The sequence below is a fragment of the Myodes glareolus genome, chromosome 8, assembly GCF_982192425.1.
Source record: "Myodes glareolus chromosome 8, mMyoGla1.1, whole genome shotgun sequence".
Taxonomy (NCBI): domain Eukaryota; kingdom Metazoa; phylum Chordata; class Mammalia; order Rodentia; family Cricetidae; genus Myodes; species Myodes glareolus.
The window spans coordinates 63114976-63187064 of NC_142033.1; the positions used below are offsets into that span (position 1 = coordinate 63114976).

Sequence of the window (72089 nt, forward strand, 5' to 3'; positions counted from 1 at the left end):
AACAAAGAACAAGAAGTGCCGTTGGGTCAAATCTAAATGCTTCTATTGACAGACAAGTAGTTGCCTTATTTCTCCAAGTCTCTACACGCAAACCATTATCAATACTCATAGACCAAAAGTTGCTGCGATGAGTAAATGGGATCAAATGTAATGCACTTCAAAGGACTTTGACAGGAACTGGGTCACTCCCAACATGTTACTGCAACTTAATTGACAGGAAATGCTCTCTGCTTTGGGAGCATATGCTTTCATAGCTTTGCTATTATTGAATAAAATGCAAAACAACCAAATCACAAGCAAAAAGGTATTTTTGTATTTACTGTTCCAATAAAGCTTTAATTTTTGTTATTTTGAGGTTTCAATAAGTAGATCCAGCTACAAGACCTGAGTGTGGGAACTATAGGTGTGTACCACCATGCCTGGCACCAATCAAACTTTATTTATAGAAGTATGTTCTTGACTAGATTTGCTTCTCTTACCTCCTCGCTAGGCTCCTGGGTCCTAGTAATAGGTTATGACTTGTTTTGCCCTTTCTATTTCTCTGTAGACAAACATGAATGAGACTGTCCGTACTGTCTGTCTTTCTGTCAGATCTCCTTTGTCCCATTTCTTCTTTTGCAGATGAATGTCTATACTGATGTCTCCTCCTTCTTCCCCAAAGTAAGAAGGATACAGGAGATATGCTCCGAGCAGTTGATGGAGGGAAATCATAGATACCTCACTCTATTTTCCAGACCCAAATGCCCCAAGTGCAGTGGTAAGGGGCCTGGCATCAGAGAAGAAGGTCCTGGCATACACGATCAAGGGGGCTTGCTTCTGGGAAGCACCTGCTGCCTAAAATAGGCTGTACTTTGCAGTTAGTAAAAACCCAACACTGTCACATAGGTAGGGCTGGTGTGCAGCACCAAACAGATTTCATCATGCCAGCTGCATTGTGGTCTCCATTAGTGGCAAGTGGAATCATCTTTTCCTGTCTGGCAGAAACCAGTGTTTGAGACCCTGGGCAGTCACTCATTACACAGAGCTCAGCTTGATAAAACACGGAAAGAAAGGGGGTCATAAAGGAGGAAGATGGTGCTTGCCACATGTGTGTGCCAACTCAGAAATGGAAGTGACCTACTGGGTTCTTGCTCTTGTATCAGATTTGCTGCAACACTCTGAGTTTAGAATGGGGACTGGACTCTTAGATGTTGGTAACTGGAATGGCAAAGATGCAGTGACACACCTGGCAATTAGTTTGCTGATCTCAGTGTACTAGCCAAAGGGCGAGATATTAATAAAAAAAATCAAGCTTTCTTCTCTTAATATATAGTGTATCAGCAATTGGCTTCAGAAGTCTATATCCTGGCAGGATTGTGGTCCTCTAAGCTAACTTCAAAAACTGAGGAAAGCCCCTAGAAAGTCACTGGTCACTTCACAGAGTACTGGAACATAGTCAGACACCCAGGAAGACCAGAGATGAATGTGGGTGAAAAAAAAGAACACCCTTGGCTTTTAGAGTTCTTGGCAGGGGAGGAGAAGAGTTTGATTTGAGTCCTCCATCTCTGTGCTTGAACTACAGGACTAACTCAGCCTGCAAATGGGAGATTATCTCTGACCTACTTTCACACATGCACACACACACACACACACACACACACCTGCATACGTATTCACTGTCCTGCAAATTTCATATGTTGACAATTAAATCCCCAATGGCATCTTTTAATGCTGTTTGAGAAGTGAGGAGATTTGGAAGTGACTGGAGTAAGAGGGCTCTGTCCTGAGTGGACTCGTGTTCTTATAGGAATGGCTTTGCTATAATATATGGCTCTCTCTGGTCTGATGAATGTTCCTTTCCATGCACTGCTTCCATTACGTTATAACACAACAATAGGGCTTCCCAGATTCCAATGTCCTCATAGAAACCCCCATCTTGAAATACATTAAGTAAAGCCTCTATTGAACCTAAAGATTGAAATCTATTGTGTTTTCCAGTCTATAATATTTACTTATTGCAGCTGAAAATGAATCAAGATAAGAGCTTTATAAACTTTGTCACCTTATTCTCACTTGTAAAGTAAGGATAATGTCCCCACTCCCTGCTATTCTGATGAAAGTGATGTGGCATCATGAATACAAGACTCCTCTCCTTGGGCTTAGCACAAGGTGGCTCTCAGCAAAGGCAGATTATCTTTTTGTGGCTCCCCTCACTGTAGCCTCATTACACAGTACGGACAGAACCAATTATCAAGAATCCTGGAGTGTAGACCTAGCTCTTCCACCTATTAGCTCTGCGACCTCATGCTGGTAACTGCTTCCCCAGGGTGTCCTTGCCTTAGCATTAGGAGAGGAGACCAGATTCACTGTTTCTGCCCTACTATCCCAGGTTTCCCACAGGGTAGACAAGACTTGCCATAAATGACGATCTTGTATAGGCTTGCCTTTACTGGTACCCCAGCTTTAGAAAGTAGAGGCCACAGTGCAAACCATTAAGTTTTATTGCCAAGTAGCAAAAGAACCCTTAAAGTTAGTAGCCCCTATACCCATCCCCATCATTACTCTAGCAGCAGTAGTAAATATTCATTAACCACTCGTACTGTTTCATTTGACCCTAACAAGCACTCCACAAAGCAGATACCATTACTTACTCCATATAACAATTGAGGAAACAGGACACAGAGCAGGGATCTTAGCCAAGGTTTTGCAAACTTTGATTATGGTGACTTGATTGACCAGTTAGACTTGTGGCCATGCACTTAGTTGACAAACGATGTCAACAGATCAAGCCATGGGCTACAGAGCATTGAGCAGAGAACTTGGGTGAGTGTCTGTCCAGAAGGCAGGCACACAGTGTTCATCTGTGACCTATCCCAGACCCACTGGAGGCCAATACCAAGTTGCACAACTCTTCTAGGCCATGAAGCCATAGAGTAGCTGGGACATAAGAGGGTCATGCAAGAGAGTTTCATCTATAGTAAGGCCTAGTGGGGGAAGGATACCTCATGACAGTCATGCTACTATAATGCAGCCCGTGAAATGAATTGGCCACACTGGGTGGTGCTTGGGAATGAAGAAGGAGGCTGTGGTCAATAAGAGACAGTTTATATTCAAGGAGAGATGAAAAGTAGAAAAAATAGTAGGCTGGTAGAGCCTCCATATATCTTGACTCTGTATTAAAAGAAAAAACTTGATTTTTAAATAACATAAGCCATTGAATGCATCATTTAGTCACACTCATTGGAAAGCTCAGGTTAACTAACCTCTCTAGGGTCCTTTGAAGAAGAAAACCATGAGAGAATTCCATGTGATGTTCAAGAAATTTCTATAATGTGGCTCCAAGTCCTTGTCTGACAACACACTGAAGACTTAGCAGTTTTCTCCATGACACAGTGCTGTCTGTCATTTCTAATTTCTAAGAATAAGCCATGAGTCATCAACTGACAGCATGGAGAGGCTGTGGCAGAGCTGGGATACACTGGGCTCCTGCGCCAGTCACCTAAGTAAGCTTCACTCATTACTATTTTCAGGGACTGCGCGATGGCTTCAGTTCCTTACTACCAAATTTGCTCTCAGAGATCCAGGAGACAACAAGCCTGATCCTCTTCAAGTGCGGTTGCTCCTTGTCGCTCTGCAGGTGGCCTGCATATGTGTGGCTTTCTGTCTGGCTCTCGGCTGAGTGGTTCTGAATTGCCGGACTCCCTTAGGCTCCAAACCCTTCCTGGTTTTCTGGACACTCCTGATGTTCTTACTGCCTTTCCCTCTCTCATCTTTCTCCCTCTTCCTGCATGCTTCTCTGCTTCTTTGCAATGGCAAGTATTTCCTCATTCTTGTATTTCAGTTAACCATCCCCTGATCAGGGAGACTTCCTGTTTCCTAAGTCCTGTCAACCACCGAAGTCCTGCTGATATCCACTGTGAAACTCATGACCTTGCTGCTGTGCTGTTTGTGACTCTTCCTTAGAAGACAGTGAACGTCCCTAGGCAGACAGCTTGCCTAGGATGCTTGGGGTTTCTGGCACAGAGATGGGTTAGGAACAAGAAGGAAGTGATTTCCCCAATTCACTAAAAGCTGAGTCTGGAGCCTGGGAACTCCACATTCTCTGTCACAGACTTCCTCTCCAGATCTATCTGTCTCTGAATACTTAATTCCAGATCACTTTTTTTTTTTTACCCCCAGTGACTACTGCTATAAACCACGTTAAAAACCCAAGAACTGCTTCTTCCTGCTTTTGGGTTCCCCTTTTAGATACTGTAGACTACCATACTCTTTCTATTTTGTCTGCCAATCAAGATTCATGTCTTAGCTCTTTCATAAATCTCACTGTATGCACTTTGGACCACTCAAGATCCCACGGGTCTGGTTTTCTTACTTTCCCTATACCAGTCTTTTCTTTCAAAGCCTCAAGCTGCAAAGCTCGGTCTTGGATATGCAGTGAGTCTGCAGACAATTCCTGAGCTTGGTTCTTAGAACAGAAAATTCAAACAGCCTGGCTCTCGTCTTCAGGGAGCCATGGTTCTGGTCTGTAATTCATGCATGCCTCCGTGCGAGAAAGTGAGCATGCTGGGGCGTTCTTTCCTATGAACAGGATGCCGGCACTTTGCCCTTGGCCCAGTGTGCTTGGAAAGTCATTCCAGAAATCCTCTTTCTGCATACTCTGGACATCCTCGTACTTCTGCATCCTCATTGGTGACTCGAAAGGTTGTAGGCTGCTCTCCCTGGCTACCTTCTTCTCAGAGAGAAGGCTAGACATGGCCTTGAGTCAAGAGACCCTGTTTGGAATTTAGGTTAGAAAGCTGTGCAACCTGAGTTAGGAAGTCTTGGGAGTTTGTTTGTTTGTTTTGTTTAATATAGGTTTTACTGTGTGGTCTTGGGTATTCTAGAATTTGCTTTGGTGATCAGGCTGGTCTCAAACTCAGAGATCCGAGATCCGCAGGCCTCTGCTTCTCAAGTGCTAGGATTAAAGTCTTATGCCACCACGGCTGGTGAAGTCCTGAGTTTTAATCTTTAAAAAAATTATTTTTGAAATTTATTTAATTTTATTTTATGTGGGATGCTGGTTTGCCTACATGCATGTCTATATACCACATGAGTGCAGTGTCCATAGAGACCAGATGAGAGTGTGAGATCCCCTGGGACTAGAACTCCTGAGGCATTTACCCTTTCGTCCCAGGAGTGGAGAGAATGGGGAAGGAGCCCAACAAGCTTGGGAGAACTCAGGACACATACAGAAGACTTCCTATACTTGCCTTCAGTTTTTCTAGCTCATTGTCACCCCACTTGTTTATATAATGTAGGATAATGTCCCCAGGTTAATAAAATGATCAGAATTGAACTGATTTTGTGTCCGTTTTAGTCTCTTGTGTTCTCTTTTTTCAACAGTAGTAGAATTGTCTTGTTACAGTGTTTTGTTAAAGAGAACCCATCCCAAGGGCTTCAGGCTCCTCAGTCATGGCCCCACTGAGCATGTGGCAGTTCTTTTTCTTCTTGGAATCTACCCACAGTATTCTTTTGAACTCCTCAGCTTGTCTTTTTACCTATAATTCACATTAACTCCAAATATGCTGTGTGTGTGTGTGTGTGTGTGTGTGTGTGTGTGTGTGTGTGTGTGTGTGGTATCTGCATTTTCTAAGAGTCATCCAGGATGTGCGTGACATTTCCTTATAATATGAATTTTTTTAAAATTAACTTTCTAAGTTAGCATATTAGGTTATGGACTTCATTATGCCATTTTCACGCATACATATCATTATATTTTGTTCTTATTTGATCACTCTCCCATGGCCTTCTTGTCTCTCCCCCCCCCCCCCCGCCCTTGATATTCCCTTTCTTCCTCCCAAATAGCCCCCTCACCTTCTTTCATGTCTGCAAACTTCTGTGCAACCTCAAACAGGCAGTTTTAGGAGCCAGGCAAGTGCAGAGAAAGTATGTCCTTTCTTTGTTTGTTTCTCCATTTGTTGGTTTTGGTTTACTTTTGTGTTGTTGAGGATCCAGCATAGGCTTTTGTGTATACTAGTCAAATGCTGTAGCTCTGGGCTATATACCCAGTCCTAACACACACCCCAGAGCAAAAGAACACTGAGTTTAAGCACTAGATCTTTTGTGATTTTCCGCTGGCTGCAGGCTAGCTTGTTTCTTGAGATTTTATTTAAATATTGTAGATATAAATTGTGAGACTCTAATGAACCAACCTGAGCTCATTTAGATTTATGACAAAGAAGATGGTAAAATGAAATTAAAGGTGTAAAGTTCTTTTTAAGGATGTGCCTGTGAGAAAGGAAACCAGAAGGGGTTGGGAAGGGCAGGGCAGGCATCAGAAGTCAATGCAAATCTGAGCCCAGTGAAGGTACAGGAGAAAAAACGGAGTGAAAGCTCCCCAGGCCACTATTTGGTCTACTGAAGGTGTGGCAGGACCCTGGGAAGCTCTCCAGTCTCAGCTGGCCTGCAAAGGAGCTATGGAGTCCTAGGTCTCTGGGTACTGGTGATTTGGGTTCCATTGCACTAAGTCATTGTTGAAGGGAAGACTTGGGCTATGGCATAAATGTGGTAGTATGTCTGGACAACAGCTAGCACCCAAGATCAGCTCTGTTTCTGGTTTGTAAGGGGCATTCTTACGGTCACTTCTACGTGTGAAATGGTTCCTCACACACAGTGATGATTGGATGACACAAATCTGAAATGACAGTTCATGTCCCACCCAAACTTTCAAGGAAGAGGTTTACCCCACAGAGATCTTCATTCTGGTACAGAAAAAAAAGTGGTGCTAAGTACAAGGAGAGGATTATGGGTAATGTCAGGAATATTAGAAAAGATCCAATTATTAGAGAAAAGTATGCCAGGTCCCCAGGACCCATCCTGCTATATATCTTGGAGCAATTACCCCAAGCTGCTTTGACCTGTTGAGCAGAACTGGTAACAAAGGAAAATGGCAGTTACAGACACAGAGGACTGTCCCAGGCCTGTCCTCCTCCTCTTGTTTCCGATGATCTCTTTGGCTTAAATTAGGAGTCTACTGAAGCACCTGTCTCAAGGGTCAGCATTCAGGTGTTGGTACTACATATCTAACCTTGGAAAGAGTCTGAACCCTGTTACAGAGAGTGCCTGCAGGGGAAAGATTATTCACGATGCCATGGTACTGGGATTTCATAAACCCAGAGGTGTAATTGGGCAGGAAAAGGCTCCTGGAATCTTTCACAGATCTATCCATCCATTGACCTATTCTTAGCACCCTTCCTTGAGATTTTTGTTTGTTTGTTTTTGTTTTTGTCTAATAGGGTTCTTTATCTGATGACTTAGCATCCATTTTCAAGTTTCTATGTGTATATTTAAAAAAAAACTATTTGAGAATCTGTTCTTTGCTGGGTGTTGTGTTGGCTGTCAATGTCAGGAAAATATTAGAAAGACGTTAGTTGAGGTTCCTCTAAGAGCCAAGCGGACACAGAGTGTGGTTGCAAGTCCCTTACCTGGGTGGGCAGGTGGGGGTGGTACAAAGAAACAGAGAAATGAGTCAGAGAAGGGAGAGCAACCATTGATATGTGTGTCTTCTGTAGGAAGAAGTCTTCAGCCCTTCTACAAAGGGTCAGCTAATAAATATTTTGGGCCTGTAGGCCCTATGGCTTCATTGGAAGGCTCGCTAAAATTTTTTTTTCTGGTTTCTTTTTATCTTCTGGTGGTGGCCATTATTGTTGGACTGTAGTGGCATTATTTCTTTTATATTCATTCTCCGTGTGACTTAACCCATAATCCGGGCCAGTCACTACATCAGAAGCAGGGATTGTTAGATGATTGGGGAGCAAATCATGAGTTCAAGGGGTGTTTCAGAATAAAAGGGCAGATAAAGAAAATGGAATACAAGCACCTCCAGTGTTGTTGAGTTGGTGAAATGCATTTTCTTTTGGTTCCCCTGTTTTCCACTTTTCCTTTTCCCTTTTGTCTTTTCTTTCTTTTTTTTTTAACCGACCATCATTTATTGATCTCTGAAGCTAGTGGGATGAGGTTTGTTTAAAAATAGTGGCAATCATTACTTCTAGACAAGGACAACTTCCTCTTCAAGACTTTAATTTCTTCATCTGTGGAGAATATTTCAGCAGGACACATTAGTGGATTTTAAATGTAGAATGTACTGGAATCATCTGAGGAGATTTTAACACCTGCCTAGGTGTGGGAGATGTCCAAACATTCTGATTCAGTTGTTCTGAGTTGGGTTTTTCTATTTATTTAATACAAAACGCTGTCTAGATTATTCTATTACAAATCTACATAAAAGACTATTGTTTAAAATCACTGTGGAGCACCTGCTCTGCTATTCTGGTCTCAAATCAGCTATACACCTCATCCCCAGGTTTAATAGTCCTGTGTCCTGAAACGTTTATATTCTCATAAATTGTGCGTGTTGAAATTAGTTGACTTAGTTCCCAGTGGGGAGATTTGGCAGTGAGCTTTTGGGGAGGTGATTTGATCATGAAGACAGAGCCCTTTTGAAGAGAACTGGAGCCCTCCTAAACAGACATGAGAAAACCTGCTTCTCTCTCTGTTCTTAATGGGAGGGTATTAAGAGAGCCCATATAGGACAAGGTCCATGCTAACAACCTTGAGCTTCTGGGATTCAATAACTTGCTGAAAGAAATTGACCTCATTCATCTCATCTTGTTTTGTAGTATCTGTTATGCCATTTAAAGGGAACAGAAGCATGTTTCCTTTTGTTTTTATTTTATTTTCTCTTCTTTATCACAGTTCTAAGCCAGACTGTTCCTAAGAATTAAGACTTTATGGCTCTTCCCACTTGTCTTCACATTATTTCTCATTTAACCTCTAAGAGTTTTAGTTTCTCCACCTATTAAGTGGTTATTAGAAGGGGGCGTGACTCATTAGATTATTATAAAATGGATACAGTTACATAAAACATTGCTTATAAATTGCTGAGTACTCTGCTCAGCAGGTAGTGTCTAATCCATGTTTGTCATCTCGGGATTTTCCTCTAATTCTTGTCATCTGAGCCTTGGAGGTGATAAGAGCAGAAACTAAAGGCCATTAGCACCTACTGTGCCAGACCCTAGTGATCAGTGGCACATGTGGCATCTCACTTGCTATTTACAACAAAAGTGGGCTAGGAATAAGGACCTCACTAAGCATTAGAGATGAAGAAACTGTGCCCCGGGATGTTAATGGCTTTCCAAAGATTTCACCATGGAACACGGAAGGAGTTAAAACCGAGTCGTATTCCTTCCATCAACAGTGCCTTTACCTGAATTCTGTTGGAATAAAATGAACAAAAATAGCCCATGACTGGAGGGAGAGTTCATAGAGGATTAGCTCAGGGCATGTGCTTGCATGTTCGTGTGCATGCGTGTCTTCATAATACTCACCCGGTGACAGCTGCCCCTGCACTGTATTTCATGGTCAGCAAGCTTTGTGAAGTTGTAGTGGGTGCAGTTGGTGCTATGGCAATAGGTGAGACTCTTTGTATCGTATGGGTCCTGGGAATCTGTTTATCTATCCACCTGCCGTCCTCCTGAGGTGTCTTCATTGCTCTGAAAGACATCGCGATTATCTATCAGTAAGTCAGTTTCTTTATTTCTTTGTTGTGAATCTAAGACTGATTTTTTCCAAAGCCAAGAACTCAGACTTCAGCAAGATGGCTAAGTGGGTAAAGGTGCCTGCCACAAAGCTTGTGAGAACATGGCTTTGCTCTCTGTGACCTATATGGTGGAAGGCAAGAACTGACTCCTGCAAACTGCACTTTGACCTTGACTTCAAGGACCACATATTAAAATATTATAAATTTTTGGAAAATATTAACTCAGACATCAGTAGTCCTGTCCATCTGGATTAGGACTCCTCACTCACTTTCCTGTCACTGCAACCTTGGTATTTCACCTCTTTGAGTCTTAGTTTCTTCATCTGGTGAGTGAGTAGGACATTGTTAGGCTATTATGATCAGGTTAATTGTGCTCCTAAGCTATTTCCCAATCAAATGTAGAGATTTGAGATTTGAGGAAGAAACTCAAAGCTGGCCTGAATGAACAACGATACCTTTATTTGGACATAGAAGTGATTTTTAGAGTGTTCATTTTCTTTGCTGATTCTATCAATCAAAGGGAGCTTCCTTTTTATTGACTCTCCAATAAATGAATCTTAGTAATCTCATAGTTGCTATCTATAAGCATGGCCTCTAGCCTTCCTGGGAGGAATAAACAAACAAACAAAGAACCTCTAAACAAAATCAGAAACAAACAACCCTGGACGTTCTTAGGATACCAGGAAGAATGAAGATTCCCCAAAGATGTTTACACCTGAATCCTCAGAACCAGTGTGTATGTAAAGCCCTATGGCAGTGAGGATCTGAGGTGAGGTTGCTGAGAGAATTCTGGCTGCAAGTCAACTGGCTTTAAGACAGAGAGAAACTTGCACTGTTCCTGTGGACCAATACTATGGCAGGGGTATTGGAAAGTGCAAGCAGAGTCAGAGAAGCAGGTACAGCAGCACCAGCATGTCTGGATCTGATATTTGCGCAGCTGGAGATGGAGACAGAGGCCGTGTGGCAGAAAGGATAGCACCCAGGGCACAGGGTTTCCATTAGAGCATCCCGAAAATGACAAGCTTGGTTTTAGCCCATCAGATTTATCCATGTTGTACTTCTAACCCATAACACTCTATCACAATATGCTCGCTCTGTTTAAAGCCACTAAGCTTGTGACAGTTTGCCATGGCAGTAATAGGAAACTATTGAGCTGGCATTTCCCAAGGAGGTGGAGTGTAGGAATATCCACAGAGCTTGAGCTGGGGTGTGAATCGTGTGAAAGCAACTGGCGTGACTTGTGCAAGCAAGCATGAAGAAACACAGTGAAAGCAGGAGCAGAGGCATGCCATAGTTTCTTAGACAAGATAAAGTGAACCATTGCTCAGGGGAGCCACTGTGGAAAGCTGGGAAGAGCCTATGGGCCAAAGTGATCTGCTTTACAAACCCAAGTCCAGATTCCATTCTGAGATCCCCGGCGGGTCGCTTCACCATTCTGATTTTCAGTTTCTTCCATAAAATCCCAAGAAAGGCCTGAAGTGTTCAGTTAGCCAGAACTTTATTGCTTATTTTTCAATTTACTTGTCAGCTAAGGAGCTGTTCTGAATCAATGATAATGATGTAAAGGTGTGGACGCTGTGTGTGCGTACTCATTGGCTTCAAGGTCAACATTCCAAGGTCTGAATAATTAGTACTCCACCTGTGCCCCCACCTCTTCCTGGCTTCCTGTCTCAGTGGAGAACCATTCACATTTGCCCAGTTGCCAAGCTTGAGACCTTGAGTCAACAATTCCAAAGGGGCAATCATTTCCTTTGCATCTTCCTTCCTGACCTCTGCACTTCATGCTCATATCCCCATTATGTTTTCTTTCTATTAACAGGAGAATAAAGGGTACCTTAGAGTTGTATTTATTTGTTTGTTTGTTTATACACAACCCAGTTATAACATAGTTTCTACCAAGGGGTTGCATGATGGTTCTAGAATCTTAATGTAGTTTTCTGGCTTCAAATCTTTCTGTTCCTCTTGAACTACCCACAGGGCAGGAAACCCTGACTGCTCTTAGGGATGGAGAGGGAAGAGGAGAGGGAGTGGGGGGGGAGTGGGAGGGTGTTGGGAGGAGGGGCGAAAATGGAAACTTTTATATTTTAATAAAAAAAATCTTTCTGTTCCTTTTTGCTGACCATGAGCACTAGACATTGGCTGGACTGTGTCCTGATAAGAGACTCAGAATCATCTCATAATGAGTGAATTCTGGGATGGGTGTTCAGGAGGATATAAAGGTCAAATGAGGTTATTGGGGCGAGGTCCTGAAATGATGGATCTGTAGGAAGATACACCAGTAAGTTCACTTCTTCTGCTACATGAAGACACTAGTCTAAGAAAGTATATATATCTATAAAAACAAGAAAAGAGCCTTCCCCAAAACTAACTCTGGCAGACCAAGATTGCATAATTTTAGGTTCCGGGAACTTGAAGAAATATTTTTTTGTTGTTGTTGGTACCTGTTGTAATTTTGTATGCCAACCCAAGTCAACAAACACAATGAGATAAAACTTTGAAAGCCCTTTAATTTTGAGGTGTCCACACCCCAGTGTTTTGACCATCTGTTGCAATTCCTGACCCATTGTGTTTTGTGAGTCCCATGCCCTCCCCTCTCTTAGGAATGGCCTGCTTTTGCTTTTGTTTTCCCTCCATAGTTCATGATCTCTATTGATTGTGACTAAATCTTCATATTGTGTTACACTAGAGCTTGATAGGAGCCAGTTTCACCACAATGAAATATAGTAGTTCTTTATCCTTTCTGTCTCCCCACTCAATAAATTGAGGGGGACAGAGATATTCAGTGTTCCTTCTTGCAATGTTGTGGATCTTCAGATCTTAAGTATCCTCCAAAGGTTTAGGTGTGAAGGGTCTTGTCTCTACTTCATGCTCCTGAGAAGTGGGAGAGTCTTTAAGATCTGAGGTCTAGTGGAAAAACATTAGGCCATTGGTTCTATGTCCTTGAAGGGGCTAACAGAAAGCAGGTCTTGTTCTTCCTGTCTCTTGTTGTCTGGCAATGATATGACTAGTTTTGGCATTCTGTGGTGATAGCTGCCTTGCCACAGGTCCAAAGCAACAGGACTAATTGATCATGGACAGAACCTCTAAAACAAGAACCAAAATAAATCCAGACTTCTTTTGGGGTCTGGTGATTTTTCACCCAGGTCCTTTTATGCTGATTAAGCACTCCACTGCTAAGCTGCATCCTGAGATCACTTGTACTCTTCATAAATTCTCTCAGGTATTTGTTAAAACAAACAATCCAATTGACATGCATCTTTACTATGTTTGTGGGACATGAATCCTGGCTCCTTGTAGGCTTTGAAGAAATGTGTGTTTCATGCAGGAGCTGGTGAATGCACTGTTCCTGAAACGGTTTCCCTTTGCTTATGATGAATCCCAACTCCTCACATGACCCTATTTTATGCCAGTTGTTTTAATTCTATCCCTTCTTGTTCCTAGTCATAGGAGTTGTTGATCTACTTCAAGCTGCTCTCTAGCTCAGAAATTGTGTGCATTCTCCCCTCTCCACCAGAAACGTGTCTTCTATTCTGATAAACCTTAAGCAGTGAGTAGCCACCCATCATTTTGATTTGTGACCAATTGGTTCCCCATGCCAGGCATTCTTAACTCTAGATAAGACTGCTCCCTCTGTCCTTTATTCACAGGCCATTTCTGTTTGCTTCTCAGTATTTTCTCTGGTAAGGTGTCGCATCCCTGTGCAGTGACAGAATTGCTGTTGGGCTTTCAGGCTGTACACTATGGTCCCTGAGAATAGGGAAGGAAGTTTGTTTGCTTGTTTGTTTTGTTTTCAGCCCTCTGTCTCTAGGGCTTCCAACAGTGCCTAGCACAAGGCAAGCACTCATAATAACACCACACGATGGTAGGTAATTGATGGCTGCAGATGCAAATCAGTCACAATTTTAGCTATGTTTTCCCCTCGCATCATTTCACTCACTTAAAGTTATCAAACACCAGATCTGCATGACCAGACCTCAGCTCCCAGCAGCCCAGTGGCTTAACCCTATAGGCCTAATTTATGTCCACACTGACATAAAGGCTTTAATATTCAAGGTGGAGAGAAAGAAGTTTAAAGCCAAAGGCTATTCAAGTAGATATGAAGCCTTGCAGCTCTCACGGGGATAGAACCCCATGGAGCTCCTCTGGTGGTATTAAGGTTTTAGTATGATTTGTTCCCTCCTGGTTCAAGTATTTGAATGCTTGGTACCCGGGTTTTGGAGCTGTTTGGTGTGGTTATGGACCCTTTAGGATGTGTGTCCTAGCTGGTGAAGGGGACACTAGGGGCAGGTTATGGTACCTGGGGAGTTTCTGGCCCTCAGTCAATCTTACCTGTTCTGTGGTTGTAGTTGCGATTTGAACAAGCTTCTGCCTTGTGCTGCCGCCACCACAGGCTGAATTCCTTCAGTCTTGCTTCCCCATCTTGACAGATTGAAATGAATGTCTCCTAAATCATGAACCTAAATAAACCTTTCCCCTCCTAATTTATTTTTTTGTCTGGCACTTTTATCTCAGCAATGAGAAGACGATCCTCTTGCACAAGCAAGGAGACCACAACAGTGCGGAGAACAGAGGTTTCCCGGTCTTGTGTGCAGGCAGAGTCAGAGGAAGAGGAAGGGACTGTGAGAGAAGAACAACACTCCATCAGTGTTAGATTCAGAGCATAGAGTTTGGTGGATAACGGCCTTGGTTCTAGGCACCATCTTAAGTTTGACTGACTTCACCCCTCACTTGGAGAGTGATCCCAAGCGAGCTGGTCAACTTTCTTATGCCTTAGTTTTCTCCTTTGTAAAAATGGATGTTAGAGATAGTATCTTTTCCATCAGTTGCTATGAGGGCTAAACGGGTTAAAACACACAGTGATCTTAAAAGAACATCTGGCAAGCAGCAGGTGTGGAAAACACATAGTGGACTCGTGGTTGCCACTGTCACTGCTCATAGTCCACATATTCACCTGCTGGCTTCTTTACTGAGGCAGAAGCTCATACTCACTGGATGGTTTGAAGGTGGCTGGAAGGTCTCTTTCCTTGTAGGCACTGTCAGGAAGGGATTTGTGTTCCAATAGCCCAGTTTTCCCCAGATTGTAATTGCTGTCACTATAGGTAGTTCTCACAGCTTGTGGACCTCACTGTCTGTGGGTCTCAGCCAGGTTCTCTCACATCTGCCTAACAATGGTCACACTTTGCGCAAGGTGCCTGCCTTTTTGTTTTCTTTCCCTACGGATCTGGAGCTTCGTTGGGTGACTACATATTGCATATTGCATTCTCTTATAGGTCTCCTTAGGATCACTTTAGTTGGGTATGGACAAGGAAAAAGGAATTAGTATCTAAAGAACAGAAAAATTATGCCAAGAAAGGGACAAAAATCCAGTATCCTCTGGGGTGCCCCTGCCACAATAAACTGGTATTGCCTACATGAGCAAGACTATGACACTCAGGAAGTGCATGAGCAGTTCTTTCTATCTATAGCAGAGCTGTTACAAACTGTGACTCCCAAGTGACTCACATTAGTGGATATCTCATGTGCACAGAACCCAAAAGTATGGCATGAAGCAGAAAGACAGCAATCAGGGGCCAGGATATCTAGATTGGAGAGACAGATACAGTGGATCCCTAGACCAGACAGACCAATTAGTACAGGAGAAAATAAACTGTGGATGAGATTTGTGTCACAGTGAATGGACTAATGTGCCTAACCTGATTGTCTAAGACATTTTGTAAGCTCTGCTAGGAGAATCTATATAGCAGAGGCTGCTTTAAGGGCTGGAAAACAAGAGAAAGACAGGCCAGGAGGGATCAGTAGGTCTTGGCCAGTCCAAAATGGCAGAACAATGAAATCTGAATCAGGATAGACTCTCTTCTCTGTAAAGCTGGCTAATGCTTTTATGAGTGATAATGAGAAATAAATGGTAGACCACATTTACTTGCTTAATACTTTGGAAATGTGTAATTTTGTTTAAGACACTCATTTAATGGAATAATTTTTATAAATATTTCATCCTACAGTATGAGTTCAGATGATTTCTACTAACCTGAGACACAGATTGAATGATTCTTACAATAACATTTGTTTAGAATGGGGTAGATCCCATGTAGCTTTTGGCCACATAATAGGTAGGCAGTATGTGTCGAGTCAACCATGCAGACCATATTTAAGGATATTCTTCCTAGTGTTACATTTTAAGATATGGTATTATTAAATTGTTGTAAATAATTGTAAACCAATTAAGGACATTTTCTTGGAAAAGGTGCATAGATAAATGCCCACATTTCACTGGAAATACTATCCTACAGTAAGGAGGCCATGTGTTCATTTCTCAGCTGCCCAGACTCCCAAAATAACCACACAGAAACTGTATTAATTAAATCACTGCTTGGCCTATTAGCTCTAACTTCTTATTGGCTTGCTTTTAAATCTTAATTTAACCCATTTCCATTATTTTATATTTCACCATGAGGCTCGTGGCCTACCAGCAAGGTTCCAGCTACGCTGGTAGCTCCATGGCGTCTCCTTGACTCTGCCTTCTTTTTCCCAGCATTCAGTTTAGTTTTCCCTGCCTAGCTTTATTATACTCTATCGTGGGCTCAAGACAGTTTCTTTATTAACCAATGGTATTCACAGCATATAGAGGTAAACTCACATTACTACCCACAAAGACTTCTATTTTTTAATGGTATTTATTTATTTTGTATAGAAGGGAAAAGCCACCTGTCAATTAGGATGAGTACTGTCTTCCTCCATCTTATCCCGTCTTTTCCGTTGTCTCATACTTTCCCACAGATTCCTTCTTTTTTCTTTTTCCCCTTCACTAGTTCCTGTTTTCGTCCCTCCCTCCTCCATCCCTTCATCCCCATCTTCCTCTTCCCATCCCTTCATCTGTCCCTTTCTCCATTCCTTCCTCTTAAAGATATAATGTAATTTGATTACCTGGAAAGTCAACTCTGAAAAAGTTCTCTAATGGACCGATGTTTAGTAAAGGGTTTCCTTAAGCTAGAGATATCTAGAAATGGGAAATTGACTAAGAACGAGTCAAGGGAGAAGTTCTATAATACAGGCTCGATGGCCTCATCCAGTCCCATAGGGGTTCAAGAGATAGACCACACCTTCAGAGCTGTTCTAAATTAGGTCAAAAAAGCTAAGATTATTTTTTATCTAATATTGCATCGGTGGATGTACTGGGTGGTTTTTTGCATCAATTTGACACAAGCTAGAGTCATCAGAGGAAGGAGCCTCAGTCGAAGAAATGCCTTCTTGAGATCCAGCTCTAAGGCATTTTCTCATTTAGTCACCAATGAGAGGGCAACCCATGATGGGTGGTGCCATCCTTGGGCTGGTGGTCCTGGGTTCTATGAGAAGGTGCGCAGAAAAGGCCATGGGATACAAAAAACACTTATCCATGGCCTTTACATCAGCTTCTGCCTCTGGGATACTTTCCTATTTGAGTTCTTGTCCTGACTTCCTTCAATGATGAACAGCGATGCTGAAGTGTAAGCCAAATAAACCCTTTTTTCCTCCCCAACTTGTTTTATTGGTCATGGTGTTTCTTTTCAGCAACAGAAACCCTAATGAAGACACTGGGTATAGACTTTCTAGGGAGGAGTGAAACCTTGGATGTCCTTGGGGTATCTTTGCAGCTGAAGAGTCCATGAAAGGGCTTACAGCTGCAGACTTCTGCCCTCCACACTCCTGGGCTTTGACAAGGACACAGGCACTGAGAGTCACGTGGTTAGTACATGTGTTCAACTCCTGGGACCTTAGTGGACTATCTACAGGAGAGTCAGCCAACAGTCTTCTCCTAGACAGATGGGAGGGAGAAGGAGGGAGTACTAAGATCGAGACGCTCACTACAGAGCTTTGGTGAGAGTCTAGAAATACGACAGCAGAGAGGGGCTAAAAGCGAGGGGAAGTTCAGAGGCTGATCTACATAAATGGGCAAAGGAGCAAATTTTTGCACAATGCGTGGGAGCCCCGAAGTGGCAAGAAGCTGACTCTCCAAATTTCTTACAGTGTGCACTTGAATAGTTTTCGGCACTAGAAAGTTCTCCCAGAAGTGTGCCAGTTAGGAGCTGAAACGCAGAGAACATGTCATTTTTTCTTTTCTTGCATTTTTAGATAAGCTCTTGGGTAGCTTTGTATAAGTATAGGGTGACAGAAGTTTGTGATTTGGGATCTCACTAGTTGTTTTTCTTCTTTTCTTTCTTTCTTTTTTATTTTGACATAGAATTACTTTTTTGTAATGAATTCATGAATATAAACAGTCTGTATTACACAGGGAGATTAAGGTGACCACTCAGACAAAAAGTTACCCAGCCCCAAACTTTATATTTATCTCAATGAACATCTATACAGTTGTAGTCAATAGCCATTCTGATTGTTAATACTTCAATCTAGTCAAGTTTTAACGTTTTGCTTATTTTATGTGTATGAGGGTTTAACTTGCATGTATGTCTGTGCACCACATGCATGCATGTTACCCAGAGAGATCAGAAGAGAAAATCGGATGTCCTGGGACTAGAATTACAGCTAATTTTGACTGCTATGTGGGTGCTGGCAATCAAACCCTGATTCTCTGTAAGAAAAACACGTGTTTTTAACTTTCTAATCCTCTAGCCAAAATTTTAAGACCTGTGCAAGTACAGTTTCCTTATCTATAAAACGTACGCTGTGTTACCCACTATTCTCAGAATTTTACAATATTATGAAGCATATCACAAGGTTAAGGAAGGTTGACTGGGTAGGAACAGTGCTGAGTAAAGTGCCGAAGCAAGATAGGCTTTGTTTGGCAAAGTCGGTTTCTTTCTGATAGGAGAAGAAACTAGATCAACCATTCTAGATTGTTCCATTGAATTCAGGTTTGAATGAGACGTACGTGAGAAAATGCTTTGGATACTTTCATGTGTAAGATGGTGGTTTTTAAAATGCTCCTGGTTTTCAAGTAAAGTAAGTCCTGAAACATTCACCTTTCTGCTCAGACTTAGCATGCTGAAATCAGCATGGAGTGAAATTCCATGCCTGAGAACCCCAGAAAATAACTCCGCAAGTTAGAAGTTCTGCACCAGTCATCAAAGACCAGCCCTGCGTAGAAGAACCACCATGACGTAGCGTTCGGGCTGATGACAGTGTGTGAAGGAGGAAAGAATGTGAGTGGCAAGAGTCATCCTCTTTTAAGAGCATTCCATTTGGGGAAAACCAAAGGTGGTCCAGTGGTGTGTGGAAGTCCACAGACACATGGTACAAACATGTAACATGAGGGCCAGCTTGTTGGGGTTTCTGTCCCACCCGGTACCCCAACAGCTGGCAAATCCCAAAGAGAAATCACACACAGGACTCCATAAGATTATAAACTGATTGGCCCATTTGGTCAGGCTACTTATTAGCTCTTATAACTTATGTTACCCCATTATCCTTATCTACGTTACCCACACGGGCTCAGTACCTTTCTCAATGTGACAGCTTACATGTTGCCTCTTCGGTGGTCTGTGCAGGAGTAACAGAGGAACCTCCCTGCTTCCCAGAATTCTCCTGTTCTCATTGCATCACCTCTACTTCCTGTCTGGTTTTCCCGCCTATACTGCCTGCCTGGCCAATCAGCGTTTTATTAAAATATGATTGACAGAATACAGATAATTCTCCCACACCACAAACACTGGAGTCTTGTCTCTTCAGAGGACTTCAAGACACACCTCTGTAAAATATACCAAGTAGAGAAGCCAAGTTTTGACCATTGAACTCTTCAGACGCTGACACTGGAGGCCCTGCCTATACAAAAGACTCTAAGCAAGGCCACTCTGTGAAACATATAAAGTAGGGTGCCTGTGGTCCAACCATTTCATTCCATAGGCATCATAAGCAGAGAATCAACCCAGAGTTTGAATTTATGAGCTTAAATCTAGATCTGAAAGACTAGCAGTTCCTAAGGGGGGATATATGACAATTAAAAAAATGAATAAAAAGTAAGCTAAGTATTCATAAATTTTTCAGTATTAGCCTGCCCACTGGAACACATGCATAAACACACACATACAGAATATGAATGTATATACATAAACATATATAATATATAATAAGTTTATGAAATAAAGGTTAAACATGAAGAAAGTCTATAATTCATAGTTAAATAAATTTGGGATTATTTTTATAATACACACTGTTTGGTTATATTAAATAACAACAACTAATTGAATTTAGGAGTCTTTTATATAATAAAGTATGTCGGAATGCCTTTGTTGATTCCAATGCCTAAATATTCTAGAGGTGAAAATGGCCTTTGTTGTAAGGTCACTGAATGAGAATGTCCTTCCCAGACAATGCTTGCCAAGGATCATAAGCGTAGATTGTATGCAGAGCAGAGACTATGCTAGGAGCTAGGTCTTACCTTTCACATAGGGGAGAGAGCTGAAGCCAGAGGTCAAGTTTGTCCACTTATCTGACAGTAGTTTGGGTGCTTTTGATTTAATAAAATGAACTCAAGGCCTCATACCAGCAGCAAGCTATGCCAGCTCTTGACTCTGTAAGAAACTGAACTGTGCTAGTGTGGGGGTCATTTAATTGCCTTCCGAGTGTTTCGATTCTCTTTTGCAAAAGGACTAATTTTCTCAGATTCCATAGAATGCCAAAAGAGCAAAGACCAAGGAGTCAGTGGAACAGCAGGTAAAACAAAACAGAGCTCAGAAAAGCACACAACCAGCTCTGACCTCCCAGCAGAACACAGAGCTTGTATCTACCTGCGGTAGCTGCCCAAGGCAGTGTTTGCTGTTCATCTCTCTGTCTTTTCCATCAGATAGGAAACTAATGTGGAATTTGGAGCCATGTGATGGTACAGCCCCACTTTGTTCTGTCCTTTAGAAGCAGAGAAATCTTGATATGTTTAATATATCTGAATAGGGTTTTCAAAAGTTTGTGTTTAATCGGAAGGCTGTAACTGCTCTGCATACAACAGCTACGTTACTTTCCTGTGCATTGCTTCCAATACTCTATGGTCAATTATCTCAGTCCAACTAAAACTGATCTGTGTTTGTGGGAACATGGCAGAAGTTTAATCCATGGATGGCCCAGTTATGAGACTTACTTAATGATGAAGTTCAATAATCTTACTATGTTTACTAGCAATGATGCAGTGACTATATGGACACACAATTCCACAATGGTGCAGAGGTTGTCTGTAGGGCAACTTGTTCACAGACAAACTCCATGAGTTGAAGTGCTTATCCAGTTATAATTTTGACAAATGTTATGGACTACCCTGGCTGTCTAACTAGCACTGTTTAAGAGGAGCAGTTTCTTCCTGATTTCTGTCTATCAAGTCTAATCAATACTCAGTGACATATTGCTTAATTATTCAGATGTCTGTGTGAGCCAAGAGTGTGTTTTCCTGTTTTGCTGATATTCACTGGCTAAGAATGTTTAAAAGGTTAATGGCCAAAAAAGATCAAGAGTCCTGTTGCAACATCAAATGGATTTGATTGTAACTTTGATATCGGAAGCCCAGGAATCATGAGAGAAGGTTTAATCAGGAAGCATTATGACTGATCTTTTAGCCAATATGCTAGATTCTAGGCAGCAAATAATGTTATGGGTTATGAAGTTTGCCTGAGGCATCATGATTGAGCCATTTATTGTTTTAGCAACTGCAAGTTTATCCTTGGTGAACTAAAATCAGTGAATCAGAACAAAGATCCTTGATTGTTTAGACCACAAATCTTAAGGCAAAAGGAACATGCAATTCTTAAAGGGTAAAGAGATACACATCTTCTTGACTTTGTTGAGCAAACACAGATAGTCACAAGACTTTACTGTCTTCATCTGCTCAATTAGAATTCTTATTCTAAATTCCAATATTCCAGTATATTATTAATAATGCCTTCAAGACACCTGGCACATAGTGGGTTCCCTGTCAAGGTTCAGTTTTAATGCTAAAGGAACTTTTAAAATCTTACAATGTAGCAGGTAAACAGACTCTTTTGGATCTATTCATAAGACTGATTTAAATAAAGTTTGATATTGATGAGAGAGTTGCTTTTTAAATTTATTTTTATTTTATATGTATTGGTATTTGGCCTACAAGCGTGTATGTATGTGGGAATTGGATCCTTACAGACTACTGTGAGCTACCATGTGGATGCTAGGAACTGAACCTGGGTCCTCCAGAGGAATAACCAGTGTTCTTAACCCCTCAGTCACCTCTCCAGCCCCTTGATGAGAGAGTTTTAAAGAGAAGTACTGGAGAGCAGGGGAAGAAACTTTGACTGCTTACTGGTCCTGGTGGTGTTTCCCATGTTTGAGATGAGCTGACTCTATTTCGGGCTATTTCCAGAATTAATGTTTCTCTACACAGATCAGCCTTTGGGTGTGATCCCAAGCATGCAGCCCCTAAAAGGAGCATCACCCATGGTGCTCTCGGACAATCCATGTCTTATCATCTTTCATGATTTTGAAATGTAGTCACTTCCTCACCTCCTGTTATTTCTACTTATGACTTTTAAATAAACGAATCTCAAGCAGAGATTGTTCTTTCCGTTATCAAGTCGCTTACAATGGTAAACATGAAACAGTTTATACTAAACGAACCAACACTGTTCCTCACCCTCAATCCCTGTCGACCAGTTTGTGATTCTTTGAAAATAAACGTTCTTATTTTTGAGCCCTAAAGCCTGAAGAAATGACATGCATGGGTGTCATCTTAAGTCAGATGCTTTAGAATAGTGAAAGGTGACTTTAATGGAGCCAGGCTGGAGAGAAAGAAGTCTCTCCTCCTTGAGGTGTGGCTTTAAGCATGCCGTAGAAACCCTGTGCTTTCCTTTCCTCCCCTGTATGGGAGAGGATAACAATGCTGATGTCGGTACCCAAGAGTTTTTAGGAGATGACACAGAAACCAAGAAAACAAAGCCCATGAAGTGCTGAGAGAAGAGCCTACCACACGGCAATCCTTCATCAAATGGAGATAATGGCATGATTCCCAAATGACTGCTAATTGAGTGGCAGGCATTGTGTCAAGAAATCCATGTGTGTAGTCGGGTCCATAGTGAGCTTGCTTCTTCCCGGTTACAGGTTTGAAGAAACTGGGATACAAGAAAGCAAATTAGCCGACTTGTCATTGATAGGAAAAAGTTCTTAGAGAAAAATCGCAAAAGGTCTTGTTACTTCTCGTTTTCCCATAATTATAACTAAGCATAGCTCACCCTGGTGAAGTCTGAGTCTCCAGACCAGATTTCTCTCATTTCACATACTTCTCTGATGAGCAAGGGAAGAGGCAGACCTGACCCCCTCTCTGCACTGGAGATCTTTGTGGATGCGCTCCACCCAATGGACCAAGGATGACTAACACTTGTCTGATAAACAAGAACTCCTAGACAGAAGTAAAACGTGGCGCAAGAGAAAGTAAAAAGTAGAGCATGGGAAGAGGCCTTTTAACCTAACAAAGAGGAAAAAAATCCATATTCAAAATATATGAAATGAAGAAAAAAGGAAGACTGAGATGCTCTAGGAAAACATAAATAATATTTTTTTTTAATTCTCCATGAAAGATTTTTACGGCTGTAGTCTCATGTTTTTTTTTTTTCTACACCAATCCCATAGATTAAATGAGAAACAAAACAAAACAAATAAAAGGAAACTATTATTGAGACCATACAGTTTCTAGAAACTTTTGAGCATTCCCTCAGATTGTCTTACCCAAGGCAATGTCCAAGTTAAGTGTCAGTAGCTACTGGTTCGGAACATTGCACATCTATCTACAGGCCAGAGATAAAATGGTGTGGCATTCCTGGAAAAACAGCTCTCAGTGACAGCATATATATGTTTGTTCCTTCAGAATAAGAATTGTAAATTCACAGCTTTGTTGTTGTAATTAATTTTACTCTATTATTTATTTTTCAAATGTTATTTTTGTTAATTTGTTGAAAATTTCACACATGCATACAGTGTATTTTGATCATACCCATCTCCCACTCCTTCCTCCCCTAACTCCTTATAGAGCTACCCCTACCCTCCCACAGCATCCCAACTTCCTGTCTCCGTTTATTTTTTAAGGCCTACTATTTCCAGTTTGTTCTATTCATATGCTAATGGGTTTGGAACTATTCTCTTGGTGTGTGGTCAAGAAACAGTGGGCAGTATCTTCAAAAAAACCTGACTTTTCAGCCACAGAGTACAAATCAATTGTCAATAAGCTACTCAGTTAGTGGTCAGGGTTCATGAGCACCTCCCTACTTCCTTTTGGAATGTTGTATGCCTTGTTCTTGTGTAGTAACCAAATCTGTTGTGAGCTCATGAGTGCCATTGTTTGGGCATTTACAGAAAAGCACTGTTTTGATCTGGTCTTTCCCAACTTCTAGCTCTTAAGGTATTTTCATCTCTTCTTCTGGAGGGATCGTTGAGACCTGGGGGAAGGGTGTGATATAGATGTCCCATTTGTGGTTCACCACTCTACAAACACTTATTCTCTGTGCTTTGACCTATTGTGAGTTTCTGCATTAACTACCATCCCCTGCCTGTCCTTTCCCGAAATTATCCGATGATGTCTGAGAACTGCACTAATCTGTGGATAGAGAGGAATATGAATTTAGTTAGTCATTTGGTTAGTAGTTTACTTAACAAAATAATAGTACTAGGTTCACACATTAGGCCTATGAGCTCCCCAGATGCAGATTCTTGGCCAGATTTACAGAACCAGGCTTGAGTTTCCACTTGTGGAGTAGACCTTCAATATAATCAGAAAGTGCTTGTTTACCCTCCTAACATTCATGCCACTATGGCATCAATGGGCATATATTGCCATATCTGTCACTATTGTGGCTCACAGAGTTTACAGCTGGGTAAAATTGCTGCTGACTTTTTCTTTCAGCCTGCATTTTGTTTCAATGCGTAGCACATTTTGGTAGTATGAAAATTAGCCACTAGGGAAAAAGTTTTCAGGTTGGTACCAACTTGATTTTTCTATGTGGTGTAGGAGTTTCTTCTCTCTGTGTGTTGCTTTCATTGGATAATGAATAAAGAAACTGCCTTGGCCTAGTTGATAGGACAGAACTTAGGTAGATGGAGTATACAGAACTGAATGCTGGGAAGAAGGGCAGAGTGGCAGATGCCATGGATCTCATGCCTGAGATAGATGCTGGTTAGAATCTTGCCGGTAAGTCACAGTCACATGATGATACACAAATTAACAGAAATGGGTTAAATTAAGATCTGAGAATTAACTAATAAGAAGTTAGAGCTAATGGGCCAGGCAGTGTTTAAATGAATACAGTTTCTGTGTGATTATTTCAGGTGTAAGATAGCCGGGCGACCAGGACAACAAGCAGCCTGCTCTTCCTGTTACATCTATGCCCTATGGCAAAAGTGTGTGGTGTTTTCAGAAATAGTGTTTTACCATTAAGATAATATTTTGCCAATATTCTTGGTGCGTAACCAAGAATATTGGCAAAAGCCTATTTTTTTGTTTGTTTGTTTGTTTTTCTTTTTTTCTTATAATCACTGGGACACCCCTGACAAACAAGTTAAGAGGAGGTGAGAGGAGGTGTACCATACCTGGCATTGAGATTTTTATTTGTTTACCTCTGACTTCCAGGAGGAGCGTAACTTGAACAATTTTATATGTATAGAACTACAAACACATACGTGTGCACACATTCATGCACACATACACATATATAGTAGCTCATGAAATAATAGGTTTGTATATGACTTCTTTCAAATATCTTGTTATCTTTCTCTCTCTATCCCTTCTGTTCTACTCTCCCTTCTCTCTGTTAAGATAAACCTCTGTCCCAGTTCTTCTCCTTTTCCTTTTTTATCACCCACGTTATACTGTTCTCTCATGAGGTCCTTCCCCATCAATGTGTAAGATTGCTCCTCTTAAAATTTTAAGTGTGCAATATTTAACATCATAGTATTATAGACTATAGATACATAGGACAGCAGATATTTAGAACTTACTCATCTTACTATTCTAAAACTTGATGTCTCATTGCTACCCCTCTCTCTCAAGTCACTGTCCAGCACTGTTCTACTTCTTAATTCGAAGAAATTAACTAGTATATAAATAAAATAATTCTGTATTTATGTGACCAACTTGTCTCACCTAGTATAATGTCTTCAGCATTCATCTACACTGTCAGATATAGTGTACTTTTTAAAAAAGGGTATAGAATAGCATTCCATTGCATCTATGTGCATAGTTTCTTAACTATTCAATTGATCACACCAGAGAGCTAACAGCATTAGAGAGTTTGGCTTCAATGATTTTGGAAAAATATTCACAAATTACATCACTAGATTCCATGGCAGTTCTATTCTTAGTGTGTGGAGTAATCTTTTTTTTTTCTTTTCTGTTTTCCATAGATAGCATCTATGCCATTTTCTATTTCCTCCAATGGTGTGAAGGCTTTCTATTTCTTCAATTTCTTACCAATACTTTTTAATAGCCATTTAGGTCCAGTCAACTCTTTGATCCTCAGGATCTTTGAAGAATACTCAATAGCTCTCCAAATAGGTTTTAGATGCTCTCTAAGTGAAAGGCACACTGCTTGAGCTCAGGCTGCAATGGCAAAGAAAAACACATCCCCTCTCACCTAAAAGCATGTGGTCTTATCAAATTGCCAGGGAACTTGTCATCAAATCCTCCTGCCAGGGAAGCTAAGCCAAGTCCATGAAGACCAGAAGGAAGTGGCTAGGAGACCGTATAATAAAGGATATGTAGTTTCTAGTTTTAATTGTCAGCTGGACATAGTCTATCATAATTTGGAAGGGGAGTCTCAGGGAAGGATTATCTAGATTAGCTTGGCCTCTAGGCATGTCTTTGAGAGAGTATCTTGATTATATTAATTAAGGTGGAAAAAGATTCTCGTTGTAAGTAGCACTATATTGGCGTAGGGTATCCTGGATTGTATAAGAATGGAGAAAGTGAGTTGAAAACTAATGTGCAAGCATTAGTGCATTGTTCTCTGCTCTTGACTCTGGATATAACATGACCAGTCCTCTACAGTCCCTGCCACTCTGCAGTCTCTGCTATCACGGTCTGTAACCTAGAATTTGAGTCACATAAACCTTTCCTCCTGTAAGCTGTTTCCATCTGAATGTTTTATCAGAGAAACAATAAAATGCAACTAAGACAAAAGGGATGAGAGGGAAAAGAACATTTCCAACAGAGGGATAGCGTGCACCTATGTCCTGTAGATAAAAAGGGGAGGGGATGTTTGACGTCATCATGCTTAAGTGCAAAGAAAAGAATGTCGTTATTGTTCCATTTTATAGTTGGAAAAACAAACCCAGAGCATGGCATGGTTTGCTAGTCCTACAACCACAGGCGGGAAGCGAGGTACCTAGAAACACAAATGGACTCCCCAAGTGTCGCAGACACCTCCCTGCTGTGAGGCTGACCTGGATGAGGAAGAAAGCAAAAGTGGTTGGGATGGTTAGCTTTGACTTCCACAGAGAAGCAGATTGCAAGTGCTTGACTGGTCCACTACCAAGGAGGTTGCTAAACATACATGATGAAGCCAGCACATGCCCCTCCCCCACAACCTGCCTACACCACTTATAGCTAATGCAAGGTAGTGTCATCTGAACCCCCATGACATTCACGTTTCTACTTGAAATTCCTTTGCCTAACTTCTCCAGTCTTTTCTCATATACCTTCTCAACACTTAAAAAATTAGAAGGAAGACCCAACCTCCCAGAAAAAGCACACAGACTGATTGCTATATGTGCTACAACGTCAAGAAAACACGTGTGAAAATGCACAAATAGATACATATATACCACAAAACACACATAATACACAGCATACAATACATACAGGTATATACAATGCCCACATACAGTACACACGTACACTCACACCATACACATACATGCAAAGTACTCAATGCTCAGATGCTCACCACACACACACACACACACACACACACACACACACACACACACGACACACACCTTCAGCTACTTCTTTGTCCTATGACCTGGAAAGTTCCCCTGCTTGTTGCTCCACTAATCCCTTAATCTCAATAAACCAGTGGTATTTAACAGAGTTTACAGATTCCATCAAGTAATGCCTTCTTCTGCTATCCAGTCACACAAGCTGGCTCAATTTCTAGTACCCTTTAGGAGCAACAAGGGTACTGCAAAAAATGTGTTACAAACTTGCCTTCTCTGCTTTTACAACTCCTTGGGACTCTTGACCCTTCTTCCCTCCCACTTGACTTCTACTCTGAATGTCTTTCTCGCCTTAGACACTGGCAAAAAGTATCTGGGAAGAGCAGGGTCTTAGGGATCCTACAGAGCTTGCCTGCATACACACTGCTTGCTTATTAACTTCCTTGCTCTGGGAACTTGGACAAGTCTCCCTCTTTTCCTTTCGTATTTCCTTTCTTCCCTTGGTCCTTCCTTTCTTTCTCTTGCTAATCTCTCTTTCCTCCCTCTCTTAATCCACCCCCTTCTTCTCTCCTTTACTTTTCAGAGAGATTTATTTTTCTGAATATTTGGGTTTTTTTCCCTGGATTATCAGCCATTTCTAAGACTTTTTTCATAGGATGAAATGAGTTTCACTACCACAGTGCCTACCTTGGAGGATCATGGTTGTAATGATTAAAGGACACTCTGAGCCTCACACTCACACCCACCACCGTCTGTAACTGAAGGAGTTCTCTCAGCTGGTCCTGGAGGCTTTCAAGATCCCAGGCCTGATTCTTGACTACTTTCCAGCCGTTGGGTTCACTAGCGTCTGATTCCCCCCCTGACTCGACTCCGACCCTTCCCGAGGACATGGACTTATCCTGGAGTACTCTGAGGACATCCAGAAAGGTTGTGCTTTTCTGGCAACAGGAGTAGAGAAGGAGTCAGATTAAGAAAGATGGGAATTCTGAAGGGGCCCGTATGGGTATCCCTGGAGGGAGAGCACACTCCCTTTCTGAATCACAAAGTTAGGCAAAGAGGTGACCTTTCCAGGTTGGAGCTGAGCCTCAGGGCCCTTAAGGACCCCAGACAATACTGAGTACCCTGTCTGCTGGCAACTTCCCTTTATGACCTGCAGGACTATTTTCAGCCCAGGAGTCAGGTTTCATTAGTATCACTGAGGATTCCTTTGGGTTTTTTTTATGCTGTTCAAAGAAATGAGCACTGCCCAGGAAGGTGGGGCCGTGGGGTAGATTATGAATCAGCTTCAGAGCAAGCAAGCTGGAGCTTCTTCCCACCCCAGCTCTCTTTCTCTTACCTGTTCTGTTTGTCTGGCGGGTGACTCAGCCTTTGTAATTCTGTTTTGGCTAAATATACATAGTTGGTAATAATAGTATATATGACTTAAAACTGCTTTCAAGGTGACGTGGCAGATTGGCATTATCGTGTGTTCAAAGTAGTCAGGCAGATTAAAAAGGCAGGTTGATATAACTGAATAATTTGGGCTACATTTGCAATTAAATACTTAGCTGGCAGAAAGCAGAAGAGTTTGATGGTCACATGAGTTATCTTTACCAGCTTTCAGATTGTAGGTGTGTTTGTGTGTGTGTGTATGTGTGTGTGTTGACTGTCAGCTTGCATGAGATTCTCTGTCTCACTGATTTGACGTGTGAAATGACATAATAGCATGTATAATGGTGAAGTTAAATAGATGCATTTATGCAGAGTAGTACCCAGTGGGTTGAAGACATTGTGTGTAATACCTAGTTGGAATTTCATGGCGTTTTGTTCATGATTAAAGTAACTGATGTTGGAGCTCTGAGAATAAGACCTCACACAACAAAAATCAAAGCAGGAGGAATGGCCAAATTTCAAAGGCCCTAGTAAGCTACTTCATTAATTTCCATATTAAAGTACGTCCCCCTCCTCCTCATTGGGCAGAACCTTTGTAACTGCAAATGGGAATGCTGCTCTGTGATAATGCCTAGCTGTCATTTGCTCTTTGAGAATGGCAACTGCCTCAGAAAGCAAAGAAAAAGACTGTTGGGAAAGAAAAGGAGAAACACTAGCTCAGTAGGCAAGTTGCAGTGTTACGAACGCCTTTGTTTTGGAAACAATAACACATGAGTGATATTGCTCTTGTGACTTATCTGTGTGACTTACTATGACCACATGGCCTATAGACTGTATCTGATAAACGCTCTGAGTTCCAGTTGTTTTTTTAATCGCCACATACTGTTTAGTATAAAGAATCAGAGAGAGATAGTGTTGTATTTTGGAATTAGGGCATTATAGACCTTTATCTTAAAGGGAATGTATATTATTTCCAAAGGAAATAGAAGCTTGGGACTGGGCTAAGTGTGAAATTGTCAGATAGTTCCTTTAAATAGCAATTTTCAGCTCTCACAATTCTGATTTGTCCGTTCATTCATTCACCCACTCATCTACTCATACACACATCCATCCGTCCATCTACACCTCCCTGTCACCCATTCGTTACTAATTTACATATACTTCATAAATCAGTCCACGCATCCTAGCATCCAGCTAGATATGGAATGATCTACCCATCCATAAACTAACATTTCAATTTATAATCTAATCTAGTTTACCTATCTACCCAACTCAATGTCTACATATTTATCCACACACTCCTTTACTTGTTTTTCCGCCATCCACTACTCTGTACATTTTATCTCTAGTCTATCTTATTTTTTCCTTCTTTTCTTCATTCGTTCTAGCTGCTCATCGCATAATCGTTTAACTGGATTAGTCACTGCCTCGTTGTATTAAATGTTGGATATTTTATTTGCAAAGTAGCTTTACAGTTTGCTTTTTAAAAAGCAACTTCAAATTCTGTTTGAAGAGCAGGCAACTTCATTGCTAACCAGGGTACTTAATCTGTGTGTTCAATATCCAGGTGACTTCTGTGACCAGAAAGAAAAGGGGCAGTCAGCATGGCTCAGTTCCTCGATTTACAGTGTCTTTTATGTCCCTTAATGTATAGACTCTGGACTGAGAGAGGCTGAATGTGATGGTAGAGGCATTCCACCATCCAACACAAAGTCTTCAGAATGAGCAAAACCTTGCAGTTATTCGAATGTTTTAAAACACTCCGTACATCTGGCAAATGTTCCTACTTGAATATTTAAAATCATGTTTTATTTAAGGGAAATGACTTTCATAAATTTCTGACCCATTTGAGCTTTATATCATTGTAATATTCTTTAAGAGCCAATTCGTGTCCAATAAGGCTTTTCACCTTGTTTAATGACTTTTTAAAATTCTCTTTTTTTTGCAATCAAAACTGCATAAGCTGATCGGAATGCCAGAGGGTTCAAGTTCAGTTCAGAGTGCTCAAGTCATGAATTCTGAGAGAATTTGAAGTTGTTGAAATGAGTTCTTCTCAACTATATTCAACCGTGTCCCCAAGGATTAGCCTTATGCTATGGACATCATCTGAGGCCTAAAGGACCACACTTTTCACTGAACCTTTAATGACAACTTAGGGAAATCTTACCTTCTGCATGTGTAGCTTATCTCAAGTAGAGAAACTTCCCTAACTTTTCAAATTCTGAGTAACTAAAGAGAAAGGGTAGAGAGTCAGGTGTGTTAGTTCTGGACAGAAAAATCATCTGTCTCCATGTGATGGAAGAAGACACAAGCTCAGCATGTTGTTAGGTAAAGTCTACCACTAGGATTTGGCAGATACGGCCACCAGGACTTCTCAACTCTTTCTTTCTCTACATACTTTGCTCCCCTATTGTTCCTGAAGGAAACTGTTCACTTCATGGTCCTTTATTGAGAATCAAAAGGAAGAGAAGAAAAGTCTGATGTCCTATAGTTCCCTCCAAAAGAATGCCAAAATTACCCAAGACCTTCCATTCTTACAAGCCCTAGAATGCAACAAAACATTCTTAAGCATTTATTTCTTTATTTACTATATCTTTATTTGTTTTTGGTGTCTGGAACATCCTATCTTCTTCTCAGTGAAGTTTCTCCTTCCATGATGTTTTACTCAGTACTTTCTCTCTCCCTTCCCACTGTTGATGGCAACTTAGCTGTACCTTCTAGTATCATGTTGATAAGGGGACCACAAAATCTCTGAGGTAGTCTAAAGATCTGAGAATGAATTTTTGAGCAGAGAAATAAGAAAATCAAAATATGGGCCTTCTCTTGGAAATGGGACTGTGTCAGAGATTCTGCTAGATAATCGAGACCTTTGCCTTTGGAATAGGACAGACTCTCCTTCTCTACTGTTTCCCTTTGTAGCTTTCACTGAATCATCTTTCAGATTACTTCCTGAGGCTCAGCTACAATTCCCCTCAAGCCATACCTCAGGTTCACCACCACCACCACTTATCTCTTTTCTTCTTCACCTAGATTACTGGAGTCAGAGAACAATGACCAGAAGTCACTAGAGCCACCAGCACATACCATAACTTGAAGATGACATTGAAGAGTGAAGGATTTGCAGAGTAACTATGCAAGCACAATAACAACTCTCCTTCATCAAAGATTCATGGAGTTTGTTCTTCTCTTATTCTTCAACCTTCCCCAGTATCATGTCCTGTCCCTATACAATGGTTGATCCCTGTCTAGAGTGCTTTCCTCTCTAATCTGTTTGTCAACTAAATGCAAGTGTCATTGTTTGCATAAAACCTTTCAAGAGTGACCTGAGCAAAAATAAATGCCCTCTGTGGTGATACATTTACATAAAACAATACAACCAATGTCTTATATGAAAACACTATGCATTGTCTGTGTTTATTCCTTACCTCTGGGGTTTCTGGATATTGCTATTTTATATATTAAAGTTACTGATCTTAAACTGTAGTAGGTATTATTATATTCATTTTTAAAGATGAGGAAAATAAGGAAATTTTTTGTGATTTTTTTGTTTATTTCAGAAGTGTCGAGTTTCTGAAGGTAGAATTATATCCCTTAAGCTTAAGCTCTATGATACAGTTTAGCTAGGTAATATTCACCTTTATGTCAATGAGATCATCCCCCCTCCCCGGTAAATACAGTCATCAGTCATCAAGAGGTGATTAGATCATGAGGATTCTAACCTAATCAATACATTAATCCATTAAAGAATTCCCAATTGAATGGATTTCTAGGTGGCAGTGAAAGCTATGGGTGGTGGGGCCTGGCTACAGAACCTAGCTAGGTCACTAGGGACGTACCTTTGAAAGGTCTACCCTATCCCTGTGCTTTTCCTTTCATTGTCTCTCTCCTGCCAACTGTGAGATAAAAGCATTTGACTTTGAAGTGAAAATATAAAATTCATGAACCCAAAGCAATCATTTGCCTTGAAGGGAAGCTTATTAGGTATTTGGTCACAGTCTTGAAAAGTGACTAATGTGATTTTGCTATAGAGCAATGGAAAAGACAGGTGCAGAGGCTGGGACCAGTCATTTGTAGAATCAGACTCTGTGATTCCACATATTAAAGTTATGGCAATGCTTTTCATGGAATGGAGTAGGATAAGTAAACCTCACAATCTGGGGCTCAGATATAGGTGAGCAAAGAAGCACTGAAATCCTTCCAGAACTAATTCTTACTCTATGGAACGGTTTAACAACAATTCAATAAACTATTAGTTTTTCTTAACATCAACTCACTTCTTCCCCCTAGAAATTGGGTCTTGGTAGCCAGAGTACAGAGACATTTTTCAGCTACTTTTGCTGCCATTGACATGTGTCTGATGATGTTCATGATAACATGGCACAAACCCCTGTGAAAATATCTTTTTAAAGCACACAGAATTTGTCCTTTGTCCTTTCCTCCTCCTCCTGGCTGGAATGCAGCTACAATGGCTAGGGCTATAGTTGCTATTTTGGACCATGAAGAGATCTTGAGGACGAAGTCATGCAGGGTGACTGCATGATTGCAAGCACAAGTGACTTTCTGCTGAGTTTTACGAGGGCTCATTCTATAGAAGTTAGGGTTCTTGAAAGATTTTGGAGTAAAGTCAAACCATAAGCCCACATCCTGTCTTGAAACTTAGTGCAGAAGGATAATAAACTCTTGTTTAAAGTAAATCTCTTTCATATCCATATAACTCATTTTGTCTATGCAGTATCTTTATTTTAATGTCGTAAGACTATTAAGTTCATTATGTCAACATTCATGACATAGGACAGATACCACCCATGTGGTCTATCCATGTACAGAGCATTTCCTAGCCTTGTATATGATAAATATCTAGTAAGCTTCTAAGAATTATAGCAAAGAAAATTTATAATTCAAGAGGGAACTCATACCAAAAAATTAATTGCTCATCTTGGTGATATAGAAAAGTAGTCCAGAAACTTTACTTAGTGAAGGTCCTGTCTGGAGTGAGACTGTGCCTCTGAAAGAAGGAACACAAAATTCATTAAAAGACCTCACTATGAAATTCCCTTGGTCATGCTTGCATATTGATGATGTGTATCACATGTGTGTATCACCCTCCGTTGGCAAGATTTTCATGTGGGATGTGTCCAGTCTTTCCTCCTCCTCAACTGAAGAGCTGGGAAAATGAAAGCCAGGTTTGAAAAGCAAGGTCACAGAGAGAAAATGTCACAACCAGAACTCACACAAACTCTTATTCCACACCCTCTACTATTCATACTCTCCCTCTGTTCCTGCATGTATGATTGTGTGCATAGGTACACTTGTATGGCAAAGCCAGAGGCCAACTTTGGATGACATTTCTCATAAGCAGTATACCAATTTCTCTTTCGAGACAGCATTTTCTTGGGGTCAGGTGCTCACTGGTCATACTACATAGACCGGCCTGCAAGCCTCAGGGAGTATCCTGGCTAGTGTTTGGGTTTTAAGCACACAGCCCAGATTTTCATGTAACTGCTAGGGATTGAGCTTGGGTCCTCGTGCTTACACAGCAAGCTCTCTACCCACCAAAATATCTTCAAGGCCCTTAACAATCTTTTAAAGCCTGAGAAAGGAGGCCATGGTATTAAGAAAAGCAAAACAAAACCTCTCTTCCTTTATGGGAGCCACAACATATTCTGAAGTCTGAGCTCATTGATCTGATGGGTTGTGACAGAAACTGCATCCTGTCTTCTGTATATCCAGTGTGATGCAGTGACACACATAGCACAGCCACGCAACACTTTCCCTGAAAAATCAGCTGGTGGTTGTCTACTGTGTAACAAAGTGCTGGTTGAGTTCTTCCAAAAACACATGAGAGATGTTATCTACTTGGCAAACTTCTCAAACTGAAAAGTTCAAAAGTTCCTACTTCCTAAGGCAAAAAGACTGATGCTGAGCCTGGGCACGAAAATGAGGAACTCATCCAAAAGTTGCTTATGGATCATACTGGATATGAAAATAGAGGAAGGGAATATTGATGGTGAAAAGGTTTAAGTGGAGATGGGGATGGGGAAAATACGGAATTGAGTGGGTAGGAATGAGTAGTTAACCAAAACTAAAAATGTATGAAAATGATATATGGAATTTTGTAAACAACTTGTAAAAAACAAACAAATAAATAAACAAAACAAATAACCAGTTTGAGTTGAGATGTACATAGTGTCACTTTTAGAAGTTAGAGGTTGTTAGACAAAACTTCCAGAGGCAAGTGGTGTGGGATACTTCCTTAGGCTGTCAGTGACAGAGAGCCCAGAGGCCCCTGAAACAATATGGATTACTGCATTGCCCCTTGCTGTCATCCAGAATAAGATGGTTAGACAACATTGCTGAAAACACCACATGCCTTGGTTGCATGATATAGAGAAATCGAACTGTAACTGAGTTGTAAGCTTGCTTTCTGCTGGCTCACTTTCATCGTTCTAGAAAATTCTATAGAGGGTGCTATAGTGAGAAAAGTCATCAGTAGTCTCACAACTGTGAACCCTTTAAGTTGCAATACTAACCTGCTAGGCAAAATGTATCCACTACTGAAATGGTAGTATCACTGTTATGTGAGTGACCATCATTTCCTTGTTAGATTTGAGTCCCATTCTAGGAAAAAATCATCCCTGCTACTGTACACCTAACAAAATCTTATTTCTTGGGAAGTCATAAACTCTAAGGGGGAATTCAATACTATTGTTTCGATATAGGACATGATGTCAAATTGCCATCTAAATATTCATGTTTATTTCTATAAGTAGAGCTGCTCTCAGCCTGAGTCAGAGAAGGTTTTGTGAGTGACAGTTAATACAGAGATTTAACCAAGTGATGAGAATAGGCAACTGTGAGTGCTCACACCTAAAGGGAACATTTATATCACACACTGGTGCAGGAGAATTGTCTGTATTCTGTCAATATGTTTTAAATAAATGTTGATTGGCCAGGAAGGAAGTATAGGCGGGTCAACCAGACAGGAAGTAGAGGTAGGGCCATGAGAAGAGGAGAATTCTAGGAAGGATGAAGCCCATTCCGCCAATTCTGCCCAGACCACTGAAGAAGCAAGATGTGAGCTGCCCCGTTGAGAAAGGTACCGAATCATGTGGCTAACATAGATAAGAATAATGGATTAATATAAGCTACAAGAGCTAATAAGTAGCCTGAGCTAATGGGCCAATCAGTTTTATAACTTATGGAGATCTCCGTGTGATTTTCTCTGGGACTAAATGGCTGGGGGACCAGGCGGGACAGAAATCCCAAGGAGCCTGGCCCTCATGTTACAACCCCACCATCTCAAGGCTCTGGAAATGTCATGAAAGATGATATTGCGTATTTCCACCACCCCAAGACACAGGGAGTGTCATGGAAGAGTGTATCATACATCCCTACCATTCTAAGGCTCAGGGAATGTCATGGAAGCATATATCACACATCCCCACAATCCCAAGGCTCAGGGAATGTTACGGAAGTACATATCTCACAGCCCCACAATCCCAAGGCTCATGGAATGTCATAGAAGTGTATCCCACAGCCCCACAATCCCAAGGCTCAGGGAATGTCATGGAGGAGTAGGCAGAAAGAATGTGAGAGCTTGAGAATGGCAATGAGTGTTTTGACATACTGTCTTCTGATTATGACATGACTGTTGTCCCTATAAACTCATAGCAGCACTGGCTACTTGTACAAGAGCTGCAAAAGGCTATGCCTATCATCATTCCATTCTATCTGGGAGAGTGGCTTAGGCTCTGCTCTTCTCTAAGGAAAGATGGTTGCTGGGAGAAGTGCAGCCATATTCCTCAGTGGTGTAGCCACTGGTAAGTTGTCCTGTTAAAGTAAATAGTCCTTCTCCCAGGCTTATGCTGGTGACACTAATTAAATGCAATCCTCTGTACAAATAAATAAAAAGCAATTTAAAGTATGAGGGTAATTTGTTGAAAGAAGGGGTTGGTTGGAATGAGGACGGGAATTAGAGAAGATAATGAGAGTAGATATGGTCTACATTCATTATACATGTGTACATGTGTATGTGTGTGTGTGTGTATATATATATATATATATATGAAATTGTGAAAGAACAAATAGTGTTACAAAGGGATTAATTAAAATTTACTTCAGAGGCAATGTTGTGCTATAATAATCCTCATGTTTCTTTCTTGCCCACACTGTGATCATGTCCTTTGTCATATAACTGGTTTTACCTTTCATTGATGGATATGGGCTTTCTCTCCACTCTGTATACCTAGCAGGCTTAGTGATGTTATTTGGCCAATAAATACAGCAGTAGCTGTGAAGTGCCAGCTCTGGATCGTTCCTCACTCTCTTTTGAGACTTTGCCGATTTCAGCTTGAACAAGCTGGAGCTTGCCTCCTAAGAATGGGAAACTTTAGGGTGCAGCAATATCCCTGAACTGAAGCTACCTCTGGTTAGACCTCCCAGACCCTAGCTGAACTGTGAATTTATGGACCATACTTTACTGTTACTGTTTTAAGCATAGCATTAAACATTTATAAAATGTTTATGGTGATAAAATCATTGCAATACAATAAAAACAATCATTGAACTGCGGGGTGACTGACTATGAACCAGCCATTGACACAGACATGTTCATGAAAGTCATTCTACCATAGCTGATGCTTGCTATATGCACTGTTAAATGCAGCCATTCATTCATGTTTTGCATTTCATTTTTATTTCCCCAAGTGATCACTTTCTCAAACATTTACTTGGTACCACATGTTGGAATTCATATATAAATAAAAGGTAGAATCCCTATACCTACCATACTATGAGAAATATCTTATCATTTCCACTAATAGGAAAATAGGCTAAGTCTCTGGAAGGTTCAGCGAATTGATTAAGTCTACAATCATTAATTGAAAAGTAGGAGAACCAGGCTTTGACTTCAGGTATGACTCAAAGGTAAACCTTGAGGTTTCTTCCTCTGTACTTTCCTGGGTCTCTCAAAGGGAGTACTTTTATCTCTTATTTATAGAGAAAGACAAAGAGTTTTCCTAAGATTATTCAATTAACACATAGAAGACTTAAACTTTGAACCTTGAACCCACTGACTCCCAAGCCCCGACTGGCAAATGTTCACTAGCAATAAATATGTCTGAAACAGAGAACATGTTTATATCTATGTGCTTTCTTTGTTTTAAAAACATGTTCTGTTCTGTTTGGGTGTTTTAAAAGCCCATGTTTTGCAAACTCCAAGTAGTAAGAGAAAGCAGGTTGTGAAGGCACTGGGAAGGCTGACTGCCTGGAAAAACCAGCTGGGAAGCTCTACACTGTCAATCTTATTCCAGCTTTGAAATTAGCAATGACTTCTAAACCTTTTGAAGTGGCTGGCATAGGATACTAGATTGGGAAAGCAACCATGACAGGGTAGCAACATCAGGCATGAGCTTCCAAATGGTCCCTCTTTGGCCTTGGCACTACGCAAGGATGCAAAAGAGGTAGAAGGATCTTAGCAGGAAGCTCCTAACTGATGTGAACCCAATTATCCTTCCCCGTTCACCAGCAAAAGCCCAAACAAAAGAAATGAATTATTTGTGACAATATCCAAAAACCACTGACAGCTTCTGAGACCACCCCGTGTCTTTTGCACACTGAGTTGACAAGAGTACCTTGAGAGTCTACGATGCAAGAGGCTTCACAGAGTTTAACTTAAAACAGAACTTGGTTAAATTGTAGTGTGCTTCTCCACCTGATAATCAAGACACCCATCTCAGTCTCTGCAGCTTTAATAACCACTCCTTGGCCAACAGCTATGACTAGGTTTGGAGTATGATTTGCTTTTGAAGCTGTTGACATGTCCTGGAATTTCTCTCTCTTAAAACAGAACTTACCTATCCACAAACCATCCATCTGTCATCCACTCAACAAGCTAGCATCATATGGTTTCCTACTTTGTGTCTGATTTCTCCAGACGTTGTTGGTACCACTGATCCTCAAGTAAACAAGGTCTCCCTTCTCCTCATGATGTTCAAGTCTTGGGATACTGGGTGGAAATTTCAGGAATGTGCCCAAGGTATCAGCATAGCCCAGTTGCCAATGAACTCTCTTAAATTAATCTAATATTTAAACATGTACATACACATACTTTAATTAACATGAGAAAAATTTTAACCTGAAAAAGCTAAACCTCGTTGCATTTGTGATTTTTTTTCCTTTTTGTTGAAGAATCTTTTTTTTTCAATTACATATCTAAAGAGGAATTGTAATCTTCAAAAGCTTGTGGTTTCAGAAGACTCCACTTTGTTCTTTTAAAGAGGAGACAGCTTATAAGCAGTTAGCTAATTCTCTGATAAAGAATGCTTATGTCATAACTGGAAAGATAGATCAGTGGTTAAGAGCACTGGCTGCTGCTTCAGCGGACTTAGATTTGATTCTAGCACCCACATGAAGGTTCACAACTGTAACTGCAGTTCCAAAGGAACTGACTTCTTCTGGCCTCTGAAAGCACTGTACTCACACAGTGCACAGACACACATTCAGGCAGAAGACCCATACATGTAAAGTATAAAATGTATCTTATTAAAGAATACTTGTCGACTATAAAATGATAAGCCTGTATGTTTATATACATGCATGTATGTGTGTGTGTTTGTGTTGTGTGTGTCTATGTTTCTAGGCATGCGTGTGTGCACATGTAGTCACGAAGTAGAGAGACAAATAAGTACCGCTTCTTTCCTGTAGATGCAGTGGGTCCTCTATTAGCTCATGTTCTGTCAGCATCCCACCAGGATGTGCCCATGGTGGTCTTACTGTAAGGACAATTTCTGTCTGATTTTTTTTTCTGTATCACATTTAGGAACACCAGAAGTGTCAAAAGGTTGGGGTCTCCAGGACAGTAGTCTTCAGCTAATATGGGTGTAAGGAAGGGTGTCACAGTACATGAGTTGTGTGGACAGAATCCCTCAGAGCCTATTCTTCAGCACAGCCCAGAGTTGCCTATGGAGTGCTGAGTCTTTCAGTCATTCATCATTTATATCCCGGCAATGCTAAATCATGCACGAGTAGCCCATTTATGGTGGTTCTCCAGATGTTCCTATCCTGGGAAGTTCTAGATCTTTATGTTATCGTAAACAAGGTTCCACAGTCTTCATTTATGCAGTCTAATCACTGTTTCTTGAGCCTTCTTTGCCTTATCCCATGTACTCCTTCAAGCAGTTCTTTTTTTCTAGTACTTTAAAATATTCAAAATCATTTTTTTGTTTTTTATTATTTTTTATTTGTTTGTTTATAAAAATTTCCACTTCCTCCCCTCCTCCCCATACCCTCCCATTTCCCCCACTCCCTCTCCTCCACCGCCACTCCCTCTCCTCCTCCCTCTCCAGTCCAAAGAGCAGTCAGGGTTTTCTGCCCTGTGGGAAGTTCAAGTTCCTCCCCACTCCCTCCAGGCTTAGGAAGGTCAGCATCCAAACAGACTAGGATCCCAAACAGCCAGTACATGCAGCCAAAACAAGACCCAGTGCCATTGTCAATGGCTTCTCAGTCAGCCCCCATGTCAGCTCTTTCTTTGTCATTCTCATAACATGACTGAAGTATCTCAAGCCCTGTTACCATATCTTGTAGTTTACTTCCTTCTGTAGATGGAGATGTTTCTTAAAGACATCATTATGCCATATATCTCTTTGTGCGAAGCCTAGAATCCTCCTGAGACATGCCATTTCAAAGCTGCTGTTCTGAGAAGTGTTTCATTGTTCAGGTTTCAGAGTTGTAAAAGGACAGCTCAAGACAAGTGTCTCATATACTTGTAATTTTCTTGTTGTCGTTAAGTTTCTTGCTGACCAAACCTTTCCTAGTGCCTGAAATGCAGCCCTCACTATCCCTATCCGCCTTTTGGTGTCTGAAATAGTTCCTTCTTTTGTACTGAGATTTCCTCCCAGATAGACAAAGTTGATTGCTTGCTTGACGTTCTGATTCTTTATTACAATGTTAAAATCCTTGTGTGCCCTGCCCATGTGTTGTATCTCAATCTCATCCTCATCAACTCAGACCATGAAGTCCAATATAGGCAAATTCAAGTAAAGGGCCTTGAGGTGGCTAGTGTAAAAACAGACCCCCTCTTTGCTCTATCCTTGCACATCTCTTTGTAAGCAGAGACCGCTCTTTCATTTCCAGAAGCTCAGACCCAAATAATCACACAGAAACTATATTACCAATGACTTTAGCATATTTCTAGCTATCTCTTACATCTTAAATTAACCCATTTCTGGCTATCTGTGTGTCACCGTGAGGGTGTGGCCTACCGGTAAGGTTCCATTAGGCATCTCTCTCCTTTGGCAGCTACACGGCACCTCTTTGACTTTGCCTACTCTCTCTATCTCTGTTCTGATTTGTCACCAGGCTTTATTCTGCTAAGCCATTGACTGAAACTGTCTTTATTTATTAACTGATGGTAATAAAACATATTCATAGAATACAGAGAAGAATACCACATCATCTCTTCTGCTAGTTTTTCTACCAATTTCCTTAAATACCTCAAATAAAAAAAAATGTGACCTTAAATAAAGCTCTTGTGAACCTGCCCCTCTGTGTACAAGCATTGCTCCTAGAGTCATCAAGCCAAAGCCAGTGACACTCCTCAATGAGGAGCCTGGACAGTACTAGACTTAATAAATGCTGAGCAGACAAAGTAGTAACTAAGAGAATGAAGAGGAGAGAATAATTGGTGACAGTCTTTCTTCTTTTTAATTTTGAAAATTAAACCATAGAGCATCACCAAATACCATCATTTTGAATAAGAAGGGTGCAATCTGCTTTGGACAAACTGATTCAGGATCTGGACAGCACAGAGTGGAAAGTGCTAAGACAGGGCTTGGAAGAAAGGAGAAGCTGTACTAATGGATTCATTTCTTTATCCTTTTCACCCTGAGCCCTCCTCCCTGACAATGCCTTCACAGATAGAAATGACTGCCTGTCTTCCCTTCATGGTAATTTTGATCAGAGTTATAGACTTTTTGGAGAATATGGTCTAGAATAAGACTAAGGATACAAACACAAAACCTATATAGTTCTCAGGAAAGTAGTGGCATCTGTTTATTAGTTTATATGTTTGTAAATCTATATTTATTTATTTTAATTATTCATGAGCTTTGTCGTTCCTTATTTGTTCCTCCTTTTTTTCACTAGTTGACTCAAGTGCTTTTGTAAAAAGGAGCTGGTTCTTAAAGACATAGTGTGTGTCCTTTTGTTATTTTCTTTTTATTGATTTTTATTGAGCTCTACATCTTTCTCTGCTCCCCGCCCTGCCTCTCCAATGGTCCTCATGCTCCCAATTTATTCAGGAGGTCTTGTATTTTCCTACTTCCCACGTAAATTAGATCCATGTATGTCTTTCTTAGGGTCCTCATTGTCGACCAGGTTCTCCGGGATTGTGATTTGTAGACTAGTTTTCTTTGCTTTATGTTCAAAAACTATCTATGAGTGAGTAAATGTGATAATTGTCTTTCTGGATCTGGGTTACTCCTCTCAAAATGACGTTTTCTAGCTCCATCCATTTGCCTGCAAATTTCAAGATGTTGTTATTTTTTTCTGATGTTTAGTACTCTATTGTGTAAATGTATCACATTTTCCTTATCCATTCTTTGGTCGAGGGGTATTTAGATTATTTCGAGATTCTGGCTATGACAAACAATGCTGCTATGAACATAGTTAAACCAAGTCCTTGTGGCACAATTGAGCATCCTTTGGATATATACACAAAAGTGTTATTGCTGGATCTTGAGGAAGGTTGTTTCCTAATTTTCAGAAAAATCACCATATTGATATTCAAAGGGGCTGTACCAGCTTGCACTCTCACCAGCAGGACAGGAGTGTTCCATTTAGCCTACAACCTCCTCTCCAACATAAGTTGTTATCAGTGTTTTTGATCTTGGTCATTCTTACAGGTGTAAGATGGAATCTCAGAGTTGTTTGATTTGCATTTCTCTGATGACTAAGAATGTTTAACATTTCCTTAAGTGCCTTTCAGCAATTTTAGATTCCTCTGTTGCAAGTTCACTGTTTATGACTGTACTCCATTTTTTTAAATTCAATTATTAGGTTTTTTGATAATCAATTTCTTCAGTTTTATGTATATTTTGGAGATTAGACCTCTGTCTGATGTGGGATTAGTGAAGATCTTTTCCCATTCTGTAGGCTGTTGTTTTGTCTTGTTGACCGTGTCCTTTGCTTTATAGAAGTGTGCCAGTTTCAAAAGGTCCCATTTATTAATTTTTTCTCTCAGTGTCTGTGCTACTGGGATTATATTAGGAAGTGGTCTTCTGTGTCAGTGCATTCAAGTGTACATCCCACTTTCTCTTCTATCAAATTCAGTGTGGCTGGCTTTATGTTGATGTCTTTGAGCCATTTGGACTTGAGTTTTGTGCATGGTGATAGATATGGATCTATTTTCATTCTTCTACTTGTTGATATCCAGTTATGCCAGCACCGTTTGTTAAATATGCTTTCTTTTTTCCAAATGATATTTTTTGTTTCTTTGTCAAAAATCAGGTGTTCAAAGGTATATGAACTAATAATATCCAAGTCTTCGATTCAGTTCCATTGGTCCTCTTGTCTGTTTTTATGCCAATACCAGACTGTTTTCAGTACTGTAGCTCTGTAGTAGAGTTGAAAATCAAGGATTGTGATGCCTCCAGAAGTTCTTTTATTGTGCAGGATTATTTTGGCTATCCTGGGTTTTTTACTTTTCTTTTGAGGTCTGTGAAGAATTTTGCTGGGATTTTGATGGGCATTGCACTGAATCTGGAGATTGTTTTTTTGGTAAGATTGCCATTTTTACTATGTTAATTCTACCTACCCAAGAGCAAGGAAGGTCTTTCCACTTTCTGGTGTCTTCTCCAATTTCTTTCTTCAAAGATTTAAAGTTCTTGTCATACAAGTCTTCCACTGTTTGGTTAGAGTTACTCTGAGATATTTTATGCTATTTGTGACTTTTGTGAAGGGTAATGTTTCTCTGGTTTCTTTCTTGGCCCATTTATCATCTGTGTAAAGGAGGGCTACTGATATTTTTTTGAGTTAATCCTGTATTCTGCCTCATTACTTAAAGTGTTTATGGGTTATAGAAGTTACTCAGTAGAATTTTTGAGGTTGCTTATGTAAATTATCTTATCAGCAAATAGTGAGAGTTTGACTTCTTCTTTTCTGATTTGCATCCCCTTGATCTTTTGGTGTCTGATTGGTCTAGCTAGGACCTTAAGAACTATATTGAATAGATATGGAGAAAGTGGACAACCTTGTCTTGTTTCTAATATCAGTGGGATTGCTGTAAGATTCTCTCCATACATTTTAATGTTGGCTGTTGACTTGCTGTATATTGTTTTTATTATGTTTAGGTATGTTCCTTGTATCTCTGCTCTTTCCAAGACATTTATCATGAAGGGACATTGTATTTTGTTGAAGGCTTTTTAGCATCTAATGAGATGATCATGTGGTTTTTATTTTTCAGCTTGTTTATATGGTGGATTATGTTGATAGATTTTTTTTTATATCGAACCATCCCTGCATCTCTGGAATAAAACTGACTTGATCATGGTGGATGATAGTTCTGATGTGTTTGTGGATTTGATTTGCTAGTATTTTATTTAGTTTTTGCATAAATGTCTACAGTGAGATTGTTCTGTAATTCTCTTTCTTAGTAATGTCTTTCTGTGGTTTGGGTATCAGGGTAATTGTAGCCTCATAAAAAGAGTTTAGCAATGCTCTTTCTGTTTCTGTTATGTGGAACAATTTGAGGAGTATTGCTATTAGTTCTTTAAAATCTTGCAGAATTCTCAGGTGAAACCATGTGGTCCTGAGTTTTGTTTTTTTTTTTTTGATGGCTGTTTGTATTTCTTTAGCATTTGGAGGTCTGCTTAATTTGCTTATCTGGTCTTGATTTAATTTTGGTAATTGATATTCATCCAGAAAGTTGTCTGTTTCCTTTAAGTTTTCCGATTTTTGTGGAGTATAGATTTTCAAAATATGACCTGATGATTCTCTGGATTTCCTCTGTGACTGTTGTTATGTCCCCCTTTACATTTCTGATTTTGTTATTTTGGGTATTTTCTCTCTACCTTTTGGTTAGTTTAGATAAATGTTTGTCTGTTTTGTTGATTTTCCTGAAGAATCAACTCTTTGTCTCATTGATTCTTTGTATTGTTTCCTTTCTTACTATTTTGTTGATTCAGCTCTTAATTTGATTCTTTCCTGCCATCTAGTTCTCTTAGGTGAGTTTGCTTCTTTTTGGTCTAAAGTTTTCAATTATTCTGTTAATTCACTAGTGTGGGATTTTTCTATCTTCTTTATGTAGGGGTTTAGTGCTATGAACTTTCCTCTTAACACTGCTTTCATGTGTCCCATATATTTGGGTATATTGTGTGGTTATTTTCATTGAGTTTTAGGAAGTCTTTAATTTCTCCCTTTATTTCTTCCTTGACCTACTGATGATTTAGGTGAGCACTGTTTAATTTCCATGAGTTTGTGGGTTTTCTGAAATTAGTGTTGCTGTTGAATTCTAGTTTTATAAGTCATGGTGATCTGATAAGAGACATGGAGCTATTCCACTTTTTTTATATCTGTTCGGGTTTGTTACCCAGTATGTGGTCCATTTTTTTGAGAAGGTTCTGAGAAGAAGGTATATTCTTTTATGTTTGGATGGAATATTCTATACCTCTCTGTTAAGTCCATTTGAGTCACAACATCTGTTATTTCTCTGTTAATTTTTTGTCTGACTGATCTATCCAGTTGTGAGAGTGGAGTGTTGGAATCTCCCATTATTAGTGTGTGGGGTTTAATGTATGATTTAAGCTTTAGTGTTATTCTTTTACTTATGATGGTGCCCTTGCATTTGGGGCATAGATGTTCAGAATTCAGATTTCCTCTTGATTGATTTTTCCTGTGACTAATATAAAATGTCCTTCTTTGTCTCTTTCGATTGATTTTAGTTTGAAGTCTATTTTGTTAGATATTAAGATAGCTACACCAGCTTGTTTCTTAGGTCCATTTAATTAGAATTTCTTTTGCCCAATCCTTTACTCTGAGGCAATTCTGTTTTTGAGGTTGAGGTGTGTTTCTTATATGCAGTAGAGGGATGGATTCTGTTTTCATATCCAATCTGTTAGCCCGTGACTTTTTATAGGTGAGTTGAGTCCATTTATATTAAGGGATATTAATGTCCTGTGATTGCTATCTCCTGTTAATTTAGTTTTCATTGTTGATGATTTTAATTTGTGTGTTTTTCCCTTCTTTGGGATTTGATGTTGTGAGATCGTCAATTGTCTGTGTTTTTTGTTGATGTAGCCAAACTTCCTGGATTGAAGTTTTCCTTTTAATACTTTGTGTAGGGCTGGGTTGGTGGCTAGGTATTGGTTAATCTAGCTTTATCATGGAATATCTTGTTTTGTCCTTCTATGGTGATTAAAAGTCTTGTTGAGTATAGTAGTCTGGGCTGGTATCTGTGATCTCTTAATGTCTGCATAATGCTTGAACAGGACCTTCTACTTTCATTGTCTCCATTGAGAAGTCAGATGTAACTCTGATAGGTCTGCCTTTATATGTTACTTGGCCTTTTTTTCTTTGCAGCTCTTAATATTCTTTTCTTTACTCTGTATGTTTAATGTTTTTATCATTATGTGGCAAGGGGACTTTTTTTTTGATCCAGTCTATTTGGTGTTCTGTAAGCTTCTTGTATCTTCATAGGCATATCTTTCTTTAGGTTGGGAAAATTTACTTCTATGATTTTGTTAAATATATTTTCTGTGCCTTTGAGGTGAACTTCCTTTCCTTCTTCTATACCTATTATTCTTAGCTTTGATCTTTTCATGGTTTCCCATATTCTCTGGATATTTTGTGTTAAGCTTTTTTAGATTTAATGTTTTCTTTGACTGATGAGTCTATTTCCTCTACTGTATCTTCAGCGCTTGAAATTCTCTATTCCATCTCTTGTATTCTGATGTTTATGTTTGCATTTGTGGTTCCTGATCGTTTTCTCATGATTTCTATAATCCCCTTGGTTTGTGTTTTCTTTATTGTCTCTATTTCAGTTTTCAAGTCTTTAATAGTTTCTTTCATCTGTTTGATTGTTTTTTTCTTGGTTTTCTTAAAGAGATTTGCTAATGTCTTCCAATATTTTGTTTGTCTTTTCCTCCATTTCTTTGAGTGAATTTCTAGTTTCCTTTTTAGGAGTCTCCAACATTCTCCTGAACTTACTTTTTAGAACATTTTTTTCTGCTTCATCTGTATTTGGTTGTTCAGGTCTTGGTGTTGTAGGGTCACTAGATTTTACTTGTGTTGTATTGTTCTTTGTGGTGTTATATGTGTTCTTATCTCATCTACTCATCTTTTCCTCTAATTGGTGTTGTTGAGGCTGTCTGTGACTCTGGTGATTAATCTTCCAGGTGCCAGTGGATCCAAGACTTAGATGGTTGTTCCTCATGGTGCAGTCAGTGCCACGGTTCCAGTCACCCCGTTGGTCCTGGAGGTAATTCGGTGCTCCCAGGGTTTGCTCTGCTCCCTTGGAGTTCACTGTCTCATATCTGCTGGCCTAGGTTTCAGGCTCAGACCTTTTTCTGTAAATGTCCTTGTCTGGATGTGCTCCTGCAGAGGTCTCTGGCTTGGGGTTGGTCCTGCAAAGCTCTCTGGTTCCAATCTACTCCCTCGAAGGTACCAAATTTGGGTGTGCCGGACCTGCAGAGGAACTAGCTCAGGCCTACTCTCTCAGAGGTCCCAGATTCACTTCTGGACCTGCAGAGGTTTCTGCTTCCTGCCTACACCCTTGGACGTTCCAGATTCATGTCCAGATCTGCAAAGGTCTCTAGCTCTGGCCCACTTTCTCAGCAGTTGCTCCCCTGTACCTGCTTCTACAGAGTTCACTGCTTCAGGCCTGTTCTGGCCTATGTCTCTGGCCCAGTCCTGCTTCTGCAAATGTCCCTGCTCTGGATCTGCTTTTGCTCCCATGGAGTTCACCATCCCATGTGCACTCCAACCCAGGTCACTGGCTCAGTTCTGCTCTTGTGGAGTTTGCTGCTTCAGACCTGTTTTGGCCTAGGTCGCTAGCTTAGTCCTTGTGTTTCCTTTTGTAACCCCTCTAATTTCCTTTGGAAGATGCTTGTCCAGGACCTCAAAACAACTCATTAGCCATCTACTCTTACACTGATGCTCCGATTTCCAAGTAATCTCACCTCTGTGTCTCTCTGTGACTCATCTCGTTCTTGAAGGTGAGGAGAGATTGACCTAAATTACTCCTAAGCTAGAAGCTTAATGGAGCAGACATTTATTAACCCACAGATAGTTTAATCACCAGGCTTCTTGGCTTTACTTGCAGATGCTGTGAGTTTTCTATTCCTCTCCCCCTAGTTTTATGGCTATCTGAAACTAGAATTGTTGTTTGATATGTAGTACTCTTATTCCCATTTTAACAAACACTTTATCTGATGCTAACATTGCAGTTCATGATGATGGATGTAGAGTAGGCTGTAGTTTGTCAAGACTTCCAATTATGGACATGTGAGAAGTCTAGGTGACAGGGTGGGGCAAAGCAAGACCACTTTCTGTGATTTTCTTTTTTACAATTGGCTATGTATTATTTGACCTTATGTTTTGTGGAACTTTGCTAAAAGAGGCAGATGATATCAAACCTATTCTCATTCAACCTTCCAACGTTTGATGACATTCCTCTTAGTGATTACTTTATAATGAGCCATACAGTGAGCTTATTTCTTTATATTCATATACCATCTGTACTACTATGCATCATGTGTTTTAACTTATTACTTTTAAATCATAACTATAGCTAAAATAAAACTGTATTACCTTCTAGTGGAAAGTCATGTTTGCTTTGAAAGTTGTAGAAATAGAAAATGAAGTGAAATTTTTTTAAAAATGAAATAACTATTTTAGACTCCACACTTGTGTAAGATCATACAACCTGTAATTTTTTTCTGTACCTGACTCATATTACTTAGCACAATGGTCTCCTCACCCATCAAGGTTACCACAAGTGATGCAATTTTAGTCTCTTTTATAGTTGAAGGGTATAACATTGTGTACAGGTACAGCTTTCACCGTCTTTATCCTTTCATCAGCCAGTGGGCACTTAGATTGTTTGTTTCCTGGATAGTGTGAAAAGTGCTGTAGTATATCAATAAAAAACCCTACATGTTATTTTTAAACATGTTACCTGTGATTTTTTTTCATAATAAACTACTCTATAATAATAATAGGCAAAAAACAATGACTCAAAGCAGAAAGTGATAGACAGTACCATTGTCATGGTTGATGACTATAACAATAAGAGCTGCCAAGGACTGAGGGTTTTCTGTATAGCAGGCATACTCCTAATCACTGACATTTTCCCAGAAGTGACATACAATCACTATTCCAACTTTTCATAGGAAACTAAGGTGCCCAGAAGAAATGATAGCCCATGAGTGATGGTGAAGTCCACATCAGACTGTGTGCATCTTAAGGTCCCATTAGTCACATATAGCTCAAGTTTTGGGTGTTGCTGTAGCGACCAGCTGATCATAAGTCCCTCTAACTTGAGGGAGCTGTCATTGGACAGCATCCCATTCTGAGTGTTCCAGTAACATGTTTTGCAGTGCCTCCTTCCCGAGGCTTCCTTGTGACTCCAACCCAGTTGCCTAGGCCCACCAGTTCAGACAACTGGAGGACTAGTGACCTAGGAGGGAAAACTGACCAGAGGGAATTGGAACCATGTGAGCTGATTCTTCACTATTCACTCCCTGCACAAGCTGTGAAGAGAGGTGTTTTATACATTTTCTTGAAGAACAAGACAAACTTGTATTTTCAGTGCTACAGGTTAAACTCGGGGCTTTGTGGATGCCAGGCGACCACTCTGAGCCACAACTTCAGCCTAATTTTCTCTTCCCATTCATTTATTAATTGTTGTACGTAGTCTGGAGCAGAGTGACACACTCACACACAATGTGTAATGAGAAAAGGGGGTAATTACTATATAACCCAACTAATACATTTATCAAGTCTTATGTTTTGAGAATATTCAAGATGTATCCTGCTCTTTGGAAGAATATACTACATTATTATTGCTATGGTCACACTACTATTATACTATAGAACAAGAGAATATTTTCTCCTGTCCGGTTGTACTTTTCTATCTTATGGCCCACTTCAATCCTCATCCTCACTCCCCACAACCTTTGGAGCCATTGCATATTCTCTACCCCAGGGAGAACAGCATTTTAGTTTCCATAAATGAGTAGGATGAGATATTTATCTTTATATATAGATCCCTTAATATAATATCATTTACTCCCATCCATTTTGCTGTGAAAGAAGGTCATTATTCTGTATATGTATATATATATATATATATATATGTGTGTGTGTGTGTGTGTGTGTGTGTGTGTGTGTATGTATATATATTACATTTTCTTTATCCATTCATTGACGGTCATCTAGGTTGATTTCATGTCTTGATTGTTTTGATAGTGCTAAAAATGAATGTGGAGTGATGATATCTCTTCGATATGCTGATTTTATTTCCTTTAGATACATACCTATAGTGGTATTACTAGGTCAAAAAGTAGATCTATATTTAGCTGTTAGGGATATATTAAGCATTCAACTAGCAACATAAAATACATTAAAAATCCAGTTAAAATGGGAAAATATTCTAAGTGACCTTTATCAAAAGACGTCTTAAAAAGGTCAATAGATGTATGCTCATTATCACAGAGATGTAAGTATGCTGGCTAGTTTTATGTCAACTTGACATAAGCTAGAGTCATTTGGGAAGAGGGAACTTAAATTGAGGAAATGTCTCTACAAGATTGGCCCACGGGCAAGCTTGTGGGTACATTTACTTAATTAATGTGGGAGGAGCCAGCTCACTGTGTACAATGCTACCCTTGGGTTGGTGGTATTGGAGTGTATAAGAAAGCCAGCTGGGCAATCCATGAGGAACAAGCTAGTAAGCAACACTCTTCCATGCACTCTGCTTCAGTTTTTGCTTCCAGGTTACTGCCTGGAGTTCCTGACTTCCCTCAGTGACAGACTGTATCATGGAACTGTAAGCTGAAATAAACACTCTGCTCTTCAAGAAGTTTTGGGTCATGGTGTTCTATCACAGTGATAGAAAGACAGAAAATAAAAGATACAGTGAGATAACATCTCATCTAGTTAGAAAGATTAAAAATCAAGGCAACAAAAACAACAAATGCTGATAAAGAAGTAGAGAGCACGAATTGCTTTATTATAGTATTGGTGAATAAATAATTTAATTCAGTCTGTACATAAAACAGGACCTACACCTCTTACTGACCATCCTCCTTTATTACTTATCTTCTTCTTTTCCCTCCCTCTTACTCTCTGGGATTCATAATGAACAATGTTCATGCAGGTATTTACCTTTGAATCCTTTCCGAGGAATCAAGGCTATGATAGCTTCGGCTTATTTGATTCCAAAGCTCATGTTCAGGTCATTGTGCTATTTTGATTCAAGGTATTTTAGGTTAAAGTTAAATGAACTAAGCACAGGTAGTCAAATATTCCATGTTCTCCTTCAGGCATGGGAGCGTTCTAGTGCACGGTGGAACGACTGCATTTTACAAGTCAAATGAGCTTGTCAAATTAAAGAATGACAGGAAAAGTCTATGTACTCTCAATAAAAAATTATTGAAGGAGGTAGAACTATTAGTTACTTTTATCTGATAATTATGCATTTGACAAATTTATCCAATTATCACAATGTACTTTGCAAATTTGTACAACTGTTAATTTGGTACACATGTATCTCACATAGATGTATATGCATAGTGTGTGTGTGTTCATGATGATTTGCCTCCTTGGTTGGTTGGACACCGATAGCCTACAGCCTTTTGGCATCCTGGTGATCCATATCTTCCCTTTTCCATTTCTCTCGCTCAAATCCTGATCTTCAAGCTCTGTTTGCTCTGTTCTATCAATGAGATCACTAGGCTCTTCTTTCTCCTTTGTTCTTCCAGGGTATTTCTCTTTCTCTCTCTCTCTCTCTCTCTCTCTCTCTCTCTCTCTCTCTCTCTCTCTTTGAACTTGCAGGGTTTTATTGGCTTATTTATTAGAACACATATAGCAGCTTGAAACTATACACTCTAACCTCAAGATTGTTTACTCTGTTTTGAAGCCCATTCTTCTGGGAAAGAAGGGAGCATATTATGAAATTCACACAAAAATGCAGAAGTCAAAATCTAACTAATATGACTTATTCACACGTTTCTTTTATATGTTATGAAAAGATCAATATTTTATTTATTTTTTTCCATTAAAAAATTTACACTTCCTCCCCTCCTCCCATTCCCCTCCGGCTCCCCCACTGACCCTTCTCCCTCCCCCTCCCTGCTTGAGAGAGGGCAGGGAACCCTGCCCTGTGGGATGTCTAAGACCCTCCACTCTACATCCAGGCCTAGGAGGCTGTGCATCCATATAGACTAGGGTCCCAAAAAGCCAGAACGTGCCATAAAAACAAGACCCAGTGCCTTTATCAATGGCTTCTCAGTCAGCCCCCATTGTCAGCCACAATTAGAGAGTCCGGTTTGATCACATGCTCGCTCAGTCCCAGTTTTGCTGGATTTGGTGAGCTCCCATTAGAACAGGCACAGTGCCTCAGTTGGTGGACCAACCCCTCGCTGTCCTGAAAAAGGAGCTAAAAGTATACAATGGAAGAAAGAAAGCATCTTCAACAAACGGTACTGGCATAACTGAATGTCAACCTGTAGAAGAATGAAAATAGATCCCTATCTATCACCATGCCCAAAACTCAAATCCAAGTGGATTAAAGACCTCAATATAAATCTGACTACACTGAGCGTGATAGAAGAGAAAGTGGGTATTTTTTTTTTCTTTTTGCTGCCTTCTATTCTACTTCCTGTCCTCTCTTCTGGCCAACCACTATTCTTTTAGAATCAAGTCCCTTTGGTATTGTAAGATTCCTTTTTTTCCATTGCTGTCAGATGGGACTAGGTCTGTCTTTTATATAGCACTCTGCTGTGCCTACCTTACATGGTAACATTCTCTTCTGTGGCCTCTCATTCCTGACAGGGGCAGTCATTCCTGTGAGGTGTGAGTAGAGCTACTGTCTCTGTAGAAACAGGGAGAGTTTTCTCCCATTCTGCTCATTTCAAGCTCTGGAAATCCACAAGTTCCAATTCTTTCCCCTCCCATAGGAGTAGTGGGCTGGTGAATGTCAGAGGACAGGCTCTTTGAGATTTCTGTGGTGTAGATACGTACAGTGTGGCTGTTGCCCTGACAGCACTGATTACAGAGTTGGGGAGAAATCTGTACATTTTAGGTGCTTGTGAACTGAGTGCAGCAACCTCACCAGACAGACATAGCTTGGGACAAGGAGGAGAAAAAAAATCTATCTTATTAGAGTTTACTATACATGTGCCCCTTCCTAAAAACCATGTTGAAGTCTTAACATCCATTTTCCTAGAACACTGATTTATTTGAAAGTAGAGTCATAGAGAGTGTTGTTTAAGATGAAGTCAGAGTGTAGCAATGTGAGATCCTTCTCCAGCATAGCAGGTGTTCTTATAAGGGTGTGGCAATGTGGAGACAGAGACACAGGGAAGAAAGAATAGTGATGCATTTGCAAGCTGAGGGGCTCAGGTATCTAGCTGAGATGGTAGAGGCAAGGAAGTCTAATTCCCCACTAAAGCTTCGGAAGGAATGTGACCTGCCAGCATTTTGACCTGACCTCTAACCTTCAGAAGTACTGGTCAATGGGTTTCTTATTAGATGACACATTCAATTTACTTTTTATCATTATATGTATGTTTGTGTATATGTATGTCTGCCTATGTGAGTTTATATGTACCACATGTGTTCAAAGAGCCCATGTAGGCCAAGAAAGAGTGTCAGATCTCCTGAAACTGGAGTCTGAGGTGACTGTGAGCCACCATGTGGCTTCTGGCAACTAAATCAAGGTTCTGTGTAAGAGCAGGAAGCTCCTTCAAGGACTGAACCCCTTCTTCAGCATCAGACCTAGGTTGTTTTTTTTTTTAATAAATAGTTTGTATAACAACTTTATCTATTTTACGTCTAAGTATATATGCACATATATGTCATTCTACTTGTATGGAGATCAGAGAACAACTTGTAAGACTTGGCTCTTATTTTTAACTTGGTGTAGGCTCCTTTACGCATTGAGGCATATCACAGGCTAAAAACCTTCTCTCTCTCTCTCTCTCTCTCTCTCTCTCTCTCTCTCTCTCTCTCTCTCTCGGCTTTTTGAGATAGTTTTCTCTGTAGTTTTGGTGCCTGTCCTGTCACTCTGTAGACCAGGCTGGCCTCGAACTCACAGAGATAGATCTGCTTCTGCCACCTGAGTGCTGGGATTAAAGGTGCGCACCACCACCTCTGGTGGCTTTGTGCTTTCTTATGCTGTATTCTGCCTAGTTTGAAATACGACTGCCCTTGGGCAAAATCCCTATGCGCTTGTGTTTTCTGTTTCCAGTGAACTCTCGCTTCACATATTTCCCCAGTGAGATTAAATTACAGGAACCTAAAGAAATCAGCTAAAGTGAGTATGGTGTCATATTCTTATAATCGAAGTGCTTGGGAGGTAGTGGCAGGGAGATTGTTACACATTTAAGGTCAGTTTGGTTTGCCAGGTGAGAATTAATCTTAAAACATGCAAACAAATAACTCTGGAAGAAAAGAATCCATTTTCCCAGTGACCCACCGGACCCTTTATATCAGCAGAACGTGTGCAGGGTATCAGGTCCTGAGCTGATCTTCTCCACAGGTTGCCATGTTCCCTTTAACCACCATGATCTATTAACTATGCATAATTATCTTCAGTTTACAGAAGCCCAGTGATGTTAGGTAACATGCCTAAGGTCACAGAGCATGTTAAGGACAGCAGTGTGACAGATTAGGTGTGTCAAGTCTCGGACACCATACTACACTTAGTACGCCACCCTGTGGCCAGTTTGTGGACGTCCCAGTGGTCATGACTGCACAAACCTTGTATGGATTTCCACATACACCCTGACATATAATGGGAACTGAGGACAGGGAGGGAGGTTGGGGGCAGTCAGAATAATCTCACGGCTTACTAACTATGGGTTCTCTTAATGAGCTCCTCTCATCTGGTCACTGTATTTTCCATGTAGCACATGATGGGGGAATCTGCATTGATATCATGACATCATGATGTTGTCTACTAATGTTTGTGTAACACTGAACTCTGAGATGGATTTCTCCTTTAGGGTTCCTGTCTGATGCCAGGCTTAGGATTCGGAAAGATCTTGGTTCAAATTCTATCCCTAAGCGTTACCAACAGAAAGTTGCTTAGTCATTCATGGACATTACTTCACATCCTCCATTTATTGCAGAGAGGCACTGAGAAGATTCAGCAAACTGAAATGGAACAGGTCAAGTTGGTAGTCAGATGTCAAGGAAAAATGCATACGTGAACCTTCTACCTGTCTTCTTCCCAGCAAGGCACAAATTTAGAAATAGATACAATGGCCCAAACAAATATTATAAACTTGGAAATTAAATAAGGATGGTTGAGCTGTCCTTGACCACATCCCTGAAGAACAAGAATAAATTGAGTTGGATTGGTTTTGGAATATTTTGGTATCCTTTAAACATTTCTGGATTCTAGTGATTTTGTTTTTCTAGACCCAAAGTGGCCTTTGGTCACCTGAGCAACCTACTACCAAAGGCCTGAGAGAAACTTCAAATAAGCAAAGGCATAGTTCATGATTTCGGAAGATGTGTTTTACTATGAGAAAGAGAGTGTGGCAGAGGGGAATAGTTTACTTCGTGAAGGATCAGGAAGCAGAAAGAAAGGGAATGGCATTGCTCTGTGGGCTTTCTCTTCTTGGCCTTTTATTCCAATGGGGCCCGCCCACAGCCCCCTGGGATGGTGCCAGTCACATTCAGTTAGTCATATCTAGAAATGTCTTCACAGTCATACACCCAGTAGGGCACCCTGTCAGTCTCCTAGGTGCTTCTAAATCCAGTCAAGTTGACCATGAAGATTAACCATCATGTTAATCATGTTTCCCTAATCTCCTAAAATATACTTATTGGAAAGAACAGACCCAGCAGATTGAACCAGTCTGGCTATAGGGATTTTACTCATGAAGTTTTCCTTTATAAGAGCGGTGTGATTTTCTGGAAGCAAGGGCTAGAAATCTCTTTTCTCAAAGGAGGAGTTTCTCTTCTGTCCTGAGAGAAAGGCCTATGTTTCTCTTTATTAAGACTTGCAGGTATTGGGTTTATCTAAGTTCAGAAATCTCTTATTTCAATACTCAAATAGAAAAATTGCAAACTTCCTGAATTGGGAAGAGGAAAGAAGATTTCTCCCTTCAATATGCACTATGTGTTTTTTTTTCTTTTATTTTGGAGACAGGGTCTCACAAAGCCCAGACTGGCCTTGAACATTCTATACCTGAGGCTGACTTTAATTCATCTGTCCTTTATCTCCCAAGTTCTGAGATTACAGATCTGCCCTTCCTTGTCAGGTTATGGATATATACTCTATGTCTGAGAACCTATTGGGGTTTTTATTAAAATATTAAATAAACAAGGATAAGAAGTATACTGGTTAAAGTTATCCAGAAAAACAATATGCTACATATATTTATTATTAAGAATGGGCTCTGGAGAGATAAAGATAGATCAGAATTAAGGGTGCTGGCTACTTTTGCAGAAGAATGGAAATAAGTTCTCAACACCTATACCAAGCTGTTTACAATTTCCTGTAATCCTAACAACAAGGTATCTGATGCCTTTTCATGACCACTGTAAATACCTGCGCGTGAGCGCGCGCACACACACACACACACACACACACACACACACACACACACACACGAAAGGGAGTAAAAGAAAAACATCATACAGACATATTCATAAATAAAATATTCAAAATGATAATAACAATCAGCAACAAATGAGACTATCCAGGTATCCAGGTCCAAAGCCTCAAGCTCTGTCATCTGCAATTTAGAGGACCAAGAGAGATGGTGGTGAGATATAATCTCAGTTGCAGTTCTGGGAAGTAGGAACAGATTGTGTAACTACCGGTGTCAGAGAGGGAAGCAAGAGAGACAATGGTCAATTTCTCCTTATCCTTCATTTTGTTTCTTTGGACCTTCAACAGAATAGATGCCATTCATTCACATGGAAAGAACTAGCTACTTTGGGATAGCCCACCAAGTGAATGGCAGAGATACTTACAAACTGTATTTAATTTGGTTATCTGTGGTGATATCTTGTTTGTGTATTCCAACAAATGAAACTTGCCTGAAGTTGAGAGGCAGAGCTAGCCACTTTAACCATAGAGATCTGGAGGTCTGTACAGACAGACAGGAAGTGATATGGCTGGGTGGAGAGAGTACTATAAGGCAGGAAGAGGTAGTAGTTCAACCCCTTTTACGGCAAAGGAGTTAGCAAGGTAAGTGTCGGCTATGGCTTGCTCTTTTCTCTCTCTGATCTTTCAGCATTTGCCCTGATATCTGGCTCTGTGTTTTTATTAATACGATGAATGAGAGGTCATACAACAGATATCTATGGTTTAATCAGGTTGACACTCAAAAGTTAACTATCACAAAAAATTACTAGTAGTACTAGTGAAAGCTAAATAAGTAACATGAATGAATACTCCACAAACAAATGAACTTTAAATATCTATGGATTTTAAACAGGGGAGATGGCTCAGTGGGTAAAGCCCTTGTTATGCAAATGTAAGGGTTTCAATTCAAATGCTCAGAACTCACATGAAGTTGCATCTGATAACATGTGTTTGCTGTGGAACAATCTTTGAACATATGCATTACTCTCATTGGTTAATAAAAGAGTTGTCTGGTCAATAGCTGGACAGGTAGAGGTTAGGCAGTACTTGCAGACAAAAAGAGAGCATGGTGAAGAAGGGAGGAGCCTCAGGAGTTGCTAGGAGACTCTGTGAGAAATAAGGTGAATGTGTTGTGCTGAAAGAAGGTATCACCGTGTGACAGAGCATAGATAAGACATATGGGTTAATTTAAGATGTAAGAGCTAGTTAGAAACAAGCCTAAGCTTTTGGCCAAGCATTTAATTATAAGTCTTTGTGTGGTTCCTTGACAGTGACCAGTGGGACAGAGCTGACTGGTGGTCCCAATGAAAAACTCTGCCTTTATGCTGTGTCTATAATAGCAGTTACCTATGGTGAGATAGGAGGTGGAGACAGGAGAATGAATCCCTAGAATCTCTTGGGCCAGCATGCCAGGCCCACACACAGGCAAATAACAAAGAGACCCTGACTCAAAATAAGGTAGAAGGTGAGGGCTGACACCTAAAGTTACCATCCGATCTCTGTGTACATGGTGACATTCATAGAAAAGTACACAGGAATACATATATGCAAGAATAAAATGACTAAAAGTCATAAAATCCATGTATTTCAAGATCAGAATATAAGAAAATAAAATGAACTCCAAATTATTACGACCATTATTAACTATCACAAAAAATTACTAGTAGTACTGGAGAAGGCTAAATAAATCACAATGTGTCTTCTTGACTCTGCATTGTTGATTGTGTGCATGAGTAAATCAACTGAAAACAGATTCTTTGGAGTGGAGTTTCCAAGGTACAAGTATTTTCATAGATTCTGATCTTTTGTTAAATTGACCTTTAAAGAAGTTATACCAATCTATAGCCCTATCACTACCGTGGGAATATCTGTTTCTCACAAATCTTGCCAAAGCCATATTTTATAATTCTTTTTAGTTGTTGCCAATCTGAAAGGAGAAACTATAATATCCTGCTGTTTTAATGTACACTTATGAGATTAATGGCGGAGGTTAGACCTCTTTTCTTGTGGTTATATCATATTCCTTTTTCTGAACAAACACTTACTAGATAGACAATAAGCACTTTTGAACAATTATATATCAGCCTGTGTTATTGCTCCTTTCATTAATCTGAATGAATTCAATATAAAGTAACAAATTAACATTCTTGATACAGTTGTTGCATTCATTTTTAAGTTTGTTATTTATCTTACAATTTTGTGAGTGAATTTTGGGGAAGTACTCATTTAGAAATTTGATCTTCAATGTTTAAAATAGTCGTATTATTGATTAATTTGGAAATAATTTGTATTTTTCATGCCTTGGAAAGTTTTCCTGCAATTTTATGAGTAAACACAGAGTTCTTAACAAGCCTTCTTTTGACTATGGAACATTCTGTGTGACATCCAAATTGTCAGAGCTCACAGAGGTCCTTTTGGCTACCAGTTTCCCTTCCCATCCTCTCAGTAGATATTATGATCAGCCCTTGTGAAATCAATGTGAATATTTACCTGTTCCAGGAATCCTAGTTTTTGTTGATTGTCCTGGGTATACATGCCGGTCTATCTCAGGCAGCAAGTTAATAGGGGTCTCTTTGTACAAGGTATATGAAGGTTGGAAAGTACCCTCAGAGTAGAAATCATCCACTCCAGAAAGCCTCAGAGAGCTATTCTGTCTTCAGCGGGAGTTGTAGCAGTGGTCACTGGTCTTTAGGTTTTATATCAGCAGCTAGGCATTCATGCACACACAAATGTTGTCCTTAGATTGGGTTGTTTCTTCGTCTGGCTTGCGTTTTCCATGGCTTGACATGTGAGTCAGATCTAGAGCATTTCTGACCATACAGAGTTCTCTTGGTCCTATCTTGGATAAATGGTCTGTTGATACCTGCCTTTGGGCAATGGCAAGTGAGTCTCAACTCCTTGGCTCTGTAGGTGTGAGCCCAATTGTGTGGACTGATGGTTCTAGTCGTTTAGAACACTACCTCTTCTCTCTGCTTCTGGGAACAGCTTTCTTAAATTTAAAGAACTGTCTCCTATTTATAATTTGCATTATGTAAGAGGGAAGATGACTCCATCTACCATAAAGATAGGAGTCTTGACCATAGACCCATACACCATGATCTGTCCATACTATGAGGTTGCAATCATAATAACTTTCCCTTTCTTGAGCACTTTGGGTTCCCATCCCTTCCTTCCATGGACTTCATCTTATTCTGTCCTGATAATTTTCCATAGGCTATCCATGAATCCATCCAATGGGCACGTCTTTTCATTTGAGTCTGGGTCAAATCTTGCTATGAACTGTAGAATTATAATAGATGTGAGAGCTCACCAGGTCTTCCAGGGGATTTATGGCGAGGAAGGCCCAAAGTTTCTACCTTGGTTCAGAGCATTGTTCTCTAGAAGGGTCTTCTTATTTGCCACTCAAGAGTTCTTAACAAGCCTTCCCAATTGTTGACAAGTTCGTAACAGAACTTCCATGGTTTCTAGACCACAAGTTTGAAAAGATTGAGTTCCCTTATCATACCACTAAATCTAGTCCCATGGAGAGTTAAGAATTTGGCAGAACTGAAAGAGTCCAGTACAAGCGTCATCAGATGGTGATTTTGCCCAAGCTAACAGTCAACTGTTGGGAACGTTTGCTGGCTGTTGGAGTCAGAACCAGGAATCCCTGCAATCTGTTTGTGATTCCAAGGTTCAGCCGACTCCACCAAAGGCCCTTGGGCACTTTTCCTCCCTGAAAACACATTCAGCACATTTTTAGAAACCACAATGAGAAGCCCTCCCTGAGAAAGTGACTAAACACTGCTTAATATTCTGAAAGCATCAACAGCCACTGAAAAGCCAGCCATAAAAAGTTCAGGAAAGCTGACTTGGCACTGGGGAGAAGCCAGCTGTTTCTGGCCTTTGATTGGTGAAGGTTGTAAAATCCTTTGTAATGCTTCATTGTCAGTGGATCCACATTAAATTTACTTCTCATCTTGCATATTGGAGCATTCTGGATGCATCTGTCCTTCTGGATACTTTGAAGAGATAAGATATGCCAAGGGACTCATGTTTCCTTCTCTTGATAGTCCTCCAATATTACAGAAAATGGGCTGGATTATGATCCTCCCCCCAAAAAATTCTCAACCCTCCAGTACTTTAGAAATGAAGCTTAATTAAAAATATTGGCACCACAAACATAATTGTGATGAGGTCAAATTGGGCTATGATGTTTTTTATGTATTCAGTAGGAATGACATCATCAGAACCAGAGAAAGAAACAGTGTGAATGGGTGACAATAATGAAAAAATTAGTGTGATTAAAACAAGTTTTTCTCTGCACCACCAGCTCCCACAAGACTTATTAATTATAAAATCTTGGCCTTGGCTTAGGCACTAGCTCTTACAACTTAATTTAACCCATTCATTTTAATCTACATTCTGTCTCATGACTCCTTTTCTCATCTCTTTATACTAATCATGGGCTCCCTCCATGTCTGGCTGGCAACTCTGCGTTTCTTCTTCCCAGAATTCTCTATGTCTCCTATTGGAGGGAGGCTGCTTGTTTATTTCTGGTTGCTGAGCCCCAAAATAATCACACAGAAACTGTATTAATTAAATCACTGCTTGGCCCATTAGCTCTATCTTTTTATTGGCTAACTCTTACATCTTAGTTTAACCCATTTCTATTAATCTGTGTATCACCACATGGCTAAGGTTTAGCAACATCTGTCTCAGACAGGGATACATGACGTCTCTCTGACTCCACCCTTCTTTCTCCAGCATTCAGCTTAGTATTAACTGCCTAGCTCTGTTCTCCTATAGCTCTGCTATAGGCCCCAAACTGTTCCTTTATTTATCAATGGTAATCACAGCTTGCAGAGGGAAATCCCACATCAGTCTCCTGAAGTGCCTACTATACCTCATACCTAGCTATTGGCTGTTCAACTTTTTACAATACCAGTCACAGTAATATATTTCACAGTGTACAAATATCCCACAAAAGTGATACACAGTCATGGATCAGTGACTATCACCAGCATCACCAAAACCCACTTGCTTTGTAGGTCAGGCAGGCCTTGAACTCACAGAGACCCACCTGCCTCTGCCTCCTAAGTGCTAGGATCAAAGGTGTACACCACCTCACTGAACTGATTTTCACAGTCTGGCAACTGCACTTTTCCTGCATCTCTTTGACTTCATCTTCTTGCTTTTTCTGCTCACTCTGTGCCTGCCATATTGGCTGTATTGGTTAGGATTTCTATTGCTGAGGAAAACACCATGACCATAAAGCAAGTTGAAGAGAAAAGGGATTATTTGACTTATACTTCCATATCACTGTTCATCATGGAAGTAAGTCAGAACAGGAATGGCAAGAACCTGGATGCAGGATCTGATGCCGAAGTCATAGAATGGTGCTGCTAACTAGCTCGCTTCTCATGGCTTGTTCAGCTTACTTATAGAACCCAGGAACACCAGCCCAGGATGGCACCGCCCACAATGGGCTTCCCCATAAATCATAATTAAGAAAATGCTTTACAGCTGGATTTTATAGAGGCATTTCACCATTGAGTTTCCCTCCTCTCAGATTAACTCTAGCTTGTATCAAACTGACAGGAGACCAGCTAATATAATGGCCTTCTTGAATAGTTGGGAATTTTCAACTGCGTGACTATTCTGCCTGGAATTCTCCTTTGAACACACTTGTAGGACCTGCTCTGACTTCTGTCTCTTTGGCTGGTTGTCACCACCTTAGTGAATTTCTGTTCCTTCTGTCTGTTGCTATGAACCAGTGACTAAAACTGACTCTGACTCTAAGTATTTGTAGAAAGAAAAAAATCTACTACAGAAGGAACAATGGCAGAGAGGGCTATAAGGATGTGGATGCTCACATGTCCAGTAAAGAAAGGGCTAAGTCGGGTGTGTGCTGGGGAAGGACAACATACTTGCTTTAGACAAAGGGTTACTTGGTGGCCCAGGTTTCAGAAGGAGCTGCAGCATTAGGGTGAGATTTGTGGAGACTTAGTCTGAAAAACACACTGGAAACAAATGACATTTTCTACCCTTGGTCCTCAGTATTTGTTAAAGAAAGAAAGCAACTGGAACCCAGAAGAGGTTGAGGATCTGGGGAAAGATTTAGCTGATGGATCTCACAAAAGTGCAGAGGTTAGAGTGCTATGGGAAACTCAGAACTGAACAATCACTCTGGGAAATAATGTAGCATTTTCAGTAAAATACATACTTTTCAAAACAACAACAGGTCACATGCAGGAATTTGCCCAAGATAAATGAAAACATATGCCCATACTACAATTTGTCTTTTCCTAGCAGCTTTGGTCAAAATAACTGGAAACTGGACACAACCCAAATGTCTATCAGCTGGTTATGAAGAAATAAATCCTGGCATACTTTTGATAGTGATCATAAATGAAGATATTGTAGACAAAGCAACATCTGGAACTCTCAGAAACACTGTGCTAAGAAAAACTACAACACATTGTACAGTTCAGTGGGAGGGACAAAGAATGGTGGCAGGAAGCTGATCCCTGGTGGGAAGGAGTAGGTGTGGAGAGGGACTGAGTACAGGGGTCTGTGAAATTGTTTGCGGGGGCTAATGGCAATGGTCTATGGAGGGTAGTGGTATGTACATAACTGTATTTATTTGTCAAACATCTAAGTTCACACTTGTGATTTTTTTAACTATATTTAAGATTGATCAAAATAATGGTGCACTTATGTTCTATTTTCCTGTGTTCTTCCCTGGGATAGAAAACACAAGCTTCTTAAAGGCCACAAGTAGAATGAGTATCTTATTTACTGCTGTACACCGAGTGTGGATATTTTTGAAATGCATACAAGTTCTATTCTTCTGACAATCGCTATGAACTAAAATATTTCTTTGATTAAATTTAACCTTTATCTTTTAACTTTTGTCACAGCTTAGACAATATACTTTGTGTCCCTCAACCTTGGTAGTCTAATATATCAGGTTGAGAATAAAAATGGAATTAATTTTATCTAGTTATTATGAAAATGGAAAAATGGACTTCATGGTCTTTTGTGAGAATATAATAAATCACACCAAATTATTATTATTGCCATCATAATTATTTTATATGACTATTTTTATATTAACTTTTATGACTGTTAACTGTAGGTATCATTGATATTATACATATCTTCTTTTATTAATAAATTTCAAATCTGACATTTCATACCTATATCTAATGAATTCTGATTGCTCATCTCTTCTTCTTCTTTTCTTTTTCTCCAACTTCTGCCAGGCCCCCTCCCTTTCAAATCTCTTTCCTGTTCATCACTTTTTTAAATTTTGTGTTCCACAGAGTTTAACAAGGGCCATCTAAGCTAACCTATGCCCATCGTAGTTAAAAGATGTTGTTCCCAAGATCTTCTCTCTACCTCCTATCTCTTGAATTCCTTCTGACTCCTTTTCTACAATGCTCCCCAAGACTTTAGAGGAGTGGGTTAAATCTCTTGTGTAGGGCTAAGCCATCAACTATCCTTTATTATCTGTATTTTATAAAGCTACAGATTTATATATTTGCCTTTATTGATCACAAGGGGAATCTTCCCTGATAAGACTGAGAGTAGCCATTTACTATTTGGTACAACACTGTACCAAATAAAAGGAGTAAAAGGTAGTTTGATGAGAGACACTTTAGCTAAGCAATAGTATTTTAAGTACCCCATAGAGTCAAAGACTTCTTTGGCCATGGGTTTTGGATTAGTTTTACAGTACTATAAATGAATTCCTTCATGTGGAACAGATCTCAAATTTAATTACGGAGCAATTGATTACTCTCCCAACAGCTGTTTTGGTATTGCATCAATAAGCATCGATTTAGTAAGACCTCAGTAAATACTTATTGGATTTTGTATGATTTTTATATATTCAGGAACCATCTTTCCTTATACTGTTCCTGGAACTGACACCCTTGTGTATATGCCCCCTCTCTCTTTTCCTTCTCTCTCAGACACACACACACACACACACGCACTTCATTTTTCCTTCTAACATATATATATATATATATATATATATATATGTACACACAATATATATGTATATATGTATGTGTGTGTGTATATATATATACTGATTGTGGTTTATCTTTCATCTACTCCAAGTTCTTACCCAACACCCCTTTCCATCCAAATCCCCCATTTGTCTCTCATTAGAAAGCAAACAGGCATCTATGAGATACTAATAAAATAAAACAAAGGATAAAACAAAAACTAACACATTGGCATTGGACAAAACAAACAAACAGAAGGAAAAGAACTCAAAAGAAGGCACAAGAAACAGAGATCCACTCATTTATACACTTGGAAATCCCATAAAAAAACTAAACAAACTGGAAACCATAATATATACACAAGGGACCTGTAGAATTAAGAGAGACAAATAAATATATAAATAAAATAAGATAATAAAAAACAAGAAGGTAAGATTAAAAAAACCAAAAACCAAACCAAAACAAAGGAAACAAAAAAGAGCCCTGACAGGACATTTTGAGACAAGGAACCTCCAAAGACGCCACTGAGTTCCTTTTCTGTTGGCCATCTAGTGCTTTGCTGCAGCCCACCCTTAAGAGTAGCTTGTTTCAGGCTGAGTGTGGTGGTGCATGCCTTTAATGCCAGCACTTGAGAGGCAGATGCAAGTGGATCTCTGTGAGTTCGAGGACAGCCTGGTCCACAAAGTAAGGACAGTCAAGATTATTAAACTGAGAAACCCTGTCTCAAAATAAAAATAAAAAATAAAAAAGAGCACTTTGTTTCCCTAGTGATACTCCCTGGAGGAAGCTAAAATTTCATTTGCGAGTGCTTATCCATTGGACCTTGCTTCTGGGTTAGGGATGGGGGTATGTGTTCACTTCTTTCAGATCTAGGGCCCCATTTTATGTAGACTTGTGCAGGCCCTGTGCAGGCCCTGTGCATGCCTCGGTCTCTGTGAGTTCATATATGGATCAGTCTGGCTAATTGTCAGGGTTGAGAGTTCCAAGGGGTCTCTCTCTCTCTCTCTCTCTCTCTCTCTCTCTGTCTCTCTCTGAGTCATGTCTGATTGTGGGTCTCCGTATTTGCCCCCATCTACTGCAGTAGGAGTTTCTCTCATGATGGCTGACATTGTTTTTCCCCACTTTTATCAAAAAAAAATTGTCTTTTAAATCTACGCAAGTATAGACAGGAAAATGCAAGAAGACAGTTGTACTCATTTGCTAAGAGAATTGTTTGGAAGGGGTACGAGTTCAATACATTTTTAGACGCCTTGAAGGAAAGATGAAGGTAACCTATAAATATCAGGACTACTTTTGCAAACATGAACTGACATAAGCCAATGATTAATAGTCTAAAAATGAAAATGTCAGGCTTTTCAACTAAATATTAGCCAGTGGACTTCAATTTATTTTGGCTAAGGATCGACAGTCATGCGTGAGGCAGAAGAAGAATACCTCCGACCCCACAGATCCCCTCTAAATATCAAGATCTCCTTAAACAAGACATCCCAAGCACAGGCAGGCTAATTAATAACCCATTACACAGGGAGCGTTTGCTTGCTTTAATTACTGGAAACTTCAATTACTTCTCTTCCACTGTGAAAGAAAACCACAGCAAGACACTCAGACCTGTTTCTCAGGTAATGGTCTATGGCTGCGGTTCTTAGAAATCCTGCTACCTGGTGGTGACTCACTGCTCAAGGAGAGGCCGTGGAAGAAAACAAACCTGACCAGGCGCTCCCACCACAGGGGAGGGCCAGTCTTTGTCTAAGCAAGCTTGACTGCTAAAATCCAGGCTCCATTCCTCTCCCTATAAAACTTACTTTTGCTTTGAGAGTAGCGTTTAGACCGATTGTTGTTGCTCATCAAATTTCTATAACTAGGGCTCCTTCTCACTCTTCCTATGTCTCTGCTACCCTTCTGGAGGCTGAGGCCTACTTTCACGTCACTATATGAAGTTCGCTGGGTTCTCAGGACATTACCTGCTTTTGTTTGTTTTCTGGCTTTCTGCCCATGTTGCTTCTCTCCGAAATTTTATTCAATTTTTCTTCCCTGGAAATCTAACTCAGTATTTAGGGACGGCTTCAGTATTGGCAACCTGGAAAAAAAATCTCCTCCCATTTCTGCTACACCCAGGTGTCACTCTCAGATGGTCAGTGGCCCAGACTCTTGCTTGACCTATACCTGGAAGAACCACTCCTTCCTGGAGAAACAAGCCCTTAGCCTAAATTGGGCAGACTACAACTGTGTGGACAGGTCTCCTGAGGATAAAGAAAGAAGCAGTGTGAGTCACAGAGTGAAACAAGTGAAAGAAATAAGAATAAATTTCAAGCGTACCTTCACAGTACTTAAAGGCCGGCTGGCAAACAGACGGTCTTACAGTGACCTTTGCAGCTCATAAATCATTAAAGACACAGGAAAGTCAGTTTGGAGTGGACGTTGACCTTCTGACTGCAGAACAGCCTACAGCCAGTGTGGGCAACAGCAACTGTGGACGTGCCAATACTGTCAGGAGAATGTCTTTCCTTGCCGAGGAAAACTTAAGGTGGCCTCGGGCTTGGGAGAGCATCTATATATCCCTGGAAGTATAGAGGCTGGTTGTCTTCCTCTCCTCACAGAAGTTTCGGGAATGACAGAGTATCTTCCTCTGTTTTGATTGCATGATGATATCTGTATTAGCTACTTTTCCCTTGCTGTAATAAAACATAGTGACCAAGTGTCTTAGTTAGGGTTTCTGCGGCTGTGAAGAGACACCATGACCACAACAACTCTTATAAAGGAAAAGCATTCAGTTGGGGTGGCTTACATTTTCAGAGGTTTAATCCATTCTCATCAAGGTGCAGCATAGTGATGACCCGGCAGGCATGATGCTGGAGAATGAGCCAAGAGTCCTACGTTCGTTGCTTGCAGGGAACAGGAAGTGGCCTGTGACACTGGGTATGTCTTGAGAATATCTGAGACCTCAAAGCCCACCCCTCACAGTGACACACTTCCTCCAACAAGGTCATACCTCTTGCAACAAAGTCACACTTCCTAATAGCGCCACTCCTTTTGGGGGCCATTTTCTTTCAAATGACCACAACCAAGGTAACTTACCAAAGAAAGAGTTTATTTGGGGGTTAATGTTCCAGATGGCTAGAATCCTTAATGACAGAGCAGAGGCTTGGTGAATGGAGCAGGAAGCTGAGAGCTCACATCTTTTACCACAAGCATGACAGAGAGCAAACTCTAAGGAGGGTGAGGCCTCAAGCTCTCAAAACCCATCCCAGTGACCTACTTCCGCTAGGGTGGTCATACCTCCTGCACCTCCATAAACGGTTGCCACCTGGGGACCAAATGTTCAAATGCCAAGGGTATGAGGGAAACATCTCATTCAAACTCGCACAATCCCATACATAATAGGGCTATAAATAACATCCAGTTCTCTTACTTATGTACGTTGAGAAGTTCAGCATGATGAATGAATGACTGGAGCTATTCCCAGCTTGTTTATCTAATATTGACTTTTCTCCATGAGACCTCCTTACATTGCAGTTGCATGAAGCTCTGTGGACTCTCAGAGCATTACACACTCTTGCTTGCTTGACTTCAGGCTTTTGTACAGTCTAATAATGTCTGGAAAAGAACTCACTTTTTGTGAGTCTTTATATGGGGAAGATGCACAGGGTCTCTCAGACATATCTTATAAAAATACCAATCCAATTTATGGGGACTCCAGCCCCTTGGTCTCATAATCCTAAAGGCTATTCTTTCTAGATCTACACCTTGAGACTATGCTTTCAACATTTGAATATTAATAAGATACAAATAGTCATATCACAGTAGCGGACATTTTTGCATTTTGCTTAGGAGAAAAGAATTTAAAGGGATTGAGCTATTATGATAAATTTTAGGAGCCACAGCATACCCAGGGGTACTTTATTAAACCGTTGGACTGGAAGACAGTGTAGAAGCATACAGCTGTACACTGCTAAGTGTGCTGGCTGTCTGGGGAAAGAGTGAGTGATATGGATTCTGGACTCAGTTCTTCCCTCTGGGTAAAGGCTATGGGGTCAGTACTGGATGTTGACACAACATACAATTCTTAGTGAAATGGGAAACTGGGGATTGGTGGTTAGCCAGCAAAATGTCAAAAGTTAAATTTCATACATATTTTTTTGTTTTATCAGGACAATTATTTATTTATCTATTTATTGAACTTCTGTCCTTTGGAAGGCAGTGTTCTAGGCATTGGAATAGACTAACTAGGGGGGAAAGATGCTTTCCTTACTGGGCTCAGAAACTTGATGGGGTATGATACACAAATCCAAATGCAAAGAGAGATGTATCATCATTTCAGGTCCCAATAACAACCATTCAAGAAGTTAAGGTGAGTATTTAGCTAGTGTGGCACGAGATAATTTGTATGGTTGCCAAAATGGGAGTACTTGAGCTGAAATATGACATGTAGTGACAGTCATGTGAAGATATGTAGGTGATGGATTGTACAATTAAAGGCCGCAAGTTAATATAGAAAGGCCACGTAGTCTCCATTAGGAGAGTAAGAGGAGAGAGGTAGGGGAAATATTGAAAGAGGCCAACATTCCAATACCTTCATGAAGACTCTGTGTTTGAAACAGAAGTATCAGAAAGCTCATGCAAAGAAGAATGTGGCTTATCTTTTAGAAAGACATCTATCTCTTCAGGGAGAATAAATTTTTCCTTGAGGAAAGGTAGGAATACACTCTTTGTAGTAGTAAAATTATAAACCATGATGAGTTATTGGTGTTTGGGTCATCTCACTGGTAATGAACAGGTTGGATTAAGGCTGCTTAATGGGTAGATGGGGGAAGGATTTATTACTCTTAGCACATAGATTTAAATTTTTCATGCCACAAAAGTCATCTCATCAGAAGCCTAAGCTAAGTTTTGTGTGGTCATGATGCATGAGGCATCAGAACAAGCCCCAGTCTCCATTTACCCAAGCCAGTAAGACAGCTATTGGGATCTGAGAATTATGGCCCTGAAGTTTGAGTTGTACCCAGAAGCGAATGGGAATTTGGGAACAGAATCAAAATGGCATTCATATAGGAAAGAGAGGAGACAAACTCCATCATTACCAGACACTGTAGAGGAATGGTCAGACAAACAGAGGAAAGGAAAAGCAGTATATTGTACTGCTAAACTGTCATAGCTTCGTTTGTGTAGTCATTCAGGAATGTAGGGTGACTGCAAAGCCTGGAGCTCAGCCACATTGACACTTGTATTCTCACATGGCATGGTATCTGGCATCTAGTGCTCAGCAAACCCTTGCTGAAGCAATGATAGGATGTTGGAACTTTTGATTGAAAAGCATTTTCGTGAGTAGTTAGGGATTTTTTTTTTTTTTACTCACAGAGCAAGTACGGTGGAGACATTATTTGAGTCAGAATTTTTTGTTCTATTTTTACTTCTTAGCAAATATGCCTCTTGACCACTAGACCTTCTCCCACAGTGACCTCTTGAACCTCTGGCCTTGAACGATGCAATTCATATTGACTGGAGGGAAGGCGTATGCATTGGCACGAAATGTGAATTTGCCTATTAACATTCTCACAAAAAATGTGGTGCGCTTCAGAAATCAGCTCAGAGGTTCAGCAAGGGCCCTGGTCAGCACATTCTCAGAACTCTTGGAAAGGGCAAGCACAGAATATCCATAGCCATGAAGAAAATGGGCTCATATAAATGCATAAGAGAGTCTGCACAGAACGAGGACTTGGCTGAAAAGAGCAGTGTTTACACACTGTTACATGGAAAATATTCACACCTCATCAAATCATCAGTCTTGTTTGTTGGCAACAGTGGAGTTTCCCCAGTAAGGCTGTAATAGCTCTCAGCAGAGCATGGTGCACAGCTTCTCTTAATCCTTCCCAGATCCTAGAGAGGTGGGTGGTGAGGGTGCACATTCCTGTTCTTTCAGAGGACAGCAGAATGGCACTTGCCTTTCCCATTCTCTGCTTCTTAGTATGACAGATGATGTTTGTCACCTACTGCCCTTGAGATCCTGAGGAAATGGAGGCATAGATGGGGAGAGTCAGTATTCCAAAGCCTCTCAGCTATTTAATGGAAACCCCAAGTCTGACTCACTATTCTTCTCTCCAGAGAAAAGAAGGGTGAACAGTAATAGTGTGTGCCTTGTGTCCGCGAGCCTAGGGAGCAAGCATTGTACTGTTAATATTCCTGCGGTCGCTGCAATACCCTTTAGAGGCTGGGGTTGTTATTATCGTCACTACTGTTGTCCAGATGGGAATTTTAAAGGTGCGACATAAGCTTTCCTGATCTTAAATGTGAGTTTGTTCAATGCAAAGCTGACGAGGACATTACAGTGCCCTCTGCAATATGTCCACCGGGGAGATGGAGATTGTGTGGATGCTTTCCTTTTTTAAAATTTTTTTTGAAAAATTTATATATGTGTATAATTCATCTTGACTACGTCCATCCCACTATTCTTTCCATTGAGCTCTCGCAGGGATTTCTCCCCTCTGATCTCCATTACACCTCACTCGTGACTTCATGTTCTTTTCATTGTCACACACTGAGACAAATTAGTGCTGCCCTTGTGCACATGTGTATGAAGTCACCCACTTGGGTATGGGAAACCTAGAAAGGGACTCTTACTCCTCCAGTAACCATCAGGTGCCTGGAGTTCCTCGGCATGGGGTCGAGCCTTGAGAGGCCTAATCCCTTTATGCTAGTTTAATTTTTTTTTCTGACTTGTGCAGATCTCATGCAGTGAGCCACAGCTGCTGTGAGCTCATGGAGACAAGCCAAGTCTTGTCTAGAGAGCAGCATTCCATGAAGCTTTTTATCCATTGGCGTTCTGTGCTTCTTTTTGCTCCTCTTTCTTCAATGTTCCCTGAGTATTGTTGGTGATGTAGGTATGTATGGGGGGGGATTGTCTGAGGTTTCTGTCCCACCAGGTCCTCCAGCTGTTTAGTCCCAAAGAATTACACAGAGGTCTATATTAGTTATAAACTGATTGGCCTAGTAGCTCAGACTTCTTATTAACTCTTACAACTTATATTAGCCCATTATTCTTGTCTATGTTAACCACATGGCTCAGTACCATTTTCAGTGAGGCAGTTTGTAACATGAGGGGCCGACTTGTTGGAGTTTCTGTCCCGCCCAGTACCCCACAGCTGGCAAGCCCCAAAGAAAAATCACACGGAGTGTACATTAGGTTATAAACTGATTGGCCCTCAGCTCTGGCTACTTATTAGCTCTTATAACACATATTACCCCATTATCCTTATCTACATTAGCCACATGGCTCAGTACCTTTTCCAGCAGGGCAGCTTACATCTTTCCTCTCAGGTGGTCTGGGCAGAACTGGAGAGGGAGCTTCCTGCTTCCTAGAATACTCCCGTTCTCTTTGCTCCACTTCTACTTCCTGTCTGGTTTTCCCACCTATACTTCCTGTCTGGCCAATCAGCATTTTATTAAAATACATGATTGACAGAATACAGATAATTCTCCC

At 40.4% G+C, this 72089-nt stretch overlaps 1 long non-coding RNA gene across 1 annotated transcript; it reads left to right on the forward strand.

The window, feature by feature from the left end:
- Nucleotides 1-3457: 3457 nt before the first annotated feature.
- On the forward strand, nucleotides 3458-32195 carry LOC125387540 (uncharacterized). Its single transcript, XR_007227896.3, has 2 exons — nucleotides 3458-3594; nucleotides 31826-32195. It is a non-coding gene; the product is annotated as an uncharacterized LOC125387540 (long non-coding RNA).
- Nucleotides 32196-72089: the final 39894 nt, after the last annotated feature.